We start from the raw sequence: 71,585 nt of genomic DNA on the forward strand, positions 1-71,585 counted from the left end.
AAGTTTCTTTTTAGCGGAAACGGATTTACAACAATCATGACTCGTGTCATCATAAGATTCATGAATTCCTTCATTTCCACAACTCTTCATTTCGACAACCAAGATATCCTCTAGGATATGCAGAGCGTATTTTGTGTGCAAACCCTAGCTGTCATAGTATGGTGATTTTTCCAACACCCATAATGGTGTATTAATACATTATAGGTAGGATTTAAGAGGGCAAGCTAATGAGCCAACGGGCTAATTAACATCCTTATGGGTAGACCCGATGAAATAGCTATTTCCAACGAAAATAAATGCATCAACAGGAGTCTACGAATCAAATGCATGATAGAGATTCAAACTTTACTCATAAACATGTATTTTCAAATGCCACAAACATAAAACTAGAAATTTGCCAGTTACGAATCAAACTTATGCGCACGCTGTCCGTGGAGATCGAAAATGTGACTGATGAGGAATGAATTCGTATCCACACGTTACATCCTGAGTCTATTGGACCCGCTCATCCAAACGTGGAGTACTCCACACATTTGTATCAATTCGCATGGATAACTCACGTGTGAAGTTGCATGGACAACTCATATGACAAAACCACATATGCAGATAGACATATATATGTATAATACATGACTAAAGAAGTTCAACCATGGAATCTGCTATGCTACAAATATATAATGTTAACTAGCATCTGAGAGATGCTTATAACATTGTACTAGCGTATGAAAATGCACAACTTAGTTATGGTGTGAAAATAGCAATTAAAACATAGAATAACACATATGAAACCCATATGTACAATTATGGTACCTGAACATATACTTATCACGCCTCATATATATGGGAGCTCCGTATACATAGTATGTGATAAACTATAAAAATTTGGAAAAAAATTTATTCATTGAGCTCAAAGTCTTAACTTATATCGGTCCAAACGTAATTCCATTCTTTTAGAACCGCTTTTCCACGTAAGGAACCCCTCCAAATGGTTCAAATCCATTCAAAAGAATTATTTAGGCCGTCAAATAATACCACTAAACTCAACTCCTATTTTATCTATCTTGAATAAGTTTTCAAAGTCAATCCAAAACTCAATTTCCTTTTCGAGCCCTCATTTTTTCTATATTATCTTTTTTATTATTTATATTACAGTCCTTTTCTATTATTTTATATGTGATTTCTAGCGAGAACACACGAATAGAAACTTCAAAATCCCTTAAATTAAGTATATCTCTTAATCGACTTTGTATTTAAATCGAAAAACTTGGGTCTAATTTTCAAATTTTGGATTGAGATCAAAAAATTCCTTTTTTTTTTTTAATAATTTCTTTTGTTTATTCTTCCTCCATGTTTTCTAGTTCTATATTTGACTTGGCAAATCTTAATAAAATAAATAAAATGAGAAATGAATTTTTACTTAATAATAAATAAAATAATATAAAATGGTAATTATGTCTTGGTTTTCAAACTATATAACTTACAAGTAAAAGTGGACATATATTTTTAGTATAATGGACAAATAAAAATGGACGGAGGTCATTCCTATAAGATTTATGCTATTCTATAATTATTAAATTCAATTTAAATCACTTTACTACTTAAATTGTGATGGGAGATTGATCTTGCTTAGAAAAAAACATAAAATTTTTGATTTATTTTTGAGAACTTGTAGTTTATCTAATTCTACATTTACTTATGGGAGTATTTACCTATTGAAGAGTTTTTCTATTATTTTTCTTATTTTGATTGGCGTAATTCCCTTGTTGAAGATGTTGTTTTACTTGTGCAAATTCATTTTTTAATATACATAAGAGATGCAAGTCCCTTGGTCAAAATGTTGATTTTACTTCTGTTAATGGGTGTTAATGAGTGTGATTCCTTGTTTAAGATGCTAATTATGTTCGTTTTTTATTTATTTTTGAGGTGTAATTTTCATATTTGTAAATAAATAAAAAAAGCCTATTAAGTTGAGCCGAATAAACTAAAAAGAGATAAACTCGACCTAAATACACGTTCCTAACAAGATGTACATTGAAGAAAATTGTGGCACCCGCCACCTTCAAATCCTAGATCCGCCTCTGGTTCAAATCCATTCAAAAGAATTATTTAGGCCGTCAAATAATGCCACTAAACTCAAATCATATTTTACTATGCAGTCAAGGTCAAAGTCAATCCAAAACTCAACTCCGAGCCCATATAATCAAGCCTAGAAATAAATTACAGTCCTGAATCACTCAAAACCCGAGTCCAAAGCTACAAGTAGATCTTTAGTTCCACTTTGTTTACTAGATCAAATCCTTAATTTTCAAATTTTAGGACTTAGTCCAAAAAATCCCTCAAATTCTCATTCAAATATGTGTAGTTCATTGGGCAAATTCGAGTTTAGAACACGCAGACATTTTTACTTTATCAAATCATTTAATTATAATGGTAGCGTAGTTTAACGTTTTTTTCAAAGGTGGAAGTGAAGATTGATATCATTTAAGATGACAATTTATTTTAGATCATTAATCGAGGAGATGGAGAGATTGATGCGCTTTTTTTTTTTGGGGTGGGGTGGGGTGGGCGAAATGGAGGCTCGCCGTGTGCAACAAGAAAGTGTCGCCAAGGCTTAAAGAGTAGACCCTATTTTTATTAAAAGAAAAAATTGTGATATATATGTTTATTTGGTCTATTTTTAATGCCACGTTCGGGAGATGAATGTGGCGGAGTTCATTAATTAATATGGATGTGTGGGCAAGAACAATAGGAGGATAGGATTAATAATGAATTTTACGGGAAAGGGGTTCAATTTATTCGGAAAAGATGAGGACAACAATATAGCTGGTCAATCACGTGCACTAAAACTTTTTTTGAGATTTTTTTTATAAAAATAGGAGAGGTAGAGGTAGATCTCAAGTTTTGTGACACAATTTGATTAGACGGAGACAAATTTTATTAATTGTATCCGACATACCTTGAATCTTTAAGTTTTTGATTAGGATAGATGGTTAGTAGGTAATAGAGTACATTAAAAATGATTTAGGGTGGTCGCGTAATTTTTTTTAAATAATGTGTATTGATATATAACATGCATTTATTTTATTCATTTGACTCATTGCCTTTTTTTTCTACGTTTACGTTTCTGCATCGATTACATTTCTTTTTGAGTTGAGGATCTATAGGAAAAAGTCTCTCTATCACATAAAGGTAGAGGTATGGTCTGCGTACATCTTACCCTCCCCAGACCCCATTTGTGAGATTATAATGGGTATGTTGTTGTTGTTGTTGTTGTAGCATGCTTTAATGTAAATATCGAGTGCATATAATTATTTATTCAAATTAATATCATAATATGTCGGTAATTATATAGCGTCACACTCACATTCCTAATGCTTTGACCCGTATAATACCTTTCAAATGGTCTCTAGTAAGAACTTATTATAAAAGTCTATTTTTTCAAAATATTCTGTAGTAACGATATAAAATATCCTCCGGTGAAACATGTTGAATATTTCAATTCAAAATATTAAAGAGGTATGTGTAATTATTCCATCAATTATTTGAAAATCAAAGTGCCTCCTAACGAAAATCATCCACCAAAATATTCAATAACAAAAAAAGATGTTACTATATACCTCTTTATTCAAAATTTGATTTCTCTTCTATGGGTTGAATAATTTTCATCCCTCGTTCATATTCTCTTAGAAGTTGGATCCTAGATTTTCTTTTCTAAATTTTTTTCTTTGAAAAAAACTAAAATAAAAATGAGAAATCTTATAATTAATATAATATAAATAATTTACATGTTTAAAGTGTAGGAAAGTAATAGTAACAAATAGTTGGTATATCTTATTAAGTAATTTTTGTTCATTTCTTATTTATAAGTTTTAGAAGATACATGTTTCAAAAACGTTTATTCTCTATTTCAATCAAATATGTGAATAAAAATATTTTAACAAAAATGTTTATTTTCTTTATTAAATTTCATAAAAGTAAATATGTAAAAACTTCTTATTTATAATTTTAATTTTAATAATTATATATTAATATACATAGTTACGGTCTTAACTCTTACGGATAAACCTCATAGGTGCAAGTGTAGGATTTCTATATTATAAGGGGTTTAAGTGATTAATTTTCAAATACAAGGGATGCATCTGAAAATGAGTCATATTACAGGGATGTTATTGTAACTAACTCAAAATTTATAAATGACAGATCCCTAAATTTCATCATCATTGATTCCCTTTTGGGAAATTTTCCAAACTTAGAGCAAAAATCCAATGGCAAACAGAAATATAACTTTACATTGAAGGGTAAAATTGTCATTTCACATCTCACTTGAGAGAACCACCAGAACAGAAAAGGAAGGTGGAGGGTCCATTTTCAGTTTCCACTTTTTATTTTTTATTTTTAATTTCAAAGTTTTAAATTTTTTATTTCTAAGTTTTCCTCTCCTTAAACACTTTTCCCTCAGCAAACAAAACCACCAAAGACCACCATATACCCCCACCCCCACTTTACCCTTTTACTCAAACCCCACACCCACCAACACAACAACTACTACTACTGCCTTGTCATCTCTCAAATCCCATGTTAAACAAACTGGTTTCTTGATCCAAACATCATGTTACTACTTCTTGCTATTATTACCAACTCATTTTGTCCAAAGGTACCCTTCACATTTTCTTGAAATAACAAGTGTTTTTGAGCTTTGTTTTGTGAAATGACCTTTTTGTTAGGAATGTGAATGTGGGGTGTTTTTGCTTTCTTGATTTAGTACAAGGGTTGTTGATTTTATGGGGTGATTTGGGTTTTCTTGGATTCTGATTTGGGACATTTTTTTGTATGTAAAAATGGAATCTTTATATTTTTTTGAGCTTTGTGATCTGTTTCTTCTGTTTTGTGCAGTGATCTTTTTGTTAGGAATGTGAGTGTGGGCTGTTTTTGCTCTCTTGATTTAGTAGAATTTTCAGTATTTATGCTGATTTGGGGTTTCTTGGATCCTGATTTGGCACATTTTTTGAGGTTGAAAATGGAATCTTTTTGTTGAGTTTTTGAGTTTGTGATCTGTTTCTTCTGTTTTGTGCATTAGCCTTTTTGTTAAGAATGTGAGTGTGGGCTGTTTTTGTTTTCTTGATTTTAGTACAAGGGGGGTTGATTTAATGGAGTGATTTTCAGTATTTTGGGTTTTCTTGGATCCTGATTTAGGACTTTTTTGTGTGTAAAAATGGAATCTTTATTTGAGTTTTGAGCTTTCTTGATCTGTTTCTCTGTTTTGTGCATTAACCTTTTTGTTAGGAATGTGATTGTGGGGTGTTTTTGTTTTCTTGATTTAGTACAATTTTATGGGTGATTTTCAGTATTTCTACCCATTTTGCTGATTTGGGACTTTTGTTTGTGTTTAAAAATGGAATCTTTATTTGAGTTTTGTACATTTTGGTCTTTGATCTCTTTTGGGTTGCTGAGTATATCTGCTTTTCTGGATTTAGTACAAGGGGTGTTGATTTTATGGGGTGATTTTCAGTATTAAAGTATTTCTATACATGGTAGATTCTTTTTGCCCATTTTGCTGATTTGGGTTTTCTTGGATCCTGATTTGAGACTTTTTCTTGAGTGTGAAAATTGAATCTTTATTTGGGTTTTGAAACATTTTGGTCTTTGGGACTCTTATTTTGTGTGTAAAAATTGAATCTTTATTTGATTTTTGTACATTTTGGTCTCTGCGGTCGGGTTGCTGGGTATGTCTGTTTTTTTTTTTTTATTTATTTATTTATTTTTGGGATCTATGGAACTCTTTGTCGGTAGTTGCTGTGTGAACACCCACCACATAGTTAGTTTAAGGATGTTAATAGCTTACTACTGTTATTCAAGAAGACCTTTTAATAGAACTGATTGAAAGAGATATACTTCAGATTTGCTTGTCTCCATTGATTGCAATTTGGAAAAGATATCCAGACCTGTATGTTGTGAATACTGTTTAAGGCCACTGCTCTATTGTATCTCCTTCTATCCCAGACTAAGTGGTTCAATTAAAAAAAAAAAAAAAGAGAATACGGGTATTCTATAATGGTTTACAACATCTTCAGATCTCTTTTCATTTTCCCACTCCTCATTCTTGTTAGTCATTTTCTCTTGCTCATTAGTTGCAAATTGGAAAATAGTTGATACTTCTATTGGTGTTTACTTCCTTTGTTAGTTAAACTACTCTTAATTTTGCCTAAATAATAATTTTTTTATTATTGAAGTTAAGCTTGAAGTATTTAAATTTGAAGTTAACAATGAGATATAAAAGGCTGATCATAGCCTTTGATGCTTCTTGTTTTTATCTTCCCAATGCGATGAGATGCTTATATGGTGCTTCTGTTGAATAGGTATAACGTTACTGGTGAAATTGGTCCACTGAGGTGGTTTTAGAGCCTGTTATCAAGTTTTTATTCGTGAATAAACGCTGTTGTGTACGTGCATTGCAATTGGCATCTGCTGATATAGCTAGGTTGGCCTAATGGGTTCTCGGTTCCCATCTCATAAGTTGGGCAATGGCCTTTATGTATCTGGCCGGCCTGAACAGCCAAAAGAAAAGACTCCAACTATGAGTTCAGTTGCCATGCCTTATACTGGTGGTGATATCAAAAAGTCCGGAGAACTCGGGAAAATGTTTGATATCCCAACTGGAGGGGCACGGAAATCCGGACCTATTAACAATGCCCCAACAAGAACGGGATCATTTGGTGGTGCTGCTTCTCATTCCGGTCAACTAAACTCAAGCAACCGCATGGTTTCTGGTGGTACTGGATCTGTTTCTTTGAAAAAGACAAACTCTGGGCCTCTAAATAAACACGGGGAGCCTATAAGGAAGTCGAGTGGGCCCCAACCTGGAGGGGCTCCTGTTAGTTCCCGCCAAAATTCTGGCCCGATTCCTCCAGTTCTACCTACCACGGGCCTCATTACATCCGGGCCCATTTCTTCAGGCCCACTAAATTCAGCTGGTGCTCCGCGGAAGGTGTCGGGTCCGTTGGATTCCACTGGCTCAATCAAGCTACAAAGTTCTATTGTTAATAACCAGGCGGTTACTAAGCTAAGCCATGGTGAAGAATATTCCTTCCGAAAGAGCTTCCCGAAGTCAATACTTTGGTCTATAATTCTTCTATTTGTGATGGGATTTATTGCTGGGGGATTTATTCTTGGTGCTGTTCACAATCCCATTCTGCTTGTCGTTGTTGTTATCCTCTTTGCCATTGTTGCTGCAGTATTCACATGGAATACTTGTTATGGAAGAAGTGCTATTGTTGGTTTCATTTCTCAGTACCCTGATGCTGAGCTTAGAACTGCAAAAGATGGTCAATTTGTTAAAGTATCTGGTGTAAGTTTTTTCTTGATAATGCAAAATTCATTCTGCGCATTTTCAGTTATCACTATTCATATTCTAGACAATATTACTCACTTGAATATTATGGTTGCTGTATTTTAATGATACCGCTAATCATAGTCAGAAGTTATACACATAAGCGCGCATACATATAGGTATTTACCATTATCAGTGTAAGAAAATTCTTCCTATGTGTATCTCAGAGCCAACAAAGACAAATATTTGGGATACGAAATTGAAGAGCTAAAAGTTTGAGGTCATAGGATTTTAAAATTCTGGACGTGCAATTTAGTCAATTGGCCCAATACTTTCATAATATATTTTGGTCAATTGGCCCAATACTTTCATGATATATTTTGGTCAATGGAGACTTAAAAAAAGGAAACGACCATAAAGTTTGTCATATCTGTTATGCAACTTTCACCTTTGCTGTGTATAGATAAATCATATACTAGACAGGATCTGTAACACAGTAGTGCAAACATTTCTACTTGCTGTTTAGGACAATTATAGTTGGAGTCAATTCTGTGCTCTATCTCTATAAGTTTCTTTGTAGGTGAGTTCAGCTCCTTGAAAATTTTAAAATGCTCTTGCGAGTAGTTTATTAATTTTATTGTTGTTTACATTTGCCATAACTCTAACCTTGTCTGTGTTGGATCCTGAAAATTAAACTCTCCGAATATTATGTCTTAACTATTACTTTATGGATTTGCAGGTAGTTACATGTGGAAATGTTCCTCTGGAATCTGCATTCCAGAAGGTTCCTAGATGTGTTTATACATCCACTAGCTTATACGAATACCGGGGTTGGGATTCAAAAGCTGCCAATCCAGAACATCGTCGTTTCACTTGGGGCCTTCGTTCCCTGGAGGTGGGAAGATAATTAACACACTTTTTTATTCATTTGGAAATATGCCCTCTTTTTTTTTTTTTTTTTTTTTTTTGAGTGATCAGTTGGAACCTCGAGGAACCATCTCGCTGTCACCTTCTAAGTGAGTGAAGTAAAAGAAGCTTCTATGAGTCAAGATAAACTCTCCATTGTCAAAAAATGAGTCAAGATAAACTCATCTGCTGGCTCTATCTAGAGAGTGTATCAAAGATATCATAGAACTACATTCCTTTTCGAAAAAAAAAGGGCTTAGAACTACATGACCTAAAAAGTAATTTCTCACTTAACATGAAGAAGAATCCAGCTTAGGCGACTTCCTATTTCTTGATTTCAATGAAGTAGGTCTCCATAAATAGCAGGAGGACTCCAAAGCCTTGCATAAAAGGCACTTGCCTGGATTTCCTGCAAATATATTTCAGAGTGGCAACTTACCAAGATACTCTCAACTCAAAAAGATTACTCCCTCCGTTTCAATTTGTTTTCCTTAGTTTGACTTAGCACGGCGTTTAAGAAAATTAATAAGACTTTTTTATCGTGTGGTCTTAAACTAATGAGGTGTATGATGTACTAAAATGCCCTCTGAATCTTGTGGTCTATGCCATGTAGGATGTTGGATGTGAAGAGTTACTAAATAGAGAAATTGGCATTCTTTTTTAAACAGACTAAAAAGTAAAGTAAAACAAACAAATTGAAACAAAGGGAGTTGTAATTTATAAATCTTACTACCCAGCATTTTATCTGCTATGAAATTATCGTGTTGATCTTCATTAATAAAAAACTATTGTGTTAATCAGGTGAGGAAAGCGCGGTTTAATTTAATGTAAGCCTTACATGTTGGGGATGAAGCAAACATATGATTACAGTAAAACAAAAGGCTTGATATGCTTCTTAACATACAAGTAATCACAAAACTAAAGGCTTTATATGCTTTTCTTCTTTTCTATGTGCAGAGGCATGTTACGGATTTCTACATCTCTGACTTCCAATCTGGATTAAGGGCATTGGTGAAAACTGGATATGGTGCAAGGGTAACCCCTTATGTTGATGAATCTGTTGTTGTGGACATCAATCCATCAAATAGGGACATGTCCCCCGATTTTATCAGGTGGCTAACTGCCAGAAATCTATCCAGTGATGACAGAATAATGCGATTGAAAGAAGGGTATGATTTTGACAATTTTAAACAATTGTGCATAATAATATAGGACAATTATATTTTTGGACCGCTCAAAAGAATAATAGCCAGCAAATGTATGGTTTTGGTAAATTAAAAAAAAAAAAGTATAAATATACATATAATATACAGATTATATACACAAAATATACTATAAAAAAAAAAGTATAAATATACATATAATATACAGATTATATACACAAAATATACTATAACAGTGTATAGTTTTTGTATATTTTGGCTAGTGCCCATAATTAATTTTGGCCGACGGGCCAAAAATGAAAAAAGCCTTAATAACATCTAGATGCAGATCCCCACCTTATATTGTCTTTGTGAAAATGTAGTGTCACTCTTGACTCTTTTCTCATCTACATTTGCAATCAGGTATATAAAAGAAGGTAGCACGGTCAGTGTAATGGGAGTTGTCCAACGAAATGATAATGTCCTTATGATTGTTCCTCCGCCTGAGCCGTTTTCAACAGGATGTCAGTGGGCTAAATGCATTCTTCCAGCCAGTCTGGATGGCGTTGTACTGAGATGCGAGGACAGTTCAAAGATTGATGTCATTCCAGTGTAGCCGATGAAGGCCCTACTGTTTTTGGTATGAAAGTTGTTGCAAAATCCTCTTTTCCGTAGTAATGAGGATGGCGTCTCCACTCGGTTAACAAGGTGTATAGTTTGTCAATCCTATTTTTTGCTTTTTTTTTTTTTCTTTTGCCCGTAATGGTGTTGGTGTGATTAGTATTATAATAGAGGAAACGTGTTGATTAATGAGGATTTTTTGAGGGAGTTCTTATGGCCAGAGAACTTTTATATATTTTTATTCATGTGGGGGCTTGTCAAAATCTGTTTGTCCTGAAAAAAAAACAAGGTATGTTTATTTGGTTTGATGAATTCTTTTGTGGCCTCTTAGCCACTTTCAAGGCTGTTGTTCTAGCAATGAACTCATTCCCACTTGCAGAAATATGTTGCTGCTAATTGCATATTGAAAAGTTGATGCTTTGAAGTTCAGGCAAGGAAAAAAATTTGACATTCTTGATACGATTGGAGTTTGATGCTAGATCAAGCTTAGTGCACGGGACCGTGCATAGCGGAAGCTTAGTGCACCCAGATTTGTGCATAGCGGGAGCTTAATGCATCGGGACCTTAGTGCACAGGTTTACCCGTTTTTCGAGCTTGATGCTAGATCAAGCTTAGTGTACCAGGCTCGTGCATAGCAAGAGCTTATGCACCCGACTGCACTGGAGTTTGATGCTAGATCAAGTATTTCTAGCTTCTCTCTATATGGTTTTCTACGACAATCTTGAGTATGAAGCTGACCGCAATTTTTTTGGAGTCTGATGGTAGATCAAGTATTTCTAGCTTTTACACACTATGTATATGGTTTTCAATCGACCAAAATCACTTTGTCTTCTTGACTACCACTCCTGTCTCAAACTACTTGATTTTTGTATGTTATGAGGGTTTAATTTACTTGTTTAAATCAAACTCTTTAAATTCTCAATAACATGTTAGATGCTTGAAAATTGTCTTGCTCCATTTGGTGTGACACGATTCGGCTTTCTAATTATGAATGAACTCTCGGATGCGGTTATTTATGTAATTATAGGTAGAATTGTTTAGTTTTCTATATGTCAATAAACTGCAAATGTGATTTCAACTTACAATTTAGCAATCTTGACCTTAGAAGGAATTAATTAAGCAAAGCCGCAAAAATAGTAGTAGGTGATTATTGGAATTTTTTTAGACTATTATCGGAAAAAGTTGCTAATTTTACGTTGTTACTTAATGATCAATAGCAAAATATTTAACTGTGAATTTTATGGCTTGCAATTGACATTAATTGAAAAATAATAATAATAATAATAACAACAATAGTTAGAACAACATTAATAATAATTATTATTATTATAACGCAATTTAAACTACAAAAGATTTGAGTCGATTAAACTAACACAATAACCAGTGTGGAAATCGTAGACCTTGTTGCTTTCAAGTTTGCACAATCCAACATGAGTTGTAATTCAACCCGACAATCATACATATGGGAACGGAGAATCTTGGACTTGCCGTTTGGACATAGTTTGAAACCCCAAATCATGCCTTTTTGGATGATATGAGATTTCATCACATGATTTGAAACCATGAGACGAAATTGCATGTCCAAACGCTGATTTCAAACCATGTTTTCAAATTGTATGTACAAACGCCTACTAAATAGAAAACCAATCACATTTATCATAACAAAGAAATCTTGGCAATGTCTCGAATGACCTTGCGAAGATTAAAAGTTATTCAAAGAACAAATGAGAAGATTTTTCCTCTCAATATTTCAAAATTATCACCAATTTGAGTAACTAATTAATGGAACAATTATAAGCATGTCCTGTAATGAACTAATGCCAAAGAAACCCATAATATCCTTAAAATAAAAGTTACAACATCAATATCAAAATACATGCATTACAAATTGTACTGCACACGCAAATATTATATTTTTTCCGTATTGTGAATTATTTTACAATCTCTTCTTATGTCGTACACACTCAAATCTTGTATTAATATAAAAAATAACTTGTTCACAAATCAAACTACCCGGAGTGATAAATGTTTTGTAATTGACGTTTAAATATTTGTCACATTTCACTCTAGTATAATTTTGCTTACTATTGTTATTCAAAATATATTATAATTTATCTTTACTTACGATTGTTTACCCAAACGTTTCAAGAATTTAGGTGAAACATCATTCCAAAAAATTGTTTGATTGGCCTCAGAATTCAGTTAGGGGTTGTTTGGTTCTTTGGTTAGAGTTATGCAGTTATTAGTAATGCAAGATTAGTATGAGAGATTCTATGCATTATTTTATACATGGATTAGATATGCAGGATTTAGTTATTTCATATTCTATTTGCATAAAATAATACTCAAATTTCCTCTTAACCGATACAAGTACTCTTCTTAATTATGCGGGTTTCTAAATTGCAAACTAAACACTATATTAGGCGTGTTGACTCTTATACATATTAAAAGTATGCAACCGAACATGATTACTTATGCAAAATTTAATATATGAATAATTTAGCTCCTAACAAGCAACCAAACGACTCCTTTAGAAGTTAGAACACCCAAATAATATAGTTACTACTAAAATTATTTATTACAAGAAAAAGAAAAAGTAAAAGTAACACTCTATATCTATTTGGAGAAAATATTTATCCGAAATGACCCATATTTCTAATATTACACGAAATGACCCTTTTATATTACTACTATATATAAGGGACAATCAAAGGGCTTTTGTAGTCCTCACAAAAATTTCCAACATATTCTCAAACTTTTTTATTAATAACTTTTAGGTCTTGACATTGTTTTCTAAAGTCAAATTTACTTTTTGTCCTAAATATGGTCTGCTCAATTTTTGTAATTCTCACACAAAAAAAAAAAATATTGTCCATTTTACCTCTATTTGAAGTTTGAATGATCTTGCAAGTTCTCAATATTTTGACAAATTTGATTAATTATATGGGCCTCAAATATTATAAGGAGTGATGATGTCCCGGAAAATGTGATAGTAATCTCACAAAAGACCTATTTATTCAACAAAGTTTAAAAACAATCCAAAAGTTTGTTGTCTTTCTTTTATTGGAAAATGGTTATTAAGCTTGTGTCAAATTAAAAGAAAAACTAAATTTATTATGGACAAGTAAAAAAGTTATTACACTAAAAAATATTTTTTATATATAGCTGGAAATGTTTGAAAAAAATAATTTAAAAATTAGAGTTTAACTCTCCAAATAAAATTAATATTAAATAATAATGAAAGTGATTTTTCATATTTTTATTGGGTAAATAAAAAAAATGGTTTAAAAAAACTTTTTTAATATTGCATTAATGTTTTACAAGAGATGGGATAATCAATGTTTTATATAACTTAGGACAAAATGGTTAAGATAATATGAAATACTAATGTTCCTTATATGTTTAAGAAATTACAATATAGATTTCCTTAAAAGGTAACTTAAATTAAGAAAAAGTAAAAAATACATCATTTCTTAATATGAATATTTTAAGGGAAAACAAAGATTAAAGTAAGAAAAACAAATGATTTCATTAACGTTTCAATTCTTTTAGAATGATTTAATCTGAAGGAACATCTATAAATGTATTTTGCCGTATCAAGACTTTTAATTATTTAATTTTAAACGCTATCTTTATTTATAAATTAACCTCATTGACGTCATCATACAATAATTTGTAGCATCAAGTAATTTCGATGCTACTTAGATACTGTAATCGTTTTTGCAAAAAATAAGTTTGCCAATTTAAGTTTAATTGAGGAAAAAAATAATGAAGTTAATCCAACATAAGGTAAAAAAACTTTACTCTAAAAAACTTTCATTAAAATAAAGAAAAGAAGAGCTTTGGTGCATGCATTTGTTTGAAAATGAAAAGGAAGTCTAAAATATACTCTAAGAAAATACTATTGTTTTTGAACTTACAATTTTTTTTTATATAATTTAATATTTTAAAATTTTTGAGATATTATCGAGCTATCTTATAATGTTACAAAAACAAAGCAAAAAGCAAGAATAGCAAAAAGAAAAAAAAAAGTTGCAAGTATAAATTTTAATGTAGTTCGGGCTCGGGCTTAGCACGGGCCAAATGCCACTAGTATTAGTATACACTTTTATACAATGTTTGATACATTGTCTACACTAGTAAGTGTATAATGTTGTACATCAAGTGTATAAAGATTGTTGCAAAAAAACTTGTCTATGCAGATATAAATTAAAAACATAGCTACGTGGATTTAATATTTTATGTCATCATATATTATTGAAATTATCTCAAAAAAAATAAAATAAAAAAATAAGCACGTGTTATGCACGTGAGAATCTCCACCTCTATAAAATCCTCCATATCTTCCTATTCTCTCTTTCTTTTCCAAAAACTTTACCCTAAACCCTAATACTTCCCTACAATGGCTTCCACAGAAGAACAAACCCAAAATGGCTCTGTGCAAGAACAAGAAACCCTTATTACAACAACCTTGGAAACAAACCAAGAACCTCAAAATCCTCAAATAATACAAGAAGAAACACTAAAGGATGAACCAGCTATTACTACTACTACTGCAGAGGTTGTTTCAGTAGAGAAACCAAAGTGGCCTGGTTGGCCTGGGAGTTGTGTTTTTAGGTTGGTTGTACCTGTGCTTAAAGTTGGTAGTATTATTGGGAGAAAAGGTGAGCTTGTTAAGAAGATGTGTGAAGAAACCGGGGCGAAGATTCGCGTTCTTGATGGGCCTGTTTCTTCGCCTGATCGCATTGTAAGTTACCCTTTTCGTCGCGTATCCTTACACTTTGTTTCATAATGTGTTGTATTGTATTGTTTTGATGTATGCAATGTTTGGATAGATTGTATCGTTAATGCTACACATAAGTAGGGTACGGGATAAAGCTATTATAAAAAGGGAGGGTAAAGGGTAAAATAGGATTATAAGATAATAAGCAAAGACAAAATGAGAAAAAAATAGTTGACTGCGCACGAAGTGTAAGAAAAAAGAGAAGACTTTTGAACTTGGGGTGTAAAATGAGGCACATATATTTTGTGTGGCTATAAATCATTGCATAAAGGTAATTTGTTTCCAAACATGGAAAGGGGTCATTCTTTTTGGTACGGACTGAAAAGGAAATAGGTTCACATAAATTGAAACGGAGGGAGTATAAGCTTTTTGAGTTCCCTTGACATAGGAGTGGCAAACGGGCGGCTGGCATCGGATATGGGTGGTCGAAATTGGGTTAAACAAAAACGGATAAAATATTCGACAATACATGATTTCAGGAATAGTGAGGTGAGAACACAAGCTAAAAGCCAAAATAAGCTTAGACTCTCAGAAAGCAAGAACTTTTGAAAAATAACAAGCATACAAATGGGTATTGATTATATGAATAACCATATTATCCATCTGGATATGCATTTTTTTAGTGGATAATATGGATAGTATCCATATTTGATCCATTTTAAGAAGTCAGTTATCCAACCATGTCTAATGGGATTGGATGGTTACTTTCTATTTTTAATCATTTTGCCAGCTCTGCCTTGACATAAGGGAAATTCTAATGGAATATGTTGTAGGTAACAGATTGGAATCTTGCATATGTTTGTATCTCCTTGCTAGAAATTGATATATTACACTAGTTGAATGACCACAAACTAGGAAGAGAGGAAGTATGACACCATATTGGAATAGGGGAAGGGAAGGATTTGACAAAGATCAAATTTTGCAACTCTAACATGAAAAGTAGGATTTTTACCATACAATTCTCAAGTTCAGGCTTCTTGGATATTAAATTTTGACTGGTTTCCCTTGCTGGGCTATACATTTGATTTTTATGTCTTAATAAGCATTAAGGGTTTAGAAAGTTTGAGTCGCATGACTAGAGTACAACTTAGTACACAAGTTAATCCCTCTATGTAGATCTGCCTTATTTTTCATGGCATGACTCCTCTATGGGACCCTCCATCCCGTGCCCCCGACACCTGCCACACAAAAGGAAGAAGAGAAAATGCTAGATGTAAGGAACTGACTCAACTGTTTTTTTCATGTTGAATATAATCTGGTTTTAGTGATGAAGTTTCTTAGAATGATAATGAAGAGAGGTCTAAGTATTACACCAACGAGTTACTGGAAGTACTTGGTGGAGATTTTTACAGCGTTAAGCTAATGGAAGTTCACGAAAATAAAACCAGCCAATAGAGAGTTTAAAAATGAGAAGAAGCTTTGCCAAGGTGTGAAATTTCAGATTTGCTATTTGCTCCACTTTCAAACCTTCGGTAAAGCATCCATTTGAAGCAGGGGCGGAGCTAGCTCATCTGGTGTGGGTTCGGCCAAAAAGCTTTATCAAAACCCTATTGAACATATATAAATTATTAATTATATATAAATTATTAATTAAGAACTCAAGAACTCTAAAAAACTAAAATCCCAAACCCATAAACGTCAAATCCTGGCTCCGCCTCTGATTTGAAGTGCAATGAATGTCTTTGAAGATGAATGTCAAAGCTAATTCTAAGGTAAGATTTAGACGGAAAACTGAAATAACGAAAAAGCAAAAAGATTGAGGGAGTGAGAGGTGTAGCAAAAGGCAGAGCAATGATCGTGAACATTTGGTTTCTTAATCTTACTGTGAGAAGAGAAACCAACATGTATTTACTCTCCTTACAAGTGTCATTAACATCACATAAGCCTGGTCAAACATGTGCTCTAACCAACTTGAGGTATTTAGCTGGGAAACTGTGAAGTTAGGGTGTCGTCTTTACAAACCTTTACAAAACCTTTAGAAGAATAGATTACCTGAAATTTGGTAGATATTAAGGAAACAATTGTCTAGTCAAAGCAATCTATAAATGTCAAATAACATGGTACACTAATGGGTAGATGTTTATGATCAGATGGGTGAAGCCTGGGAGCATAGAAGGAGTGTTAAAGTGCTGGAACAGGGATGGGAATTAGAGGAGAGATGGAAGATTATGTATCTGGTGGACTGTTTGGAAAGAGAGGAACCAGAGATGTTTTGAGAACAAGCAGAAGATATTAAAGATGAACTGCCTGTCTTTTTTATTTTTGGTGTAAACAGGAAAGTCAGACAGAAGAAGCGTTAGATCTCTAAGAATAAATGTCAAATAACTTTTGGAGGGGATGATGTGGTACACCTGTGGATATATAGATTAAATGTTACAAGTCTCAAAAAAAAAAAAAAAAAAAAAATGCTTTGACAAGATAGAATTCTTGTCACTAGTTTGAATCTTGCTGCAAACAAAAGTTTGGTATTTAAGTGGAGAAGATTAGAGGGATGGACCCATTATTCACTGAGCTTCGAACCATGCGCCTCTGGTCCCGGTGGATTTCTCTCGCTTATCAAAGAAAAAAGATGGACTTGCTCTTATTGTAACATTAATGTTTTCTTGGATTCTTTTGTAATTCTTATTATAAGAACATTGCCATTGCCAACTGCTTTATTTGCTAGTCAGATGGTGTTATTTATGTGTAGTATTTGCTTTCTGCATCTTCAAAATGCTGTCCTGGTATGTACTTTCTTTTATATCTTGATTCAATAGAACCGATCAAAAAAAAAAAAAATCTTGAGTCGATAGACTTCCTTGATTTGTGCCAACTTGTATATGCAATCAAAACATCATACATATACAGACACATTCTTTTAGACTATGCAAATTTTAATGGTTGGGCCAGTGGACGACCACTCCAAGAGTTCTTTTGAATTGTTTTCCTCTGCTAGACTACTTCTTTTGCTTAAAAAATTAAGCTGGTTTGACCAAAAAAACAGCTTATAAGCCCTGGGCTAAAAAAATAAGTTGCCCACCCCAACTAATTTTTTTTGGCTGCCAAACACCTAAAAACCAAAAAAAGCTGGGACTTATATAAGCCAATCCAAACGGGCTCTATGATCTGTGGTTTGATGTTGAAGTAAGAACTTTCCTGTATCTGCATGATCTGTCATAAATCCTTTTGGGTAAGTTGTAATAATGTTATCCCAGAAAGAAACGAAGGGAAGAATCAATAGAACTTCTCTTCATGGCAAAAGGGGTGGACACTTCTTTTTCTCTAGTGAGGTACTTTGATAAGCTTTATCCTAATTCTAGATATCATATGAATCACTTGAAGTAGCGACCTGATACCAAAAAAAAAAAAAAAAAAAAAAAAAAAAAAAAAAGAATTACTGGAAGCAGCGTGAACAGCCAATTACAGTAGATCCATTAACCTTCTAATTATCCCTTCCGACTTCAAGAAGTATTGAGTTTTCAAAAAAAGGAATAACAAGTCTTCACATAGGAGAACCAAAAGTTCTGTTCGAAATGATTTGTTTAGTGCAAACACGTGTCATGACATGGAATACATCTTGGTTTTAAGGAGATGACTGAACTGTTGCGCATGAGAAACTAATTCTTACATATCTTACATATGTACCACCATAAATTAGTTCCAAGCTCAAAAGAAAGTCAGTTTCTTGCAGCATATTTTGGGATGCCGCTTGAGCTACAAGAAAGATTATTGATCTTTTGTACTTATTAAAAAAAGATTTATTGACCTTTTGTAAATTATTGACCTTTTGTGTTTTCTCTTTTTTACTTTAAGGGGCTAGTGGTGTGGAACAATTAAGGGGTTGAAGATATGTGTGACAGACGTAGGTTTTAGATTTAAAAATTACTGTCCATCCCTGTAATAGGACTAATTGAAAGGGGAAAGGTGATTGTTAATTATTTTCTTGTGAAGTTTGCATTTTATTCTTCGTTTCTCGCTCTTAAAATGCTTCATTGGCTATCATTCTTTCCAGCTATCATTATTCAATATTTGCTGTTGTGAAGGCTTCCGACCTCCTTATTCTGTTCTGCCCTCTCTTTGATTAAGTAGTCTTTATGACAGTCTCCATAAACAATGTCATAGGTTCTAATATCGGGGAAAGAAGAACCCGAGGCAGCATTATCCCCGGCGATGGATGCTGTAATAAGAATATTCAAACGTGTCAGTGGACTGTCCGAAGGTGAAGGTGAAGGTGATGGCGACTTACCTGGAGCTGCTGGGGCTGCATTCTGCTCCATCAGACTACTTGTAGCATCAACACAAGCTGTGAACTTAATAGGAAAGCAAGGGTCTTTAATCAAGCCTATCCAGCAAAACACTGGTGCCTCCATTCGAGTTCTTTCCAATGGTATTTCTTTGCAGTCTTTATTCTATTACTGCTTTAATTACTAGAATTAGTAAGTTACTAGGGTTTGCTTTAATCTATGTACACAGATGAGATGTCAATCTATGCGACTCCAGATGAGAAAATTGTGGAAATTCAAGGTGAAGCTCTTAAGGTTCTTAAAGCTTTAGAATCAGTGATTGGGCACCTTAGAAAGTTCTTGGTGGATCATAGCGTTCTTCCTTTGTTTGAAAAGAGCGTAAGTTTATGTCTGTTTCTTTTGTCAGTTTGTTAGGATATCAATGTTTTGATGTGCTTATCCTTGTTAACCTTGTTCTTTCCGCAGTACAATGCACCTGCCGTTCAGGAGCGCGAAGCCGAGCCTTGGTCTGAGAGGACAGTGCTTAGCACCTCACGAGCGGGACTTGGTGATTATCCTTCTCGACAAGGACTTGGTGATTATCCTCCTCGACAAGGACTTGGTGACTATCCTCCTCGACAAGGACTTGGTGATTATCCACCTCGACAAGGACTTGGTGATTATCCACCTCCAACAAAGAGGGATTCTCAATTTTCTGAACGCGAAAGCCAGCTGGACTCACAATATCATCCTGCTGGACTTTCACTGTATGGGAAGGACCCTGGACTTTCATTGTATGGACAAGATCCTGCAATTTCTGGAACTCGCACTTCAGGTGTTGGTCGAGCTGGGAATTCTGTTATTACTCAGGTTTGTGGCTTTAGCATTTGACTTTACATTATGGAGCTGTTGTATATGTTTTTAACCAAAAACATTTCTCCTCATCTATTTTCACATGGTATGATAGCTTATACAATCTTTATGGAGACTTAATTAGTTTTTGCCTATGGTCGGGGGAATCAGACTGTCTGATCCAACATTTATCTTTCCTTTAATAAGTTATTCTCGTCTTACTTTTTTCGGTGACTGTTCCTGTGGGTCTGTGGCACCGGCTCTTTAGTGACTTTTCAAACAAAACAGTTTTCAAAACCTTTTGTTTTCTTTTTTCGTTGTGGTATTAGTGTGTGGATATTAGATTCTTCCTTTGGACATCAAATTTCTGTTCCAAAAGAATCCTACTCTGGTCTTTTCTTTGTGGGCATCTTGTCCAAGTATAAGTACCTCTGTTGATCATTGAATTCACTCGCTGTTTCAAGAGGTCCTCTTTTCTTCCTTTTTGTCGGGGTAGTAAAGTCAGGCAGTGAGTCCCTCTTCTCCCTGAGCATTGTGTTTCCGGTCATTGTTACAGCAACTTTCGATTTCCCTTGTGGTGCCAATTCAAGCTAAATTGATGAAGTCCTAGACGTTTGCATTCCTGTACCTCTTTTATGAGAATAGATTCCTCTCCGTGTTTATAACAATAAGCGCTTATCTTTGTACAGCGCGCAATTGATATTGACTTTCTAGGGAAAAGAATCTTAGCAACATCTTTCATTGCGGTGATCTTTTAGTATTTCTTCGTCAAAGTAAAAAAGAAAAGAACTCAAAGTTAACTCATTATTTAGTTTGTGTGGAGTGTTGAAAGTAAAGCGAAACATTAAAGTTTTTGTCGGAAAGTAATCTTTTTCTTTTCATCTTATCTTCAAACATGTTCTGAAAAGCGATTTTTTTGAGCTGAGGGTCTATTGGTAACAACCTCTCTACCCTACCTTTCATCACGATTATTTAAATAAAAAGAAGATAAACTGATAATGTCTTGGATGTTTGCATTCACGTAGCTTGTTTTTGTGAATAGATTCCTTTCCATGTTTGTTATAGCACTTTTTTTCTACTTTTGTTGTTTGACTTTCTTGGGAAATTATTCTTAGCACCCTTTTTCTTTCCGGTGATTTTTTTGTAATTCTTGTTCAAAATAAGCAAACTCAAGTTAAGTCATTCAAACAACCAAATATTCATTTCAAAAACTATAACCAAAGACAACTCGGGTTCCCATGTCATCAAAAAAAAAAAAAAAAAAAAAAAAAACACACACACACACACACACAACTCGGACTTCAAAGTTCCAAATAAAGTGAAAATATTTGATTTTCATGGCCAAACGCCTACTTAAACTAATAAGATAAATAGTGACATTTATACAATCCAAAATATTAATAGTGACGTTGTTAAGTGAGAATCTGCATTTGGTGAAATACACACTGATGGTGACTTTTATGGTTTTATTCGGAAGGGTGAAGGGCTAGCAAATTAGTAATTTTCTTTGCTACACTTACCAATCATCACAAGTTGAGTATATGTAGTAGTATGTTGTCTTAACTGGGGTCGTAAGTTGTGATTAGTTGCATATGTTTTCTGGTCTAAAAAGCCTAGATCTGTAAAATCATAATTACTCTTTACCGGCTTCTTATGCTAAATATAAGTTTTCTTCAATGTGTGAAATGTTACTCTGTTATGTCAAAAACAATATACTATTCTTTGGTGACCTTATCTTGTTTTTCCTTCCAGATTTCCCAAACCGTTCAAATGCAAATACCACTAGCTTTTGCAGAAGATATCATTGGCATTGGGGGAGCTAATATTGCTTATATACGACGTACTAGTGGTGCCATTCTTACAGTTCAAGAAAGTAGGGGCTTAGCTGATGAAATCACGGTGGAAATAAAAGGGTCGTCATCACAAGTTCAGACAGCCCAGCAACTTATGCAGGTAAATCTCATTTTCCTCTTTTTATGAAGAAAATATCAAAAAGACATCAAATTGATATGTAAACACTCCACATCTTTTATGCATGGGCTTTTTTCATTTTTGGCCCGTTGATCAAAATTAATTACGGGCGCTAGCCAAAATATACAAAACCCATGTGTATCATATGTATATTTGTACTTAATGTACAAGTCATTTACATTTGCTGGCCATTATTTTTTGGAACGGTCCAAATATGTAATAATTTCTAAATAATATGCGATTGAGGAGTTCATAGTGTTCTGATGAATTGCAAAGCAACTGATGAATGAATCCTCATTATAGGAATTTATGGGTAGCCACAAAGAATCACTTCCGAGCAGTTATGGCCAGTTAGATACAGGCTCGAGGCAGTCTTCTTACTCTAACCTAGGCAGTGGGTCCTACCCCTCATCTTCATACGGCGGACAGCAATATGGCGGTGGCTATGGATCATCATTCGGTGCAGGAGGAGGGTACAATAGCTACAGGTCATGAACAGAATAGGCTGAGTCTTAGCACTCGTACTTCCCGTCCTGTTTGGTGCCAGAGCAAACACTGAAGCAACTGCATGTGGTGCATGATGCTTTGTTAATCTGATGTCGATTACAGCAATGTATTGATAGCTTTTCAGTAGCTCACCATAGCTTGTAGTCTTACATGTGTGTCGATATGATACCATTGAATTTTGCAAGTGTAATATGGTCAAGTGCTGTATGGTTCTCTCAAAGTATTATCTTTAGTTTATTTAATTTTTTTAAAACTTTGTTTTGTAAATGATATTGCAACTTGCCACTTCACAAAAAATGATCAGTTGCAATTGCCTCGCGTGAGTGGTGTTAGTTTTTCACAAATTTTCCCATGAATGAACCTTGTCAAATTTTGTTCTGTATAGTGTTTGGAAAAGGCAGCTATGCTCTTTGTTTCTATTTTTTTCTTTCTTTTTAAGTGTCCGGTATTCGGAATTTATTAACTTGAGAGTACTTGACTAATCAGAAATCGCGCTAATAGGTCTACTAAGGGATAAAACGCTTCCTACTGAGAGCTTTTTCTTCAATAAGCTCAAATTTTGGGTGAGGACATGAGAAAAATCTTGATAATTATAAATAAACCCTTGAAATAGTTTTCTTTTGTTTGCTTCCTGCAATAGCACTTTAATATGCCTTTTGCCTTTAATCAGTTAGATATTCTTGGAGCTTTTCATTTGAACGCCTAAACTTATTTTCAAATGTTATGGTCATTCTGCAACATATGACCCCCCAAAAGGCGGTAAACCACTATTGTTTTGGAAGTAAATTTATTTTGTGAAACAATAAATGTGGAAAATTATTGATCAATATAAATCTCGAGAGTTAATGATGATCATTGCTTTAAGACCTTTTGGCGAGGAGAAGTTTGCTAGCATAACCACTTAATAACAAAAGTGGAAGAAAAAGAGGACATGTACATAAAGCATATAATCACCTTATTTATTTTTTATTTTTTATATATTCCTCCAAATAATGTTTAATTCTTGTAATTTGACATGTGCATATCATTTATTTTGATACAATAGTTGAAGCGTTTGACACCGAAAAGAAGGTTTAGAATATAAAGCACTTTATATTCGAAGTTAAACTTTAATTGCAGTTCACCGCTAAATTAATTGCTTTCGAACCATATTTTTAAATTTTGACTATTATGCTCTAAACTTTACATTACCAATAGTAACTTTTTGGCTTAATCCCTAATTTGAAATGACCATGAAACTCTTTTAAGGGTATAACTCTGACGTTGCTCAAACAAGTCTACAATTTATTTTCTTATTGAGTATAAATTGGGCCGACTTTTATTTATGTCTAAAGGTATTAATTATGAGCGGACTTTTTTGCGAAGTCTTACCGCTTAATTTTATTTTATTTATTGGGGTTTTCGGAATTCGTATTTTAGGCGAAGGATAAAAATTAACGACCGGCAATTTGAGGGACAAAAATTAAAGACCACCCCCAAAGAAGGACTATTGTGCAAATTTCCCGACGGCAAACAGCACTAGTAGTGCTAACAAGTTTGCCCGAATTGTCCTTCAAACGCAATGGTCTTTAATTTTTGTCCCTTATATATGTGGTCTTTAATTTTGCACAAAAGTGTTCTTAATTATTCTTATTTAATATTTTAGTGATTTTATCTCAATATTTTTATTCAAAATTAAACAAAATTAAATAAGAACTAGGGAAAAAAATTGAAAATTTTAATTTTTGGTGTTAAACCTCGTGCTTAAACACGGCAACGTTGTACTAAAACAAAAATTCATGAAACTCATTCGTGAGGATGCCAAAAGTTAAGATTTTGATATCTAATATCCACTTTTTATTTTAACTATTCAATATTGGTTTACATTTAAAATTTCATATTTAAAAAGCCCCTAAAAAATATTGACATTTAATTTCCATATTTAATAATAAAAAAAAGTCAATTCATGATATTCATTCCTTCGAGAAATCAAAAATGGCAAGTACTAGTATTCAATGATTATTGAGAAATATTTTTTTCTTAATTTTTCTTTTTAAACCTCTCATTCTCTTCCTAATTTAAAACATCATGCTAACTTCCTTGGGTTTTTCAAAAAAAAAAAAAAGTGACTTTTTGATATAATTCATTCATCATATTCATTCCTTCCATTCAATGGCAAGTAATATTCAACACCCATTTTGATTCTTGTTTTTTTTTCTTTTTTCCTTTCACCCATTTAATATCTCTACACTTTCTTCACTAATTAAAACATCAAAGTTCTTGGACTTCCTCAAATTATATCAAGAGTTTCAACTTCATTCCTGTAAAAATAATGTTACTTTTTCACAAATTACATATACACATATAGAAAATAGGTTGAGATACTAAAAGGGTATACAGAAAAATAATATAAATTCTAATACCCATTTTGATTCTTGTTTTTTTCTTTTTTGTTTCCTTCACCCATTTACCATATCTACCCTTTTTTCTCACTCTCTTGACTAATTAAAATATCATTGTTCTTGGGTTTTCTTAAAATATATCAAGAGTTTCACTGGGAAAAAATGCTAGTTTCTCACTAATTACATTACATATACATATATAGAAATATATGTTGAGATACAAAAAGGGTATAAAGAAAAATAATAACTTCAATACCCATCTTTGCATAATTTTCTGTGTTTGGGGTGGTCTATAATTATAGGTTTGTTTTGATATTTAGTTGGTGATAGTTATGAAAGCCGAGGGTCTATCAAATTTTCTGTGTTTTGGGGTGATAGGGTAGGAAACGCAAACACACCTTAAAGTTCAGGTAGGAAACGCGGACACCTGTAGCCGAAAAATGTGACACTTCAGGTGTGTTTTTGAGCATTATATCTTTTCTTTTTCACTCCTAAATTAGCCAAAGAACCATCCTTATGAAATGTTTGTCAATATTTAAAGCACAATGCCAATATTCAGTCAGTTTTTCATCCATTGCTTACAAGTCTTTTGATATCAAGACTTTAATTGTATCACTTCAATCAAGTGCTAATGAAAAAAACATCATAGGAGGGAAACAAATCCATTGCCACATGCTTAGATGTGGCCATTTGAATTTATCTCCAATGCCTACAACTAGCCTTATTAACATGTACTCGAAATGCAACTCGATATCCAATGCGTTATCGGTATTCTATACTTCACCACTTGTTCATAATGTGTTTGCTTATAATGCTATAATAGCAGGGTTAATTGCCAATGACTTGCCTAAAAGAGTTTTTGAATTCTATTTCCAAATGAGGGTAGTTGGTGTCATGCCTGATAAATTCACTTTCCCTTGTGTGCTTAAGGCTTGTAGAAATGAAGTAGACGTGAAAAAGATTCACGCGTTAGTTTTTAAACTTGGGTTAGAGGTTGATTTGTTTATCGGTAGTGCTTTGTTGCATAGTTATTTGATGTATAGGTTGGTGGATTTTGCGTTAGATGTCTTTGAGGATTTACCGGAGAGGGAAGATGTTGTGCTTTGGAATGCCATGATAAATGGCTATGCTCTAACAGGTGAGTTTGGTATTTCTTTGATGGTTTTTAGGTGGATGATTGAGGATGGGGTTGTTCCGAACAAGTTTAGCATAACGGGCGTACTTTCAGCTCTGGCAAATTATGGGGAATTTTATAATGGAAAGGTGATACATGGGTTTGTGATAAAAATGGGATTTGATTTGGGAGTTGCGATTTCAAATGCATTAATAGACATGTATGGTAAATGTTGTTCTGTTGCTGATGCTTTTGAGGTTTTCGAGATGATGGATGTTAAGGATATATTTTCATGGAACTCAATGATTTGTGTGCATGAACAATGTGGTGATCACGAGGGAACATTGAGGCTTTTTAAAAGGATGTTGTCCACTGGAGTACGTCCTGATTTGGTGACTGTCACCACTACACTTCCTGCTTGTGCTCATTTAGCAGCATTGAGGCATGGTAGAGAGATGCATGCATACATGATAGTTAATGGTCTGAGGAAAGATGCTGCTGACAAAGAATACAATGATACTTACATTGACAATGCGATTTTGGACATGTATGCAAAATGTGGAAACATGCGTGAAGCTCATCTGATCTTTGATATAATGAATTTCAAAGATGTGGCATCGTGGAATATTATGATTAAGGGGTATGGCATGCATGGATTTGGCGTCAAGGCGTTAGAATTGTTTTCTGATATGTGTAAGGCAAAATTGAGGCCTGATGATGTCACATTTGTTGGGGTTTTGTCAGCTTGCAGCCATTCAGGTCTTGTAAAACAGGGGAGAGAATTTCTTGCACAAATGCAGCCGAAGTATGGTGTTGTGCCTTCTATTGAACATTACACCTCTGTGATTGACATGCTAGGTCGTGCTGGGCAGCTTGAAGCTGCTTATCAGTTGTTATTAACAATGCCCATTAAGGCCAATTCTGTAGTATGGAGGGCATTCTTGGCTGCCTGTCGTCTCCATGGTAATTCCGATCTAGCTGAGGTTGCTGCAAATCAGGTACTTGATCTTGAACCAGAGCATTGTGGAAGTTATGTCATATTATCAAATGTTTATGGACAGACTGGTCGCTATGAAGAGGTATTAGAGGTACGAGATGCAATGAAGCTACAAAATGTAAGGAAGACACCTGGTTGCAGTTGGATTGAACTTCATAATGGTGTCCATGTCTTTATCACTGCTGATAAGTCACATCCCGAAGGAAACCTTATTTATGCTGGATTGAATTCTTTAACTGCTCGATTGCGTGAGCATGGTTATACACCTGAATCTGATGCCTTGGAAAGCAGTCCATGATATTCCAGACTTATTCTCCGTCGTCCTGGATGAATATTCCTGAAGGACTGGTTGAAATGTATATGCTGATGCTGTGAAAACTTGCAGATAGACTTTCCATTGAAAAATGAAAAGTGTGCTTTTCAATTTTGGAGCAAAAGTTACAGTATTTTCATTTTTTTCGATATACGAGTCCCATGTGCACTCTAGATTTTCATCTGGATCTTGCAACTGGAAGCTTGTTGGTGCCCGCCATTTTGCAGCATCTGCTATAACCAGGGGGATATTTAATGCAACTAAGGACTATGCTTCTCCTTTTGATGGAGATGGTCATGGAACGTAAGTGTTCTCTATCATATTAGCATTTCCATTGCAGGTTTTTTGTAGGCTTATTTGTTATTTAAAAAATGTGCACACTGAATGTCGTTGCTCTTGATCATAATCAATATGTTTCTTCATTCCTTTTGAAGTATAAGTTTTGGCTATGTACCTCATTTATATATGAATTCTGGTCATCCACTTCTTTGTAAGAATAAGACTTGAAAATGGTGAAGGAGATGCTGAAGTATCCCAGGTAAATGCCATTAATTTCTATTGCCGGCAAAAGCCGGGTATTTAAGTTGAGAAGGATAGTAGGGAGGGCCCACAATTCACGGAGTGTCGAACCGTACGTCACTGGCCCTTGGGGATTCTGGCTTAAAAAAAAAATTGAAAATGGTGAAGGAAATGCTGAAGTACAGGTTCTGTGAAAATTGACAGCATTCTGGTCGGCTATAGCTTGTTTTCTTTTCCAGATTTTCAAATACTAAATATTAGCTATGGAAATCATTTTCTCTTCATCCTACCAACTCTGTTTTGTTATTAACCTTACCTTGACACTGAATGTGAAGCTACAATAGGTCGATTCTATAAAGCAGTTGATATGTCTCTCCTTTAGGATTAAATTTTGGATCTTTTGCTTAAACCTGTAAAATAATCTCTTAGCCAAAGTTAAAATAGGGGGAACCCGAAATTCTACTGTTCAACTTCAGTAACTACCTTCATCTTCAAATACATACATGACAATGACCTGTGGCGCAAACTGTTTTTTTTTATGAGGTAAAGGTTTATTGACTACGTACCAAGAGTTACAAAAGACTGCTGGGAATATTCACAGTCAATTACAACATCTCCCTACCAACTCCAGAAAATCCATATATTGATCTATATCATCAATGAAACTACTTTTACACCAACAAAACAAATTATGTAAACACTTGTTTTTAACTCTAGAAATATGGTCTTTTTGCCCATCAAAACAAGCGTTGTCTCTTTCTAGCCAACTGTTGAGGGTATTGTTGGGAAGGGAAGCCTTGTTGTAACTGGTAAAGTTGCTGCCATATGACCAGGAGGTCACGGGTTCAAGCCGTGGAAGCAGCCTCCTGCAGAAATGCAGGGTAAGGCTACGTACAATAGACCCTTGTGATCTAGCCCTTCCCCGAACACTGCATATAGCAGGAGTTTAGTGCACCGGGCTGTTGAAGGTATCGCTGAATGTGAACTTCTCAAATGGTTTGTTCAGGAGGTTAGTGTATGTTTCCCTGTAAATATATAGGGTATTTCCTGCCATACTTTCTCCTTTAGTAAATAAATTTTCAGCTATGTGCCTATGTTAGACGCCCTACTGGGACTTGTTTTAAAATTTTAACTTGATGTGAGGTGCATTAGCTTTTTTTCCTGGCATGGTGGAACTTCTAGACAATTATACTTTGAAGTAGAATTTACATGTATCTCTATGCCCATATGTGTACAGCAAACTGCAATTGATGTTTTGCTCCTCATGATTTTGGCCATTACCCAGTTGGTCCTCATAATCTTCTCTTGTTAGAAGCTAATGTACTTGTAATGCCATATAGTCTATGAAGCATTTTATAGAATTCCTTCTGATACTTTATTTTTTGGGCAGGGGGACCAGGTAGAAGAATTCCAACCTCTTTGTGAAGTTTAGAGTGACAAGGCAACGATTGAAGTCACAAGTCGTTACAAAGGAAAAATTTCTCAAATTCTTCATGTTCCTGCTAACATCATCAAGGCGCAACACCATATTTGTAGTGTATTGGGCGTGTATTGACCACATTGGAATTCTTCTGGTATTTAATCTTTGTCTTGAGGATTTATTTGCTTGACTGCACTTTAATGATGACATCAGCAAGTAGTTAGAAATACAATATGACATCTTGAAGTGGGAAATTCACGATCAAATTCCGTTTATTCTACTCTCAAAGAGGAAAAAAGCAATTTTCATCCCGTTCAAAGATACCTTCAAATTTATGAGAAAAGGACACGAAGAATAGACTCACTTTTCAAAAGATCAGGCCATATGGAAAACTAGCTTTTGCCTGGTGTGTTTGGAACTATATTTGTAGGAAAAATTGAGCAATCATGTTGTTCACATGAAGAAACCAGAGCTTGGCTAGTTTATTTATATACGGAGTACATGTTATGAGGTTCGTGCCCAGACCAATTTGCGCGTATCTAGACTATTTCACCAGTACCTGCTATCTCCAGGCTCCAACCACCACAGGTACCTCCTATCTCCAGGCTCCAACCACCACAGGTACCTGGTAACTCTACCTGCAAAGCTTAGCCAGCTTGAGCACACCTCGACTATTCCACCAGCTTAGTTTATTTATACTTGTTTGTATTATCCTTGAATCGATTTGTTTTTACATGTTAAAAATTGCAACTCCCTCATTTTAAGCAAGTTGTTAAATGTACAACTTGTTTTCTTGTTTTCTCTTGAGCCGAGGGTCTTTCGGAAACAACCTCCCTACCATCCAAGGTGGGGGTAAGGTCTGCGTACATTTAACCCTCCTCAGACCCCACAATGTGGGATTCAACTGGGTATGTTGTTAAATGTACAATTCCTTTGAGGTGGAAGAACAGTCTGGTGCGAAGTAAAGAGAGAGAATAAAGTTATGATAGGAGGCAGGGTCTAAAATGTGGGCATTTGGTCCTGGTAGAGGTTTTGTTCAGCTCAAATTGTAGCGGTTTCTAATTGATAAAGATCATTTTGTATCGAAATGATAATGACGGGGGCAGTCCTTCTCTTTTTTCTATGGTGTTGGAATGCAAAAGCTAGAAGATGAATCTGCATCACTAGTTTGACCAAGTGATGAAAGAGCTTCATTTCCCTATTTATATATGCTCCAATCTTTGAAAAATGGAAAAGAGGAGAGGATACACAAATCTGTGCACAAAAGAAGTACATTGATTATTAAATTGCTTCCATAGATCTTTGGTTTAGTACATAGGGTGCAGTATCTTGCTCGTTTTCTTCCACACTAGCAATCTGTATATATTTTCTGCGTCTGATTCTTGCCATACTGTGAAAGTAAGGCGAGGAATTATTTTGACTGATGTCGCCCAGCACTTGGTCTTTTCCCTTTTCTCCTCCCTTTTTCTTTCCCTTGCTGACACTATTTCTCATGGTAGTATCATGCTCGTTCTATTCAATACAAGTAACCTGTATCCATTTTCCGTGTCTCATTTGTCTTGCTATAGCGTGAAAGGAAGCTGGGAAAACTTTTGACGATGTAATTTCGAACGTGACTTTTCCCTCTCCACCTCCCCTTCCCCTGATACTATTTTCATAGTCCAGGATCAATTGCTCTTAATCTTTAATGTGTATATATCTATATACTCCAAAATGCATGTCTGTACTTTCGAGTGGAGGTGTCAACTTGATATATGCTTTCTGCTGCAGATAACAAAAGAACTGTCACCGTTACTGAAATTCGCTAAGATAAATAAGCTTAGTCCTGATGATATATCAGGGGAACTATTACTCTTAAGCAATATTGGAGGAATTGGTGGAAAGTTTGGTTCCCCGCTTATATATTCACCTGAATTTGCCATCATAGGAATGGGCCAGATCCAGAAAATTCCGCACTTTGCTGAAGATGGGAATGTATATCCTACATCAGTCATGATGGCATGTAGTAATTTAAAGATCTTCGTGAGGGACCCTTCTCACATTGTTATAATCAGCTGCCTGTGCAATGCATCAAAACCAGGGCGCGTCCATGAAAGATGTTTCAGTATCTCATATAGAACAGTGTTGTTCTTTTCAGATAAATATAGGTGCAGATTATAGAGTTCTTGCTGGAGAACTGTTGCAAAGGTTCTACAATGAATGGAAAAAATTTATGGAAATGCCGGACTTCTTTTGTTGTGTACAAGATAAATTCTCGTATCCGAAAGTCCCAAGTTCGAATCCCAGCAGAGACAAAAAACACTATGTGATTCCTTCCCATCTGTCCTAGTCTTGGTGAATGTAGCTATCTAAGCACTGTTCTTTGGTGGGGAGGTAAGCATCCGTGGAATTAGTCGACGTGGTATTAGTCGAGTTGCGTGCAAGCTGGCTCGGACACCATGATTATCCAAAAAAAAAATTCTCGTATCCGAAAGTTGATCAGAAATAATGTTCGTCTATTCCAAGCCAAAGGCTCATTTTGGCCTTCCTTCTCATTATATTGTTGGTATAAAGATCATTTGGAGCCTATAGGTGTCCTGAAAGCAAGAATCACTAATCTAATAAGATCAGGGAAGTGTTAGCATGCAATGTGCTGTTGTACTTGGAGAAGAAAAAAAGAGAAATATTGTTACAGAGACTATTCTTCTTGATGATAAGCATTGCTTTTAACTTTTAAAATTAAACTCGTTGAGTTACTGTTACCTTCCTGTTCTTTATATAGCTATTGCAACTTTCTCCTTTTTAAACTTTGGGTGTGTCCATTACGGAGGAAAATGTTTTCTTGGAAATTAAGTGGATTTCTTACTTATTTTCTTGTGTTCGGTATGTTAAAAAATATTATCCTAAAATTATTGGTATATAATCTAGACAAATATTATGGGACGTGGGGGGAGGGGTAGGGGTGTAGGTGAAGGTGAGGTGTGTTGGAGGATAGAGAGGACACGATCAATATGAAATGTCACTTGTGAAAATTTTTTTCCCTACTTTCAATAAAGAAGTCATTTTTCTAGAGTACATGTTTTTCAAAAATTTTGAACATGCTATTGTTGAAAAGGATGATGCTCTTGAAAGAAAATATTGTGCGCTGAAAAACAGTTGTTTTGTTTTCTAGAAAAACAGTCTTATTGTCTCTGTAGTTCGAAAATAGATGCTTTTTCCCGTTAAATTTTTTTAGGGAATAATCTCGTAACACTACAACATTAAGTTATTTCAAAATCAAATTCAAAAAACACATAGTTTTTCTTGAAAATAAGCCTAAAGCAAAGTTTCGCCAGAAATATTCGAGTGTCCTCACAGCATAAAAACTTGCAAATTGTACAGAAATATAATGCTACCTTTTTTTGAGAACGGCATAAAATTAAAAAAAAAAAAAAAAAAAAAAAGGTCAGAAAAATTTTCAAGTAAAAAAAAAAAAAAAAAACAAGAAAATGATGCGTGGTACCCTTAAAAGTGTCCAATCTTGAATTCTTATCCTTGCTTAACAAATCTTTTAAAACTGACCTTATTTTGAAAAAAAAATCACAATGAAAACCTCTTGTAGTCCATCATGTATAAGTTCTAGCTTTTGCTTTTTAAGTAGGTTTGATGTCTTTAAATATCCTGAAATTCTGTCTTATAGGCAAAAGTTAGAACCTATGCTGATGGGCAACAAAAGTTTTGCCTCTTTTATCCATCCGACATAAGATCTAGTTTTTGTTTATAAGATAGAATTTGTAGTCAAAATGAAATGTGCTAAACTTTTGCCTTATAGGCAACATTAATTTATGTCTACAACTTATACCTGACAGACAACAAAAGCTTTACCTAGCGATTTATCAGACGTTTTTTTCTAAAAAAATTTATTAAGCAGGCCTATAAATCAAAACCACCATTATGGAGTCTATTTGTGAACTTAACCCCAAAAACAAAAAAGGAATTCCAATGGGCTAAAATATAAAAATAAGATCGTTTTCCACCTTCAACAATATCTATCAACTGATTCTTAACTGTAAACCACCCATTTCCTTCCCCCTTCGCCAAAACCCCAACCCCCAAGTGTAAATTATTTTGCTGTTTTGGAACAATCAAGAAGACAAAAAGGTCCAAGAAAAAGTGATAAATAAAAAATGCCAACTCTAAATCTGTTCACAAATGTGCCAGTAGATGCAGTAGTTGCTTCCGATATTCTTAAAGATGCTACTAAAGCTGTTGCCAAAATCATTGGCAAACCCGAGTCAGTTAAGTTTTTTCTTTCCATTTGGGTTTTTATGTTTTTATATTTCACATAAAAACTAGTTTTATAGTTTCTTGTTCTTCTATTGCTGTTACTATCTATTGTAGTATTATTTTGTCGTAGTTACTGTTTCTTTAGTATCTTGTTGTGGCTTCTTCATATTCATTATTTCTTTTTTCGAACTGCTTTGAAATATATTTCCTTGAGGCCAGGGTCTATCGGAAATAATTTCTCTACCTCACGAGGTAGGGGTAATATCTGTGTACACACTATCCTCTTCAGAGTATACTTATGGGATTACACTGGCTATGTTATGCTTGTTGTTGTTTCACATTGACTGATACCTGCTTGATGAAATTCCCCTAAGAAAAGTTTTATAAACTTCTTTTACTGAAGAGACTGGCATTGTGTTTAGTGGTAACTATAAGTCATCTTCAATTTTAATTGTAGGTTGGAAATTCGAGTCCCCGTTTGGACATGAGTTCTTTTGTATCTCTCTTTTTGTTCTAAATAGTTCCAAACTATTGTTTGTTTATACATTAGAATGATTTTCTGGTTAGTTTTTGAAGATAAGTCTGGTTTTGACCAGTTTCTTAAGTGAGTTTTTTTTCTCATTCACAAAACTTCTAGCATTTTTAAAGTAAAATACATGTTCAAATACAACTTCAACTTTAAAATAAGTGTTATTTTTCAACTTCAAATATTCCTTTTAAATATCGCTCAATTCATGACCAAACGCCTATCAAGTGTGACAGATTTTGGTTAAATAGTAGGTCGATAATTTGAGTCCTGTGGAGGTTAACATAGGCTTTGAGTCATGTGGAGCTTTTTCTTTTGTCGGTATAACCATATGCTATTTGGAATCCGCAGCTTGACTAATTCAGATTAGTGCCGCATAGGACCCATTAAAGGGGTAGCTCTTCTTACGTTCTTTTCTCCATTGTCAAGCCGCATAGGGCCCAGTAAAGAGGGAAGCGCTCCCTATGTGACCTCAATTAAAGGTGAAGGAATTCCATCCATCTCACCATATCCCTTGGTGGTCATGTCGAGGTTAAGTGGGAACATGTTTAGAGATGGGGTAAAAGAAAAGTATTTTTACCTGTGTTTATCATTCCTTAAAAAATAAAAAATAAAAAGAGAGAGGAAAAAAAAGAACTTTCACCTGGGCTTATCTATTCTCTGTGTTTCATCGGTTCCTTGGCTTCTCCTTCAAAACATTGGTTGAGAATGTAGTTGAAGTCTTTCTTTGTTTTACCTATATTTCTTTTCTTTCTTTCCCTTCTTTTTACGAGTGATAGGAATATATTTACAACTAGAAAGTTCTATGCATATTCATACTTTTCTTAACAGAAATTTTAAGTTTCTTGTTAGATATAAACTGAAACTTTTGTAGGAAATATTTACTTTAAGAAGAAGATAGTTATAATGGAGGAGATGGGATGAGTAGAAAGACAAATTTGCGCTTTTTTACTCAAAAACATGAATAAGCAGGTTAGCTATGAGTGACCAAGGTGGTTTTTCAGTTGGGTTGAGACTATATTAGCACAATAACTATTTACATCACCAACAGGAAGAAATCAGTATCTTCTAGCACACTGTAGTAGGGGGGATATCGACACTTAAATTAGACACGAACCCATAATTTGATAGGATTTGAACCTGAGACCAAGCACATCCACCTTAACCATTGCTTATAGCTTGCAGATAATTGTTAGTTAGTTTGGGGTCACAACTGAAAGATTCTTCTTTGGTTTGCTATTACGTTTTTTTCGGTAGATTGGAAATGCAGATCCAATAAATATTTTGATGCCAATTCTTGTGGCATGGAAAACTTTGGGGGTTCACTGATTTCATTTAAGTCTTGGCCCTTCTACTCTATTTCTTTTTTGCTAGTATAAGGGAAATATAAGTGCACTCTAAGCATTTCGTCGTTCCAAAGCAGTAGTAGAAGTAAATTTAATACCCTTTTTTCCCGCAAGTAGATTACTAGCTTCCAGCAATTGTGGGTGACTTAAATGACAGGGGCTATTTTTTGATATTCTGATTGTATGGACCGGAGTTTCAATATATGAAGATGGAGTTGGTTTAGGGAGGAATTATATTGTGCAATGTTTAGTTTGTTTAGAATGAAGTGGTGTAGTAAGCCTCTCTCTATCAAAAGAGTTTTTGATATCAAATGTTTCCTGAAGATGGAAATGCCTAACATGGATTTTTAAATACAGGTGCAACTAGCAGTAATCTGATTATCTCTAATAGTTTCACTCTATTGTAGAGTGACTGTACTGTTGCGAAAATATGTTAACAGCTTAACCTAAATCTACTTGTTTTTTTTTTTTTTCAGTATGTGATGATCTTGTTGAATGGAGGAGTTCCTATTGCATTTGCTGGTACCGAAGCTCCTGCTGCCTACGGAGAATTAATCTCCATTGGTGGTCTTGGACCTAGTGTGAATGGCAAACTCAGTTCAACCATTGCAGAGATTCTTCAAACAAAGCTGTCAATAGACAGCGGCAGATTCTACATAAAGTTTTATGATTCTCCGGTAAGTCTTTACAAAAACAAAGAAGGAAATGATTTTCTTAATTAGGTTTTGTGCAAGGCGCTTCCTTTTGTCTTGAGAAACTAAAGGACTCATCTACTGCTTTTCTTTTAGATGCCTGAATTCAATTGGAGCCAGTTCAATCAGCCCTAGCGAAGTTGAGACCCTGTTTTTTAAAGTTGGTGTGATATATTGAGCATATTGTAGGTTGTTTAATAGTACGGATCACTCTGCATTTAAATTGAATTATCTGTGAAGTTTGTTCATTAGATCAAATTTCTGGAGAAGAACTACTTAAAAGTGTACATCTTGAAAACAACTTTTACATTAATTTTAACTGAGGTTGCATAGTTTTGTCCTTGCATTGATTATCCCCAAACGGCATATCCCTAAGATATTCTTTCGATTGGAATTTGGTTGTTCACCATGTATTGCATCCTGCTATGTACTGGCCAGCTTGGGATGCATCGATACAACTATTTAAATCCTATAGGAATTTACTCTATTTCAATGGAATTAATCAACAAGAACAAACAATAACTATCCTCAATCTTGAGAAGTTAATAGAATGTTAAAAAACATAATAAAGACTTAAAAATTTGTATTTTCTTAAAATATGAATATAAATATAGTTTTTCACATTTTAAAAAATAATTAATTTTTTTCAAAATTTTATAAAAATCAGTTTTTTTTTTTTCAAATTTTGACAAGAAAAACACTTTTTGGATTTTTTTGAAAAAATTGTCCTAAGAAAATGAAATCAAGATCTTTAAGACATTTTAAAAAAAATAATCAAGCTTTCCATATTATTAACAAATCCATTTTTTCCATATTTTAAAGAAAAATCGTTTTTTTAATTCGCATTTTCAGTTTTTTTTTTTTTTTTTAAACGGGTTTTAAAATGAATTTTTAAAAAGAAAAATCAGTTTTTAATTCGACTTTTCAGTTTTTTTTTTATTTTTAAAACGGGTTTAAAAATAAATTTTTTTTTAAAAGAAAAATCAGTTTTTTAATTCGCGTTTTCAGTTTTTTTTTTTTTTTTAAAAAACGGGTTTTAAAAATAAATTTTTTAAAAGAAAAATCATTTTTAAATTCTCGTTTTCAGTTTTTTTTTTTTGTTTTTTAAAACAGCTTTTAAAAATAAATTTTTTAAAAGAAAAATCAGTTTTTTAATTCACTTTTTTTTAATTTTTAAAAACGGGTTTTAAAAATAAATTTTGTAAAAGAAAAATCAATTTTTTATTTTTTTATTCTTAAAAATGTAAAGGTTTTTACGATTTTCGATGTTTAAGGGGTATATCTCGCGTTTGAACCAGAATTCCTTATCCCTAATTTTATTTGCATGCATTGATTATCCCCAAACGGCATATCCCTAAGATATTCTTTCGATTGGGTTGTTCAATGTGTGCATCCTGCTAACTTTTTGACAAGTATCCTATAATCCTATAGGAATTGACTCTATTTCAATGGAATTAATCAACAAGAACAAACAATAACTATACCTCAATCCCAAGCAAGTTAATAGAATGTTAATCCAAACATAATAAGTAGACAGGTAACCTACTACTTATCCATGCTCAACCTTGATGCGTTTAGCTTTCTTGTGCTTTAATCTTGCATTGTCAATTCATGGCTCGACCGACATCAATGTCATCTGCTATATCTCAATTCCTTTTATTTGTGACCGTTTTTGGGTTCAATGGCTCAACTTTTTGACAGTCCTTCAAAATAACTGCTCTGGAGAAGGAACTTATTGGTGACTCTTTGGGTTCAATGGCTCAGACTTCATCTGCTCTCAACTGTGACTGTTTCACGGAAAAAAGAAAACCCTTCCGACATGTTCAATGAACATATTTTGTACTTGATTGTGCAAGGTCTTTTCGTAGCGCTAAGAAATAGAAAAGGTAATGCATATTTCAGAATTAACAAATGCCCAACATAGGGCTATTTTCCAAATTTAATTTCTGCTGTCTTCTACTTTAAAATGAAATCATTCTTAATAGATTTCTATTATACTTTTTATACTAGTCAAAGAAGTACAAACCTATGAGTTTGTATGTATTGTCGCCTTGACCTGAGGATTAATTTATAAGTTAAAGAAGTACAAACCTACAGTAACCATGTTGTAAATGACATAAGTTCCATGGAATGTAATGTCAAATGGCCAGCAGGATACTTTGAAGAACATACCAATGTGATATTGTTTCAGAATTACTTGACTCTTCTGAGTGGTCAGTCAATGCAGGATTGGGAGGAAATAGATACATGATAATAGTGCTAAGCAAATGAAGGTAATTACAGTTCCCTTTGGTGCTAGTAAGAAAGAAAGTGAAACATAAAATGCAATATTAGAAGCTTCTAAAATCAAACTAGGACGAAAGTAACATCAAACATAAATCATGTCAAACTTTTGTTGTATATTAAGGCTTTAATTTATTTATTTTTCCTCGCCGATGTTCGGTACTTGATTTCTGGCCCAACTAATCTGTATTCGTGTATCTTACTTTGGGGTGAAGCGTTCCTTATCATCGACTCTATTCTTTGAGTTCGAACCCAAGATCTCATATTAGAGGTGAAAAGGTACTTATTTCCTCACCATTATATTTTAGTGGTGATTTTAACATTCACTATAACTGCTACGAATTTATAAATTTATATTCTAAGATTGAATTGCATTTCCCATCTATCTTTAATTCAAAGAACCGACACTGCTTGTACTTCCTCACAAACTTTTATATTTTTTAGTTTCAAAATTGATGGTTAATTTAATTTGTATTGCGTTCATATAGGTTTTTAATTATATTAACTTTTATGGTTGCTGAACTCAATCACTATTTCAAAAACAATGGAAATTAGGGAAAATGTGCAAATATCTTTCCTCAACTTTGCGATTTAGAGCAGATATACCCCTTGTTAGAAAATAGATGCATACGTTCCCCTGTTATTACACAAATGGTAAAAAAAATTAGTAGACTTATTTTTTTTTAAAGCCACGAAGATATTCTTTTTAACCGAACCACACAACCCACTAGAAAAAAATTATCACGTGGCTTTAAAAAAATAAGTCTACTAAAACGGATAGAATTTTTTTTTAAAGTCACGTGACATTTTTTTAATTAAAAATTAAGCTAAATAATTTTCAAAAAAAAAAAAAATTGTCAGTGAAAAAAGTATGTTTGCACCATTGGTGTAAGGGCATGGGTATATATGCACCACTTTTTAATGAGGGATATATCTGCTCTAAATCATAAAGTTGAGGAGTATATTTGCACTTTTTCCCTTGAAAGTAAGCCATTTTTAATAAGTAAATAATATTTAGATAATAACCCCTTACATATCAATGGTACACTACCACTTTTCCACACAAAAACACTTAATCTTCTCCTTCTCTTTCTGGAACTCCGGGATATTGTCCTGAAATTTCATCTATATAAGTTCAAACTTTAAGACGTTATCCTAAAATTTTGCAAATCAATGAACTTTTTTAGCTCTAAATCGCAAAAAAGTTGAAAGATATTATGCACTTTTTCTCGAAAGTAAGCCATTTAATAAGTAAATAATATGTAGATAATAACCCCTTACAGATCAATGGTACACAACCACTTTTCCACACAAAAAACACTTAATCTTCTCATTCTCTTCCTGGAATTCCAGGATATTGTCCTGAAATTTCATCTGTATAAGTTCAACTTTAAGATGTCCTAAAATTCTGCAAATCAATGAACTTTTTTAGCTCTAATAGCTCAATAATGTATACCACACAATGTATATAATATCGATTCACGTTATATGTATATCACACAATGTATACAAATACTTATATTTCACATATAATATATCTAACACTTCTCATAGTGATACACTATCATTTCGGTAACCACCACCCTGTCACAATCATCATCTTCACTTCCACAACACTTTCAAGAATCTCCTTCATTTCTCAAAGTTATACAGAAAATATCCATTTCATTGTTAAGATTCATCTCCCTCTTACTTTAATTTTAAAACTTTTCAAAACTGAATTGATTTATAATAGTGAATCATTAAGCTACTTTATTTGGTATTAAAGAAGTTACAGGATAAACTGAAGTTAGATTAGAAAGGATGAGAGGAAGGAAAAATGTGTGGTGGGGAGGGGGGGGGGGGGGGGGGGTTGTGAATTTGTGATAGAGAGTGCAGATTCTACAATTTTGGATGATTCGGCTATATGGTGCCTATTCTTTTGACCGTAATAACCTGTTTGGCCGACCTTTTGGAAGACCAAAAGTTTTTTTCTTTAAAAAATGCTTATTTTAAAAAATCTTTCTACTAAGCTTTTTTAGGAGAAAAAGGTTGTTTTGTAAGGTAAGAAAAGTTGCTTCTGTCCAAAAACACATCTTTGAACAACACTTTTGAGAAAAATAAACTTAGAAGTATTTTTTAAAAGCTTGGTCAAACATTAATTGCTGCTCAAAATTGTTTTTTAAATAATTGGCCAAACACAAACTGATTCTTGCCAAAAATACTTTTTTGAAAATCACTTTTCAAAATAAGCTGATTTTAGAAGCTTGACCTCACAGCTTATAAGTTTTTTTATTTGAAAATATGTCTTCTCAAATATTACTCAAATCAAAATCGAAAACATCAAATATAAAAGATGATGAGACAGACCCACATTCCATCAAATCCACACACTAGTCAAGTCATAAAATTTAATTATTTTGATCAACATGGATAAGATCACCTGCGAGTTTTTTCCCTTTTATTTGTTCTTGTTAACACTATTGTTGTAATAAATAATTCAGAAATTTCAGTCATTTCCTTGAGAAATATAGTCAAAGATATCTTTCTAGTTTTAGCTTTAGGGTTGGCTCAAGTTTATCTAACATTAAATAATTAGGTGTGCAAAGTTTGTCATGGATGATGTCATTATTTTTTGTGGCTCAAAGCGTTCATAGAATTTCATATCCATACTCATAAGGACTTACAAAATTTCATGCCCAATGCTCATAGGAACCTCCACACAATATGTTAGATCTGTCTCTCTAAGAAGGGTAGAGTGTATGCAGACTTTACCCTTACCTCGTGGAGGTAGGGAGGTCGTTTTGGCTTAAGTGAACCAAATCAAAGTAGTCATTAAAAAGGAAATACAGCAATGAAGAAAACATAGCAACCAATAAGAAAATCAATAGAGTTTAGAAAAGGAATAGTAACAACAATGAAACAGTGCGATAGCCGAAACACAATAAACAACATATGGTAACATATATCAAAAGTAAGAAACGACATGAATAAGGCTGACATACAACATACACAGTGCTCCTGGCTACCACCAAGCCTAATCCCGCCGAAAAGCAAGACAACGCCCAACTACCTACTAATCTTCTATCCTGATCAGGACCGTTATCATTTGCCATCATCTCTTCATTCCTTAAAATTTAGAGACTGCAAAATCAATTCATTTTTTAGTAACCTGTTTAACTCGACTAAGTTTAAACAATTTGATTATGATCAACTTATGCTTGACCAAATAAGTTGCACTTGAAATGACCCATTAATTTATTGGGTCAAAACGGATCAAAATAGTGTGACCCAACTAATTTCTTTTTCAAAACAAAAAAAAAAAAACCGCCCACTGGTTATATAATGAAAAGAGAGTATCAAATTGACTCTTCTCTTCTCTCTCTTCTCTCTCCTCTACCCTCACCGGTAATATCTCTCCCCCCTCCCCCCCCCCCACCCCACCCGCCACCACGTCCCGCCACGGTAACTCCGCGATCGTGTAACGCCGCCCACTTTTCCGGTCGTATTTACTTTTTCTCCTTCCCTTTTCTTCATCTCCTATTCTTCTTCTCTTCTCCTTTTTTTCCCCTTTTCTCTCTTTTTTTTTTCTACCGCCGTTGGCGCCGCAAGAACTCGGCCGCGCCATGAGAATTTTCCCAAGACCATTTTTCAAAAACCCTCTTTTTCCCTTTCGTTTTCTTTTTTCCTTCTCTTTTCCTTCTCCTTTTTTTTTTCTTTCCCTCCTCTTTCTCTTCTTCTCGTTTGTGTAATAAATAATTCAAAGATGAACAAAAGAATCTGGGAAGTTGAACGCTTTTTACGGTGACTGTGTCAATCGGAGTTGGTACCCTCCGGTTGCTATATCCATTATTTGTCCATACATTTGTAGTAACATTTTGCTAACTTTAGACTTTTGAATTTATTAGTTCATACTCTTTCGTGGCTTGGCTTAGTGATGGTAGACTAGGGTCATGTTCTCGTTTGGGGACGAGGCGAGGGTTAGTGAGGTAAGTGGGTTAAAGGAAGTAGGTTCTTGGAACATTGGGACGTTAATGAAGATTAGTTAAGATTCTTCATGAGGATTAATTTTGTATCCAAGAGACCAAATGGGTAGGTCCTAAAGCTAAGGAGGTAGACGGGTATAAGCCGGTTCTCGGGTAGGTCGAACTATAGAAATGGGGTGGGCATTTTAGTGGATAAATGATTAAGGATCGGTGGTAGAGGTTAGGAGGTCACCGATAGGATGATGTCGATTAAGGTGGTCGTTGAAGGACTCACTTTGAACATTATTAGTGTATATACGCGCGGCGGGCTTAGGCGAGGAGGAGAAGAGGCGTTTTTGGGAGGATTGGACAGTGGGAGGCATACCGCCTACTGAGAAGCTATTCGTGGGAGGTGATTTCAATGGACACATCGGGCCTATTTCGGAAGGTTATGATGATGTGCATGGAGGCTTTGGCTTCGGGGACAGAAATGGAGGAGGAGTCTCACTTTTGGATTTTGCAAGAGCTTTTGGGTTGGTGATAGCCAATTCGAGTTTCCCAAAGAAGGAGGAACACTTGGTAACCTTCCGTAGTTCGGTGGCTAAAACTCAGATAGACTTTTTACTCCTTCGGAAGGATGATAAAGGTACGGAAGATTGTAAGGTCATTCCGAGCGAGTATCTTACAACCCGACATAAGCTCGCGATGGATTTGAGGATCAAGAAGGACGAGGAAGAAAGAGGGTCGTGGATCGACTCCAGGATCGGATGGGGTAGTTTGACCATGACTATTATTGGAGATGGGAGAGAATTGAAGGATATACGATAGTAGTGGGGATGCGACCGATGTGGGATAAGACGGCTAGTTGCATTAGGGTGGTAGCAAGAGAAGTGTTGGGGGGTCTCGACAGTAAACGTGTCCGGCATAAAGGAGCGCGGTGGTGGAATGGAGAAGTTCGGCGGAAAGTGGAAGAGAAGGTGGCGTATGCGAAGTTGATAGAAAGCAAGGATGAGGTGGAGAAGTGGACAAACACGGAGCTTTATAAGATGGCGAGGAAGGAGGCGGTGGCGGTTGACGGCAAAAGCGGCTTTGAACGCGTATCCGAACTAGAAGAGAAAGGAGGGACCGTAAATTGTTCGAGCTAGCTAAGCGAGGAGAGAAAAGCACGTGATGTGGATCAAGCAAAATGCATCAAGGACGAGCATGGCAAAGTATTGGTAGAGCAGAGACTCTCATTAGACGGAGATGGCGGTCATACTTCTACAAACTCTTGAATGAAGAAGGAGACGACAGACATTGTGTTGGGAGATTTAGAACATACGGGAAGGCGGCGTGATTTTGGGTATTGCGGGGAGTATTAAGGTTGAGGAGGTTAGGGGCCGTTCGTAGGATGCGCGTGGGAAGAGCGATCGGACCGACGGGATTCCCGGGGAATTTTGGAAGAGCGCGGGGCCGGCGGGTTTGGAGTGGGCGACTAGGTTGTTTAATGTCATCTTTAAGACGCATTCGATGCCCGAAGAATGGAGGGCGAGTGAAATGATCCCTCTCGTACAAGAATAAGGGAGATATCCGTAGTTGTAACAACTATAGAGTATCAAACTCGCGTTTAAGCCATACTATGAAATCGGGGAAAGGGTGGTGGAGATGAGGGGTGAGGAGAGGTGTGTCTATTTCGTAGAACCGGTTCGGATTTATCTTGGGACGCTCAACTACGAAGCCATCCATCTTGTGAGAAGATTGGTGGAGCAAGATAGGGAGAGGAAGAGAGACTTACACATGGTATTCATCGACCTAGAAAAGGCAAAAATAAAGTTCCAAGAGAGATCCTATGGAAATGCTTGGAGGCTAAAAGTGTACCTGTGGCGTACATTAGGGTGATCAAGGACATGTATGAGGGAGCCAAAACCAAAGTAAGGACAGTAGGAGGAGACTCAGAGCACTTTCCAGTTGTGATGGGGTTGCATCAAGGATCAGCTCTTAGTCCGTTTCTATTTGCCTTAGTGATGGATGGATTGACACGGAAAATTCAAGGTGAGGTGCCATGGTGTATCTTTCGCGGACGACATAGTCTTGATCGACGAGACTCGTAGCGGAGTTAACGCTAGTCGAGGGTTGGAGACATACTTTGGAGGCTAAAGGGTTTAAGATCGAGTAAGAAGTACTTGGAGTGTAAGACCTCAGAGGTCAAGCGTGGAAGCCGAGGCTTGGTACCCGGTGTCATCGGAAGAAAAATAGTTTTAAGTACCTTGGGTCTATTGTGCCGGGGGAGATTGACGATGATGTCACACATCGTATTGGGGGCGTGGTGGATGAAATGGAGGCTTGCTTCCGGAGTCTTTATGTGACAAGAAGGTGCCACCAAATATGGCAAGTTAAAAGCGGTGGTTAGGACCAGACTATGTTGTACGGGGCGGAGACGCTTAAGATCTCTCACGTTCAAAAGATGAAAGTAGCCGAGACGAGAATGTTGAGATGGATGTGTGGCCACACCAGAGCGACAGGATTAGGAATGAGGATATTCGGGATAAGGTGGGGTGGCCTCGGTGGAAGACAAGATGCGAGAAGCGAGATTGAGATGGTTTGGGCATGTGAAGAGGAGAGACAATGCCCAAGTGCGGAGGTGTGAGAGGTTGGCCATGGATGGTTTCGGACGAGGTAGGGTAGGCAAGAAGTATTGGGGGAGGTAATTAGACACGACATGGCACAATTACAAGCTTACCGAGGACATGACCTTAGATAGGAGGGTTTGGAGGACCCAATTAGTGGTAGTAGGCTAGTAGATAGTCCCGTTATCCGTTCTTATTAGTAATCGCTATCGCAATATAATTTCTTATGCTCCAATTTATGCTATTATCTACTATTTCGTGCTTTCATTATCTTCGTGTACCCGTGTCGATTGCATTATTTTATTTTATATTATTGCTTTTCCATGTCGCTTTGAATTTCTTAGCCTTATCCGACTTTTTTTTTATGCTTTTATGCTTTTCTTGAGCCGAGGGTCTTTTAAAAGCCGTCATACCTTGGTAGGAGTAAATTGGACCTACCCCTCCCCGGACCCCCACGATGTGGGATTTTACTGGGTTGTTGTTGTTGTTGTTGTTGTAGAGTATCAAATAAATAAAAGGAAAAGACAACCTACTTCTAGAAAGAGAAAGAAAGCGACATAAATGAAAACCTAATTTAGAAAGGGAAATCGAGCTAAGAATCCAAAATTGGAGCTCGATCTTCATGCCGACGAGAATCAAAGTGCTGCTATTCTTAGAGTTACAGCTGAAGATCAAGATTCGAAGTTGATTTATCCAGATTTTGTTCTTGGAGCTGAAGACCATGACCCGATGGATCAAAATGCAATCTGAACATATATAATTAAAAAAAATAGATGAAAATTGGATCGCATCGCACGGATTGAGTTATAATCCATTACCTGAAAGTCATGTTGAGCCCACTCATTATGGCAACTGCAGGATCATAAAACAACCTATTTAGTGAAAAATGGGGGTACGAATAACTTGGTGTTGGTGCATAGTTAATCGACAAAATCAGGACCAACGGAGTGGGTGGTGCAAGAGGTAGAAAATCTGGATGATGATCATCATGGGGTGGAGATGAAACAATGTGATAAGAAATTAGGACTACTTCCATTATTTCTAGATCCCATATCTGTGCAAGAACAATGCCCATTTGGAATCCTATTAGCAAAATTACTCTTTTCATGATTGCATTTGGGGGTGAATTTTTCAGAGAATTTACACCATTCTTCGGATTGATCTTTAATTTCAGTAAATTCTGATCGATTATCGTTTTCAGAGCATATCTATCACTAGAAACTCCTTGTTTCTCGGCGATCTGTTGATTATTAGATATAATTGCTGAAACAGTTGTACCATTTTTATCGCATCCATGTTGTTAAAGAAGACCAGAATGAGAAAAAAGTACCGGTCGACCTCGCTTTGGCCGATCAACTTGCACCAATACTGAGTTATTCATGCTCGCATTTTTCACCGAATGGCTTGTTTTATGATCCTGTAGTTGTCATGATTAGTGGCTTTAACATGAATTTCAGGTAATAAATCATAACTCAATCCATTCGATATGATCCATTTTTTCATTTATTTTTCTTTTTAAAATTGTTTATGTTTGGATTGCATTTCATTCCGCTGGATCACATTATTTTGACCTGTTCTGACCCAATAAATCGATGAGTCATTTCAAGTGCAACTTATTCGGTCAAGTACTTGTTTAAACTTAGTTGAGTTAAATAGATTACTAAAAAATGAGTTGGTTTTGCCACCTCTAAATTTATAGGAATGAAGAGCAGGTTCTCTTTCCACCCTTACTCAACGTGATACCCTTTTCACTTATTTTATGGTTACTAAATGCAAAATCAAGCTTTCTTTTTGTTTTTTTGTCATTAGCTATATGTTGGAAAATGCTTCAGATCCCCCTAATCTTCCTTAAGGCAGGTTGATAACTCGCATAATAGAAGCAAATAATATAAGTTTCAATGAATATCCTTCTTTGCATGCCAAGCATTATTATAACTTTAGAGCCTTTTTCGTAATGAGATACACTCATATTGAGGACTCTTGGGTTCTAAAAAATTTGTCTGATGGTTCTTTGACCTTTGCCATGTCCAAGTTTAAGCCCTCTACCTTTTCCAATCCTGCTCTAATCAATCACTCTACCGAAATTTTTGCTAAGTTGACTGCTTAGATGGGAAGCTGGACTCCTTTAAAGATGTCCTTGTTGCCACTCAATTCTAGATGGAGAAGGTTCGAGCTGTCACAAAAGAGGCTGATGTTGATGTTACTCGCACCCATATTAAACTGCACCAGGTCATCAAGGAGGCTGCTAAGGTAGCCCCAAGATTCAAAATAGCACTAAGGAATTCTCCATTATTATCTCTACCAAATTTGAAGAATTTGCTACCTTCATGACTGTGAAGTTTGATGTTATGAAGGATGCCATCATCAAGACTCCTTCTTAGACAAAGAGACTTGATTAAATTAGGAAGAATCCAAAATTCAAATTGATGATAGTCGACTACAACTTTGGAAAATTGACTACATTTGTGACTCTTAAATTGTCATCATAAAAAAAAAAAAAAAAAAAAAATTGTTGAGGTTAAGATTTTAATGACAATCAATTTAATTATGCAAGAAAACCTTTATGGAAAGCTAAAAAGGAGAAAAAAAGAAAAATCAAAACATTAAGAGCGGAAACCACATATGGAAAATCAACTTACTCATTTTTGAAGTAAATCAAGCGGAAAACAAAGAAAATCTGCCATCAAAGAACTTCACATAAATCAAGAAGTCTTTCAACAACAAAGATATAAAGAAATAAAGAAAAAACATACAAATAATAAAGTCAGGAAGGCAATAGCAATTAAAGATCGTTGCAAATCAAGACTAGAAGATCTCTACCGTGCCATCAATAGAAGCTCAACCTTATTCTTAGAAATAGGACCAATCAAATTCTTTTTTTCAAAGATCAATACTTTTGGGTTGTCATCTCTATCAAAGAGCCTAACATGTAGTTTTTAAAGACTATTAGAAGGCTCGCTTTGAAGGACATCAACATACTTTATTAATTCAGTACTGTTCTTATCAACATTCGACTACTCTCGAATGAAATATTGAAAATGTTACAATTCATCCCCCCTCTCTTGCACTTTCTGGTATGGAACGAATGAAAAAATAAAAACGATTTTTAACTAATTTCACTTATTCGAACATCTATCCTATAAGTTTATCCATTACATCAATATATGTAAGGGACAATCTAGTGCAATATTTATATTTCGAGGGCTAATGACAAGTCATTCAATTTAATTATTTTGACCAACATAACTAAGAGACTTGCGAGTTTTTTCTTTTTATTTATTCTTGTTAATACCATAATTGTAATAAGTTAATACCATAATTGTAATAAATATTTATTGAATATCATTGAAGAAATAGTCAAAGATAGCTTTCTAGTTTTAACTTTAGGATTGACTCAGGTTTATCTAACATTAAAGAATTGGCTTGATTAGGTGTGCAAAGTTTGTCATGGATGATGTCATTGTCTTTTGTGGATCAAAGCATTCATAGAATTTCATACCAAATACTTATGAGAACTTACAAAATATACCCTCCTAATTTAAACGAAAGAAGAATGATCAAGCCAATAGAAGTAGAACTTTTGGACAAGTAGTGTTTGTTATGCTAGATTTTATAGAGTACGAATACATAGTTGATAGGAAGAAATATAAATGTAGATGCACAAATTGGACTTGACTATGTTCCACCATATCGATAAATCACTTAACCAACTCTTTTTTCAGATATAAAACTCATACTATTAAATAGCCTGGATTAGTTCGTTGTTGACCATATTACATACTTTGTTCTAAAAAGAACGATAGCTTAAAAGTGAGAATTAAGATATTTCAGTTTTAAAAATATAATTAATTTGAAGTGTATTTGGATTTTGGAGTGTGAGAAGAATAAAATCTAACACATGTTATTTTTTAATTGGGTACTTCATATTTAATTATACCTAATTAATTATCATTAAAGCTTAAAGTTTTTTCTAAACTGATTTTTTTTTTTTAAAAAAATGTATAAAACTGATTATTCTTTTCTATATATGAAAAAAATTTAGTTTGGGTTTTCCACATTTTTAAAAATAATAATTAGTTTTTCCTAATTTTTATAAAAATGCAATTTTCTCACATTTTGACAAGAAAAAACACTATTTCCACATTTTATTTGGAAAATAACAGTGTCCTAAAAAAATAAAATCATGAAAATCTAAATTTTTTTAAGACATTTAAAAAAAAAAATCCAGTTTTCCATATATATATATATAAAATCCATTTTTCATTTAAAAAAAAAACGGGTTTTAAAAAAATCAAATTTTCAGTTTTTTTTTTTTAAATATATTTTTTTTTTATGTAAAGATCAAATACTTATTTATTTTATTATGTGAAGTCATTAATACTATTTTTTCGCCATACATACTCCTACCGTCCGATAAAGTTGTAAATATACCCTGCATAAAAAAACCGTACCAGGCCCATAACCCGTGGGATCCCCACTCCAAATTAAGAACCTCTGCCATCAGCAAAAATAGAGAAAATCTAATGCTCAACTTCCATCCAAACAGGGTGTTAATAAACAACACAAATGTTGCAGGAAAACAATCAAACAGTAGTTAATCTAAGATCTTAGCTCAACAAAACAGATCCAATCAACTTCAGTAGAATAATTTAGCACTTGGACAATTTTTTTAAGAACCCAACAATCGGAGTTCGAATTTTTTAATTTTACCCGGCTCTTTATATCAATTGCTAGCACAATTCCAACACAAAAGAGCAGCTCCAAACAATCAAACCAATTCGTAATTTCAAGCACCGAGTTCACCACAAATTTTCAGTTCTTGTTTTGTTACTGATTCGATTACATGAGCAACAATGAGGTCACTCATTGCTCTTGTTCCTCTTCTATACAATGAAACCATTCCTTGAATGCATGTTTTTTTTATGGGTTTTGAGATTTGAAGAAGAAGAAATTGGGTGTTTTTGTTTTTGATGTTGAAGGAGAAGAGAGATGAAAAAATAAGAGGGGAAATGGGTCGGGCGGGTCTTGGGTTTTATTCGGATATGCGGTTTTTAGTTTGTTGATTTGAGTTGTTTAATTAAACAAATTAACGGGATATAAACTTGATAAAAATGGGTATGTATGTCGAAAAGTATTTGGGGATTAAGTTCAACAGTAACATAGAGTAGAGGGGTATATTTGACCCTTTTCTGTTTTTTAAAAGAAAATTCATTTTTTCAAATTTTTTAAAAAAATTCCACGTAATGAAGAAATTAAAAATAATAAATAAATATAAACAATAATTGAATGTTTTTTCTTTAGGGTGGTAAATATTCCATTTTAAAAATTTTAATAGTCTTATCCCTGCCATACCTTAAAAATGAGAATTAAGATATTTAAGTTTTAATACAAATTTGAATATGAATTTTAGAATTGAATTGTAATAAAATTTACTTGTTTAGAAATGACATGAAAATATTATAAATTACGAGTTTTATAAGTTAAATTTTTTTATTAAAGAAAGTATTTTCTTGACTATCAAAATATTAGTTGTATTATTTTCTTTTTTGGGTGTAGGGCTTCAAGTGTTACCTCATAATGAACAATTAACAGCTCAATAAATAAATATGAACAAAAATGATTTTTTTAAAGGATATTTATATTGTATAGACGCCAACCAAAATAATAACCAGCATATATATGATATGTATAATATACATAATAAGCATATAATTTATATATACTAGGGGAGAGAACTGAAGGGTATAGAATCAACTCTATTTGCTAAACCTGAGTATTGTAAAATTAAATAGATTTTTTTTAAATTATCTTAAACTGAACTTTAGCACTTTTTGATGGCAGATACACTTTGAAAAGGAGCCCTATTCAGTGTATAAAAGATCAAAATCAATGATACACACAAGTAACAAACGAAATTGCATAACTGAAAAAATACAAATATTTCATCATGATAGTCGTCTCGGCGCTAAACTATAACACTATTGTATTCCATCTTAGTATATTTGATTTTCGATTTTCGTCCTGCAATGTTTGGAGTAGCTGTAGAATCAATATAGAGGTGATAAATTAAGCAACAATCTAACGAACAATTTTCAATTTAACAACTTACCTAGATATGAAGTAGATTGTTGAGCCAACTCATCCAATCATGGCATGTTTTGTACCTCTTCGCACTAAAAAGAGTTGCAATTCAGAAACACACAAGAAGTCGGCTTGGCAATTAATGTAAAAATCACATTATTGCCAACTCGAGAAGATTAAAGGGAAGATGACTACCAAATTGTAGAATACACATCTTGGGCAAGCTTGTTCAGTGTTAAAGCAATTTGAGACATATAAATTTTAAGCTTCATCTTCTAGAAGGGTTGATGTAAAGCTCAGATCAAAATCAATCAATACTTGTTAAAATACTGTTTTACTAATTACAATTTATTTAGCAAGATACAGGTTAAAAATCAACCAATGAACTATGCGTCAATCCCAAACTACTTTGTGCATAATATATCAAAACCTCTTATCCATTCCACTCTATTTAAGAATTGTAATAGAGTTTTTCAATTACTGATACTACACAATAGACCCACAAAGACTCAAATTAGAGACCTTTTACAAACACCTACCAATGGATTGGTATTCTTGCGGATTAACATGTTTGATGTGGTCAAATTTCCATGAATAAGGCCGCCATGAGCTTGCTAATTGCAACATCAATATGAAATTCTAGCCCAGCAGACTTGCATTTATGAAAGCATCAAAGTATTTACAAAAATTTAACATAAAATAAATTGTAGTGTCTAGTACTGTATCTCAATATTAGCAAAATCTGAAGAGCAAAGGCACAATAGAAAGATTAACAAATAATTTAAACAATAGGTAAGTGTATAAAGGTCCTTTCTTCTTAACTTAGAAATTCCACATTGTAGAAATTAAGCAACAAGTACTCTAAACTAAATAATAAAGAACTACACATATTGAATATTGAATATAAAGATCAAAAACCGCTAAATACTTCCACTATTGTAATTCTACAAGTAGAGATGCCTTAAAGCCTTCACATAAACCCGGAAACATTGGGACGGAGTATTGTTTTTCAAATTCATATTCATGACATACCTCGCAAACATTGTTTTGTCTACTTATTTCACATGGAATCCATCAGACCTTCCTCCGAAAAATTAATCATAAAGTTGTTCAGCAGCATATTCATGCAAAGTGAAATTGTTAAATTTTTACAAAATAGATAGAGGACATTCAACCATCTTCCGGTTTGAATGCTTGACTTTCTTCAAGATGGGTCCTTCAACTTTATCTGAGCATTTGGGCCCTTTCACTTTAATTTCTGAACTAGATATACTGAGCATTATACAAGAGCGTGCTGTAGGAGTAACCCATTACCTTCTGGGTGGAATTGCCACAACATGGGCATTCTTCTTAGCAAGAATTATTGCAGTAGGATAATGGCTAGGAGGATCTTGAAGCACATCCTCTTCATCATAAATGATCCGCTTGCCCCGAAATGACCTGGACCAATAGGGAAATCCCAATTCATTGGGCCTTTCGATACAATCAAATAGAAAGCCCCAAGGGCACCATATTTTAGGAGCCCAAACTATGTGATTGAATAAATCCTCCCAAGGCGTGAAGTTTCACATCTTCTTTCACATCTGACTTGTCATGTACACAAAAATCTGCATCATATTCATCTTTTCCTTCTGCATATTCTTCTAGTGCTATACTATTATTAATTTACCCATTAAGAAATTTAACTCTTCCATTATTTTGCGACGAAAAGAACACAAATCAGAACAAGTAGTAGAAACTAAGAAGATGAAGTGCAAACGGTAAAATAATACAAAATGCGTTATACATAATATAATCTCCTTTAAAGGAAAGCAGATACTATGCCACACATGAAACAGAGGATGACTCTAACACTTTTCTGTCATAGGATTAGAAGATGGGGATATGCTACGTAGTTATTGCTGTTAAGGATGAAATACACGTATTGGAAAATTATGAAAATCCAATATGCCCTTAGTTTTGAATTTATTGACATATAAGCAGGCATGTTGAAACCTTCTTTTTGAATATATACAGATACAAAATTAACTAAGGAAATATAATTATTTTTGACTGACCGTCAAATGTATAACTTGCCCTTAATTGGAGCGCAAAAGATGACAAGTCGAATCCTATGTCAAAATCTCAAAGTTTTCAGCCTTGGCTTCTTGCGTTTGAAGGGCCCAAATGGACCTTTTAGATAATGTGTATGTTTTAATAGCTGACATTTTAAAACAGAAGTAAAACTCATATGTAGAGAATTTGTTTTGATGTTGTGTGTCCGAAAATAAGTGGACATATTTTATGTATTAATAATGGTCAAACTGTAATATTACAAAATTACGCCTATAATGTCACAAGCGTAGATATAAGATTTTTGAGAATACGCCTTAACGATGAAAAAAGCTGCAACCATGTCTTGCTAAATTGAGTACACGAAATAGGATCCTTGTTGAATACAAATCTCTCTATTAGAAAAGTGTTAATTGTCAAGTAATTATTTGCTAATTTAATGCCAATAGTTATTAAGAAGGGTCATTCGCACAAATGCCCCTGTTTCGGGGTGGTTTTTAATTTTTGCCCCTCAAATTTGTGGTCTTTAATTTTTTCCCTTCAGCATTTTTGGCGCGAGATAAATTAGATGTCGCTCGGCATAATTTATGTTTAGCTTCGGCATATGTATCATAACATCCATACAAATTATACCCGACGAGGCAAAAACTTTCAACGCAAAACATAATCTGAAAAATACTACAGAACTTATGCCGCACAATTTAATTCCTACAGAATTTATGCCAAACGAGACAAAAGTTCAGTTTTCAAAGATAAAAATGTTAATAAAAAATCATGTCGAGCGAAACAGGTCTGGATATTTTCATCAAGTAAGCCTCAGCGATAAAAATTAAAGCCCACTGAACACGAATTAAAGACCTCTGCGTTTGAAGGACAATCCGTGCAAAAACTTCAAGAAAAGGGCCCATTTTGGACAGAAGAATTTGGGCCCTTATAGAGTCCCAAACAAGCCCAAACGCATTATATCGGGTTTCAGACACTTAACCCGACCCGAATTCATATTTGTTTTTTTTAGCACAATTTCAAATCATGACAGAGTTTCTTATTTTTCACCAAAGTAACAATTACTCTGTTTGGCCTGTGTACTTCCCTTTCAAATCCCACTTGTAAGTTCCCTTTCTCTCCTTTTTCAATTATTTTTAATTTAAATATCCAATTTGCAACTATATTACTTATCAATTTCTGAGAAACTTGTCTTAAGAAAAAAAAAAAAAAAAAAAAAAGAAAGAAAAATTCAATCATAATTTGGGATGATAAAGATTGAAATTTTTTATCAAAACTTTATGTGGGTTATTTAATAATTGGGATTGAAGTAATAAATTTCAGTCAATTATATGCACAATTGGTACAATTTAGAAAAGTAACACACACACACACACATATATATTTGTAACATTCTCAAATATAAGGAAGTAGCAAGAATTTAATTAAATTTGTGACATTTTATTGGGATTGAGATAACAGTGGTCCTTTTTTAATAATTTAAATAAAAGAGAAAAACACAAAGAGTATTTGGAATGATAAAGATGAAATTTTTATCATAATATTTTGTGGGTGCTTTTATAATTGGGATTGAATTAATAATTTTGCAGTCAATTATCTGCATAGCTGATATAATTTGTCATGGTTAAGGTAAAGTTACCATAAGATTTTAGGTTCAAATGCAGCAAAATATGTGTCTGTGTCCAATTCAAGATTTGGATTAGTACTCCCTCCGTTTCAACTTGTTTGTCTGGTTTTTACTTGGCACGGAGTTTAAGAAAGTAAAATAAGACTTTTGCATTTTGTGGTCTTAAACTAAAGATATGTATACTGTAGCAAAATGCCCTTTAATTTTGTGGTCTTAAACATGCCACGTGGAAAGTTGAAATCAAAGAGTTGCCAAAAAAGGAAAGAGGCATTATTTTCGAAACGAACTAAAAAGGAAAGTAAGCCAAACAAATTGAAACAGAGGAAGTATGAGTTCAATTAGATGTGAAACATTTTATTGGAATTGAAATAATACTCCATATAAATGTGGCTTTACTTTTTTGTTTTCGATGTAACTCATCAATTAACACTAGTTTGAGGTGAACTAGCACTAGTTTGATGTCAACCTTTTAGGAGTAATTCATCAAATTGGTTAAATCTAAAATAATAACATACTATTTATTTAATACGATCCCACTATACATATCGATATACATAGAGAACATTCCCTAATTCTGATTGATATCCATTTTGGGTTTTGAGTTTATGTTAGTATGTTATAGAGCTTTCGAATTGACATCTCAGACAATTAGTATGTTGTCGGGATATGTATGACATCTAAAGAACCTCCAAAACCTGTAGTTTGCTTTAAGAAACCATTTTTTATGAGCTGTGCATCAGTGTTGTCAAAGGCACGGTTAAGCCCTAAAGCGAGGCTTAAAACATGTTGAGCGCTTCGCCATGCTTGATGTACGCTTCAGTATCATCATCAAGGCTCTATGATATACTTTTCCTTGCCAATGAGCCTCTCTTGAAGAGGTGACACTAGATAATTGATATTTCACTTTATCACAATGTTTATAGAATTTCTTTTTCCATATATTTGTTATTCATGCTTATGTTTGTTAGTCTTGGACTAAACATATATATATATATATATATATATATATTTTTCACGATTGCGCCTTTTTTCCTTAAAGCCCACGCTTTATTTGCGCTTAAAGCCCCAGCTGACCGTAAAGCTTTTTTGCGCTTTTCGCTTTTGATAATGCTGCTGTGCATTAAAAGCCGAATTATTCAGCATTTGAATGACATGGACCGAAACATAGATGAAATGGATATAGAGAATTCATATAAGGCGATTCCACTAATATGAGATTGAGAAGTGGTTGATTGATTGAAGGTTGTATATTACTCCCTCAACTTCAATTTATGTGGCACTCTTGGTTGACACATTTTAGTAATATTATTGTTTTAAAGAAATACTACAAGTCTCAGGAATCCAAATTCATCTATCTATTTAAACTGAAAAGACTTGATATTATCTGTCAAACTGGCTTTCAGTTATTATATTAATATTTTTTCTGCTGCTACGTTTATAGTGCATGTTTTGAATATATCATTAAATTTGATGCTTAATTAATTCACCTCAGAGTTTGGGTAGAGGAAAAACTAAAGAGGCAATTGGATTTTCATCTCAATCAGTGACATGTTAAAATTGGTGACATGTTAAAATTGAGCATGTTTGGGATATACATGAGTTACATTCCCTCTGTCCCAATTTATGTGGCACACTTTCCTTTTTAGTCTCTCCCAAAAAGAATGTCACCCTTCTATATTTAGAAACAATTTAACTTTATGAGATGATTTACAGTCACACAAATATCTAAGGCTTGTTTTGGACCACAAATTTCAAAAGTCTTCTTTTCTTTCTTAAACTTTGTGTCAAATGATGCCACATAAATTGGGACGGAGGGAGTATCTGAATAGATTATGTTATGATGAAGTGGGCCGCTAATTTTCTAGATTATGAGATACCCCAATTATAGATGTATTAGATATTTATATGTCCTATTGAAAATGGGGTGATTGTGGGATCTGTAATTGAGTAATGAGGTATTCTGTGCAGCTCAACTGCCCCATTATATCTTATGTATTTATAATTAGAAGCTTGATTAATGGAGAGAAGAAGAGGTGGTACGAAGAAGAGAAAATCTTCTTGTTTAAGCAGGGAAAGTAAGATTAGTTGTATAAAGTCAATGATTTGCTAACTGAATTTAAGATTAGTTGTATAAAGTCAATGATTTGCTAACTGAATTTAAGATTAGTTGTATAAAGTCAATGATTTGCTAACTGAATTTGTCAGTTATGTCAGAAAAGACCTTGGTGGGAAAAGTTACCCTGTACCTGTGCTGGTGGAAGGTAACAGGTACCCAGTGGAATATTCAAGGTACACGCAAGCTAGTCCCAACATCATCATCATCATCATCATCATCATCAGAAAGTGATGTCTGAAAAGACTTTTGTCTTTGTGCCTCCAAAAGAACCAGTCTATACGACACATTTTCTAGGAGCAAGATCAAGTTCTGTAGATGAAGATCCATGAAGGGCCTCCAAGTCCTATCTAAAGTTGAAGCCTTATAATTCTTTCTTTCCTAATAAGCGAAGCCCTATAAGTTTGTAACAACACGGAGACGATTAATGGCTTGGGGAAACTAGTTGTCACCACATATGCCCGGTAAATGTTGCCACAGATAATGTGTCAGGAGCATTGTGAGAACTAATGGTAGCTGATTTTCCATACTGCTAGCTCAGCAGAGCCAATCAGCCGTCAAGAAATAATGCCTTGTTAGGCCTATACGTTCAACATGTCTGTCATATTGAGTCTTTCATGAACTAAGGCACTGTGCTGAAAGTCTTACGAAGGGGCATTTAGTTTTTCAAATAAATAAATAAATAAAGCTGAAAGGCAAAACTATAGATGCTCAAAGACCAAAAGGGGTTAGCTAAAGTTTTTCTGGGAGTTAATCTAAGGACATGGACCTTAACATACGGAAAGGGCTGCAAGGTCTACTGCCTCGCCATTAAGATTCTCGAAGAAATGAAAAATCCCAGAGATTCTCCCCATATGAAGAAGAAAATTGGTGCTTGATTAACTCGGAAAGCTCATAATAATGTGGATAATGTTATCAAGAGATAAAATAATCTTCATTACCATGAATCCGACTTATGAGAATTCTCTTTTTATTGTGTTCTCATCTTATCATAAAAAGAAATGTTCCTTTGATCAAAGATTGATAAACGTTACATTATATTGACTAGCATGTTTTGCTGTTTTGCAGATATACTATGTCAATAATCGTGGTTTGAAGATGAGTTCTAGTTCTTGGCCTCTGTTGTTTGACTCCTTAAGGAGCATAGTTGAAACTCTTGAGAAAGCTAATACTGCTGATGTTTCTGTGGTTAGAGCCATAAAACAATGTTCTGAGACTTCAAGGTTTGTTCTCTGTCTTTCCTTTTTTGTGTCCATTCTCTGAATTTTCCATCTTTCTTTCATCCCGTAATCTGTACTTTTCAAATGACAGATACTCAGTCTCGTCACTTATCAAATTTGGAATAGAGGAAGCACTTGCTTAGTTTTACTTATTTGGTTTCTGCATGAATGCTTTGTTGTGCCTTCGTTACTTGCCTTTTCTTCTGTGCCATTGTTACTTCCAATTTTTTTTTAGGGTTGTGTAGTCATTCACTTAGTCATTAAAACAAATTCTGTTATTTCGAATGCACCACATTTGAGCTTTTGATTGTTGATGTTTCTGATTCTTGGATCTGCCATCTACTATTTTCAGATGTCTTTTGGCTGCCAGTGAAAGAACAGGTCTGTTAGCTGATCACATGCAGCTGCTAAATTTTTTGCTCAGAATTGTTTCCAGTTTTCAACCAGAGGCAAGTAATTTGTCAAATTCAAGAGGCAAGAAAAAAATATCTGGTTCCAGCAGTTTATGGGAAGTTGAAATGGTCGCTTTTACTATGATTGGCGAACTATATTCGAGATTTGGATCTTCTTTACCAGTTGACAATTGGCAATCAACAATTGAGGTGGGTATTCTACTTATACTGCTTTATGTGCCTCCTAAAATTCACTAATAGTTTTTTATTTGGGATTTTGTGTTGTGAATTAGATCCTTAGAAACATTTTGGAAATGGTGGCGTCTAAGGCCCTTATTAAGGAAGATGGAGCCACTGCCAGGTATCCTCTTATTCAGTTGTTTTTTACTTTTTCTTTGTTTCGGGGGGACCAGGGTGCAGGGCTGGGTTGTTTGTTCCTTGCTTAGTATTTGCTTAAGTGTATATAATGTCTTGATTTTCTTATCAATAACATGATGGTAGATCTTTTCGCCAGGTTTTATTCCTCGCTTCTACATTGCCTGCACTTGGTTCTTACAGATTCCAAGGGACCGTTGTCTGGCCATGTAAGGACTGCATTGTGTTCTTTGATGTTGAAGACGTTCTTTTTTTATTTTACTTTCCCCCTTTCTTTGATAGACAAAGACAACGTTTTAATAGATAGCGACTTTCAAAGTTGTAATCCATGTACTTCTATTTCTTAGGTGGCAGGTCTTGTTGTGGCTTTGAGGAATTTTATTCATTATGGCCTTACGAATAAATCACACGAAATGTTTGCCATCGCTGATAAGAAGCAGATTACTTCTGCGAGCATGAAGCCCGATTTGACAGAATCAACAAAACCACAGACCGGTCGATATATGCCTCCACACTTACGGAATAAAAATCTAAAAAGTTTGCAGTTGGAGGATGAGAAATCACTAACACTGTCATCTGATTCAGAAAACAGTGATAGTGATGGATCAGGGCGGGGTGCTTGCAATACACTCTATGCCAAGACTAGATTAGCTGCGATCATCTGTATCCAGGTATTATTAAACTAACTTACTTGTTCGAATGGTTTGAATTCCAATTAAATTTGTGAAAGAGACTCTTTTATTCTCATATTCTACTTCTGGAACCTTATAATTTTACTAGATTTTGCTAACGAACAGAATGAAAGAACATATATATTAATGGTATTGGAAAGTAATAAGTGAGAATACATGGAAGGTATGCATCATCTGCATGTTTATAGCTATTATGTAATAATAAGAAAATGTACAAACAGTTTCAATTACTACACAGCAATGTTTTCGGTGCAAACAGATTTGTGAGATGCCAGTGGAATGTGGATGACTCAGTTCGATTCATACAAATAATTTTGTATATATTTCTGACACCAGCTTGGTCGTATATAGTAATGAAATTTTGACTTACCCAAAAAATTGAAAATCTACATGGAATTTGACAGTGCAAAATTTTTTAACTATTAAATTGTACAGATAGCTGGAAAATTAGAGAGTCCAATGGATTAATTAGTTTTGAGTGATATATACTTCTGACACCAACTTGGTGTATTGTAATGAAATATTTTACGTACCAAAAAAATTGAAAAGAAAATCTACAAGTAATTTGACAGTGGAAACTGTATCCAGTTTCTGGCTATTAACTTGTTCAATATTCTTAATGAGATAGTGATTGACCTTCAAGATCCCGGATGTGCTGCTCATTGACTAAGATCAGTATCCTGTGGAACTTTGCTCTGGAGTGTTGTTGTATCAGGGTGTCCTAAGCATTTATGATTACCAGTTCTATCCAAAGCTTAACTTGATCGGATCAGAAAGTAGGAGAAATAGAACTTAACTTGATCGGATCAGAAAGAGGAGAAACTACTGTACAATGCACCTGTAATTATTAACAGAAGTCCAATTTGGATAGTGTTAGTATTAGGGATAGCTTGGCAGATCTGTTCCGTTGATTTTGTTTTCTATTATACATACAAAGATACATCCTTTGGGTTTGTTTGGATACATCTAATTGAATAACTACAAAATGAATCAATAAATGTTTCTTGGTAAATTCTCCTTAAATTAATTGGTATGTGTAATTATTCTTAATTTAGCGTTTTGGATTTCTTGATCTTCTGTACTGTCTTGCTACCTCTACGAGGTTGCTTTAATTCGGAGTTCCTTTGTTCTTTTTCAATTTAGCAATTTCCATCAAACCCTTTTAGGTTACAATTCTGATTAGTCCTCTAAATAAAAATTGAAAAATCTAATATTCACTAAAACTGAGTAGGTTACCACTATTAAAAGTTTGGAGCACATTCTTTACACAACTTGTAAGTTCTTGTTTTGATGTACTCTGTTGTACATTTCAGCATTGGTGCTTATATAAAACTTTGCCTTATGTATAAAAAAGAGGTTTTGCAGCACATATTCCAAAGTTATGCCCCTCTTTAATCCTCGTTGTTTCTTTGTTGGTGAACAAGTGCCAATATGTGCGAATGAGGGATGCATTTGGCCGGTTAATCAGACTATTTTTGACAGTTCTGATTTGTACATGTACTTTTGTTTCGCAAGTTAGCCGATGCGATGGCTCAAGTGCTTCATGGGTCACAGTATCACCTATTTGTAAAATTCTTTCTTTCATGTAATTATTTGAGTAAGTTTAGCAATATCATTTTTTCTTCTTTGATAAGTAAAGAGTAAGTCAGCAATATCTTATGTTGTAATTAGTATGCTTGTGCAATAGTTTCCAGACATGTGTTTTTATTCATATAAGTTGGTGATATCTCCAAGATGAATTTGCTTCTTGTATGAAGTCTGCTAGTACCTATTTAATTGATGTACTGTTCACAAAGCCTTGTGTGTGGGACATCACAATGAGCAATTTGGCAATTAAGCATGATTCTTTTTTCTTTGGGTTATGCATAATGCTTTTTATTGAATAATTGAATTTTCTTTGAAGGACCTTTGTCTTGCTGATCCCAAATCATTTACGGCTCAGTGGACAATGCTTTTACCATCTAGTGATGTCTTACAGCCAAGGTTAAGATTTTTGTTTTTTCATCTGCTCAGTGAGTTGATATATCCCGTCAAGTAATTTATATAATTATGTCTACTCATGTCTCTGACTTTACTTTCCTACTTTGTTTGGTGTACCTGCCCTTGCTTTTTTCCCCCTTTTCTGTTGCTATTTGCAGGAGGTATGAGGCAACATTGATGAGTTGTTTGCTGTTTGATCCATTTCCAAAGGTACTTCTACTTTATTATACTTTTTGCTATCATTTATCCCTCTCACCAGCTCCGTCCTATGCTAACTGCCAAGGAGGGAGGGGTTCCTCAAAAGGAGAAGTAATATTTGCAACTAAAGGATAAGTATAATTTATTCTTGTAAAAGAAGTATAATTATTTTACAGCTACATGTTAATTTAGTTTCTCATAACCTGTACAGCAAAGTATCACCTGAATTTTTATTATCTTTCTCAAAAACAAAAAGTATCAACTGAATTTTAGCACTGTGTTTGCTACTAACATTGCGTACTGTGTTTGTTCTAGGCACGGATTGCAGCTGCCTCTGCCATCAGGGCTATGCTGGATGCTCCATCATCTGTTTTTCTTCAGGTTGCAGAATTCAAGGAATCAACTAAATGTGGCTCATTTATGGCGCTCTCCAGCTCCCTTGGACAGATTTTAATGCAGCTGCACTCAGGTACATCATAAATTTTGCTTGGTTTGGGGTTTCAGCTTGATTTGAATTTGCGCTCGACTTGTTTTCTTTTTAACTGTTTAGGTTATGTTAGCGGACTTCTCTAAGGCTTCTTTCTATAACAAGATACCTCCCATGTCGTCTTAAATATTATAGAACCCCCCCTCTTTTTTTTCCTTCTTAAATTCAGCAACCAAAGGCATTTTATATGAATTGAAAAACTTGCGCTTTGGATTTAATAGAAAATATCTCTAGGAAATTTGTTCTAAAACATATGCAAAGAAATAAGAGAACCCAATAACACGTACACATACATACACATATGTATATTGTTGAGATATAACACAATTAATTAATTAAAAGTCTGCTCTCTCTAAAAGGTTAAGCTTTTCGATGAGATATCACATACTTTTACATTGTTGAGAGAGAGTGTGTGTGTGTGTAACCAAAAAGATGCTTAAAAATTTTCTATATATAACTTTTTGATAATGGTGGTGTCGGGCTCGCTTGTGAACACCTTGAGTATTCCATGAGGTACTCACTACCTCCTACAAGCACATGTATCAGGTAACTCTGCCTACCAAGGTTTTGGCAGATGAGAAGAGCTCACCTAGTTTTTCTGTCTCTGCTGGGATTTGAACCCTGGTGTCAAAGGTTTTTACCTACTTCATTGACCACTATATAAAACAAAAGAAGTTTTTTAAACATGCAGCAAAGTTCAACAAATCTTCTTATCCTCTCAGTTTCTAAATTATTGTTATCCAAAGAGGAAGCAGTCAATTTATGTAAGAAAAATAAGTTTGGTTACATGAAATTCAAAATAAGGGAGGGTTTTATAAGGTTGAAGATATTTAACTAAATAAAAGTATGTGCCCTCTCTAAAAGCTTAGCATTTAAGATTAAGAATTCACACACTTCAACATGCTATCTAAACAAGCAGAGGTCTTGAGTTCAAGTTTCACCAACACCTTTCGCTAGGAATTTTTTTCACGTACTTGATCCATTAAAAGAAGGGAAAATTATACCACTTGGCCATCTATTACAAAATATGTATAGTGTATAGGTAGTGTATACTTTATACTAAGTATACATATACTGTACATGCCTATACACAACATATACATGTTACCAATTTAAAGAAAAACCTATACACAACATAGACATATCTATACATATAATATAATGTACATACCTATGCATACCTATACACAACATATACGGCCGAAGTATTTAGGTAGTGTATACTTCGGCCATGTTTGGTAAACTGGATGGCCGAAGGATACATTTACGTAAGTTTCCCAAAAAGAATTAGACTGTACACGTGCTTATCAATACATACATGAGGGGGCTTGTGGAAGATATAATTCAGTAAATGAAAGTGTTTTCTCTCTAACGGTTTAAGCTTTAAATGAGGCGGTCACCACACTTCAAGAATAGATTTGAACCAAAGGGGCAGGGGGTGTGGGGGGGGGGGGGGTGGGGGGTGAATGCTTTATCCTTTTAGGGTGGGCAAAAAGTTAAATTAAGTGGATTATTATCCAAATTTCATGTTACTAAGGAGATTTTATGGGAGGTCTCTGTTTTTATCTCTACTTTTCAAGATGCCTTCTTGACATCCCTTTTTAATTGAATTTAACTGATTTTATTTTCAATGTCTGATGGTAGGGACTTTATACTTAATCAAACGTGAAACGCACAGTGGATTGCTAGCGTCCTTGTTCAAAATTTTGATGCTTTTGATAACATCCACACCGTAAGAGTCTCTTCTAATGTAAACACGGCCTTTAATTTTCTTCTGTCTTAGCATTCAGTTTTATCAGCTCTTATCTTCACTACATCTTTTGGAAGATCTTAATATTTAATACCAATAAAACTGATCTGCTATGCCCTGTTGACTTAATAGAGTTTGGTGAACACAAGTGTTGTAAAAGATGAAAGCACAAAAGTTCATACTTCAGGTGCCAAGTTGATTTGAGATGCAGGGTTTCAATTTCTAGTCTGTATATAGTTAAATGTTTCTCTAGCACTACCATTTTTGAACAATAAGAACTGTAAAGATATAGGAAATGGGAATATTTATAAGACAGATCAACAAGTAGACATCATCCATGAACTACCTCACGTGTCGAGCAATAAACTAATTACCAGGATCCTCACTGTCCCTCAGTCCCACTCATCCTCTTTTCTGGATCTTTCATTTGGCTCTAACTTCAATTATAATAATCCATAGAAGTTGAAGATTATAATAATCCATAGAAGTTGAAGATGATAATGAAGAGATGAACAGAGGATGAGGGGAAGATGAAGAAGAGAGCAGGCTTGCGCTAGCTGCTATGAAAATTGCAATTACTGAGAGAAGCTATTGGTTGGAGATTGGAAAGAAAGGTGGTGGGGGAGAGGTGGCCCTGTCATTCAATCAAATGACCTGAGAAGGAAATTGGGAACAACTTTCCGTTTCTTCACTTCAATGTGCAGGAGGTGAAGGAGTCCAAAGTAAAATCGACCTACTGCACGCTTTACAGTTTGATATTCCCAATCTGGATGAAGTGATTACCTTTTCTTGAGCAGTATCTGGATGAAGTGATTAGTGAAAAGGACCATTAGCAGTCAAGAAATAGTTTCCTCTTTTTGGAGAAAAGTCAAAGCTAAAAGCTTGCTTAGGGTAGAGAAATAAGGAGAGGGACTGGGATGGAATGTTTAGAGAAGAGAAGGGAAGAAGAGATAGCTACAAAAGTGGAAGCGGATGGATTCAAAGAATTTTACGCAAATTGTTTTCAATTATGTTATCTTGTTAAAATGTTCAATTCTAATCTTTGTTTATATTACATTGCCTTTTATAATAAGGTGCTCTAGAGCCCCTCTAGTTATTGATTCTTTGGAATATGATACTTAAAACCCAAACCTTTTTTCTCTGCTCTGACCCTTCTGCCTCAAATAGCAACGAGGCCCATCCTTCTATTTTTCCATCTTAGCGACATCACATCTGGTGCATAATAACGTTTTCAGAACAGCCATGGCATCATGTCTGGTGTATAATAGCATTCACACCATCGCTATGATTACTTCTTTTGCTGTGATACACCAAATTCTTTGAGTGGCAAGTTCTATAATCCTTGTGTATTTTCTCTTCTTTGCAATTTGACCCCTTCCACTCTATCCTGCTTTTGGTTCCTGTCCAGGCATACATTCTATTTGTATACCATTTTCTCTTTCGTTAGCCTTTTCTCGTACTAGTAACATAAATGTTAATATCTCCTTCTCATTTTTGTTTTTCTCTGATTTCTTCTTCTTCACGCTCAGCAGTGGGAAGGAGGGAGAGGTGACATCTGAATACTGAGAGGATGGAGGTTGGAGAGAGGAGTGTGTAAGAAGATTTGATGCTGAGGCAAAACAGGAGGGTTTATTGATAGGTGTGGGCACAGAGTAGGGAAATAAGAAATCGAAGAAGCTAGTAGGAGGGTGGAGCTGGGGATGGCAGCAGAGTTGGGGAGAAGAGGGTGTTTCTTGTGGGGGTTGGGGTGGGGTGGGGTGTTGGAGAGAGCGCACTACGCTTACCAGCTGGGTGATGGAGGAAATAGAAAAAAGACGGACAAAGAAATGCTGGTGGAAGTATCTTGTTTGCCCTCATAATGAAACCAGATTGGAGTATCAAATCGCCACTTCGCAACCGAGAGGGAGTGGTCTGCTAAGTTAAGGCCTATATACATGGGGTCCTCCTAGGACTTTTTATGTCCTTAGTTAAAGGGTGCTTTTGAAATAGGAAATTTCACATAAGGAGATTGGTAATTTTTAATAAGTACAATAGGCATTAATATTTTATTTATCAAAAAGTATTTAGGGTCTATCCTGGAAAAAATGAGCGTATTGTAACCTATAGCAGGAGTTCAGTCATGGTGTTATTCTTTGTTCAATGTGCAATTGTGAATATTTGAAGTCTAGGAAATTGAAGTGGTTAGCTTTTTTGTCCTTTTGGGTTGATATAAAACATATTCTCTATGGTGGAGATCTTCATGAATCTGTATATGTGTCTAACACCCCGGAATTTCTAATATGTGGAAACTTGAATTTGTCCGTGTGATCCTTTTGCAGGTATTCCAGAATGCCTCGTGAATTGTTGCCAACAGTTATCTCTTCTATTCAAGCTAGGATTGAAGAAGGCTTTTTGTCCAGAAATGACCAGAATATCCTATTGGTTAGTCCCATTGAGTTGTGAGCTGTAGCTTTTTGAGGATCTGCTTATCCAAGAATGCTGAAAATCAATTACGGGATGTCAATTTACAGGCACTGATGATGAATAATTTAGATTCAGCTAGGCTTTGCCAAAAATGATATCCAAGGAACAATTAGGAATTGTTTGGTTGAATATTGGAGCTTGAGCGACTTATTTCAATCATTTCTAACCTAGTGCATCTTGTAGTTCTGTTTGAAAAGTTCTATTTATGTGTTTTTTTTTTCCTTTTATCTTTTTCTGGGTTCTTGTTTATTTATTTGTTATTTTTGAAAAAGGGGTATTATTGTATTCCTGATTGTCATGTCTCGTTCTATAATCTTCTAAAGTCCTAGGATGTTTAACTTTGTTTGATGCCCATCAACGCACACAAGTGATTCCAAAATGTACCTTTCTGATTTTGATATTTACATTCACCTTCAGATAGAATTACTCAACTGGATTCTTCTGCTTTACAATATCCTCAATCCTAGGGCTATGTACGGGTTATTGTGACCCTCATGATTTAGTGGCACTTGAGAATTAATATTCGAGCTTTGGCACCTTATATTATCCATTGCACTTATTGGTTTATGCTCTTTTGGATTGTGTAATACTATTAGTTTGCGTTCACGCATGCACATTTTACCAATGACCATATAGTGCATTTTCTCTAAGTTCTACTGTTACCTTCTTAGACTTACTTCAAAGACTAACAGAATTTGAGATCCCAGGTGTTTATGGGCCTCCTCCTTGGACAATTAAGTTCTTCAGTTTGTTTCTTGTCACCTGTTAACCCAATTGAAGAAAATAGTGAAGCTCTTTCAAATCAAATTTCTTTAGGGTGGTAGTAAACCTTTTCTAACCTTTGCGTGCGTTATTTTTCGTTTGCAGCATCCCCAGATTCTTCTTTTTCTCAAATTTGTTACAGTATGCTATATTAAAAGCTCAGTTGGACATATTCTGTTGATATATAACCCTCTGTTGCTCTTTAAATGCATTATCTGGAATCCAGTTTAAGGTTGAGACAGACAGCTTCATGGAGTTATTTGAGCGTCTTGTTGTTTTATAGTCTACTGAAACTGTGGCTATCATAATAATATATTGCAGAATAAAAAACAAATGTGTCTATGTAGCTGCTTTATTCAAATCAAATGCACGGTTTTGTCTGCAGGCAACCGCAATCAACTGCTTGAGTGCAGCCTTGTCAGTCTCACCGTTTTCAGTTGAAGTCAAAGATATGCTTGTGGCAGAAGTATCGGCAGGTAATCTCATTGTTCCCTTGGCTGAATAATCAGTAAAACAATCTGCATGGGTTCAGGTGGTAACTACTGTAGTATGCTTTATTACAATCCGTTATAATCAAGAGCTTTACATTGTAGGCTATCTAATTTGTTAAAATATTGGAAATTCTGTTTTAAGTTAGACAGTGCAAGTGGTTCCTTAGCTAATTTGTTGTTTAAACCAAAATGTATGTTTTCTGACGTAGAATATCGCTCAGGAAATCCTTTTTTTTTTTTTTTTTTTTTAAAATTTCAGTTAACTGGCTGCTTATCAATTCGACTATTGATAGTATGCCTCTGTATATGGCCTTTCAGGTTTCATCAGTACTCAATCGAAGTCGGGCATTTTGTCTATGTTGTTTCGGTATTGTGAACCAGGAGTAAGCCCAACAGTTGGCTTTGAGGCACTTCAGGTAATGGATCAGTCAAGCTATAAGGAATCCAAAAGTCTTTCAAGAAAGATGGAGTAGCAGGAAAAGAACAGAAATAAGTTTTTCATGTTTGAACCTAAACATAAGTGCTTCATTGGAGAATGGTTCACGCATCACCGATATTTAGGTTTTCTTGTCCTGTATGAAATTCTACGAATTCTGCGCCCTTTTCTTTTCTTCTTTTGGTTAATTTTGTTGTCTCCTTTAATTTTACTTAATAAATATAATCCAAAACAGAGAAAAGATATCCTAAAGATAATTATAAAAGATTAAAGTCCCCTAAAGATGTTATATTTTTGTTTTGTTTTGTTTGGCACTGTTTTTCTGATGCTTGAATGCGCCATCCCCGTGGAGTCATTCCATTAATTCAAAAGGTATCCCCCATGTCATGGCATACTTCTTTCATGTAAGCCGGCTTTTCTTTTGACACACTTTTGTGTGCTATCTGGTTTTTTTTTTTTTTTTTTTCACTGTGAAGTTAGCAAATTATTGATGTGTAATCCATGCATTTAGAGGGTAAACCGAGTATTATTGGCCCCTTTCAACTAGCATTCATTACTCTTCTGCTTTTTATTCCTCTCACCCAAACCAAAATAGAAAAGAAAAAGGGAAAAAGAAAGGCAGACTGCTGGTTGCTATAGCAGCTTTGAGTAATCAAAAAAATTTAAAAGCTAAATTTATATATTCTTTGCTTTTGGACCTTCCATTATACTCTTCTTACCCTTCAATCACATTAACAGAACATGTTGCTGTTACAACTACCTTTGGTAGGCTACTGTTACAGCTGCTTACATTCGTCTCGTGCATAGAACATGTGAACTCTGTACAAACTTTTGTCAATTGCACTACAAGACTATCTGTCCTGCTTTGTAATGACTTGCAGGCTGATGTTTTGACATCCAGTTTGGGAGCTCTTGGGGTCCAATCTGTAAATGTTGTCTTTTGATTGTCCCGTTGGTCTTCTATTATGAAATATTTGCTCTATCTTCTGTATGCAATTACTATATAATCAATCAGGACTCTTCCACAATCAATTGATCTAGGAGTAGCTGAGGGAAGCACCACTTTGAAGATGCTGAACAAGTGATGTCAAATGTAGTAGCAAAAATGCAATTCTTGTGCATCTAAATAATATTCCTTGTAAAAAAGGAAAAAAAGAAATAGAAAAAGAAAAAGAAAAAGAAAAAAGAAACAATACCAAAGCCAAACACCTAGTGGTGAAAGATAATCCTCTTTCCTATTTCTGTCTTTGACATGCATAAAGTTTTCATTTGACATTTGGTGGTTGCAACTAGCCTGTTTGGTGGTTCTATTTTGGTTACTTTTTGTTTCTTCTGGCATTGAAATGAAAACAATGTTCTAATTTTGAACACCATTGAAATCTTTAGTTGACTCCATTGAAATCTTTCTATTTCGTACTTTTTCTAGGCTGTCAGAGCTGTGGCACACAACTATCCTAGCGGGATGGTGCTGTGTTGGGAAAAGATTTCCCAATTAGTTCATGGAGTCTTGACTTTCTCTCCTGAGACAAGGTCTTGGAGAGATAATGTTGGAAACTCAAATGAGCCAATTGGAGACAAAGTCATAACCGCTTCAATCAAGGTGAGAGCTTGCTTATGTTTTGGTTTTCTTTAACCTTCTTTTGTGCTTCTTCCATCTTGCTTGTGTTACACTAGCGGTCTGAAAGCCCTGGTGTGTTTATTTTCTTTGAATGCAAAGTTCTCTTTCTCTGTTTTTTCTACTTCATTTTTTTTGGGGGTTGAAGTAATTTTTTCCTGCAATAGGATGAAAACAAAATGAAAAGACGAGGAATTTAGGTAACTTATCCCAATCCTTTGTTCTCCTGAAATTTAATGTGATGCAAATGACCTATAGGCTAGAGTCACAAATGATACGCCTTTTATGGGGTTATCACTTCATTGCGCAATGCAATCGTTAGGTAATATTCACTTTTGATATTATTTTCTAAAAGCAATATTCACATTTGTACATTTTAAGGAAAAATAGGAAGTTTATTTGCTTTGGTAAGCCATTGGTGGCTTTTAATATACTTGATTACTTTAGTCAAGAATTTTTATTTTTTTTGATGATTAGTAAGGTTTTTTATTGTGAGAAAACATAGGATGAATCCCAGATTCAAGGTGTATATGCATAAGCAAGACGGCAAAGAAGGTCCTATCTGAGAATCTTTCTTATAAGTAGTTCCGAGCTGAGAGTTCAACCAATTTCTAAGTAAATAGGGATATCATGGGTGTTCCAAAAAATAGGAAAGTAATATCGAAAAGAAGAATTCTGGGTGTTTTCTTCTCTCCAACAACAACAACAACAACAACATACCCAACGGATTACGTGAGGTCAGGGAGGGTAAAGTGTAGGTGGAAGGAAGGGAGGCTGTTTCCGAAAGACCCTTTACCAAAAGAAAACAAGGAAAACAAGGGAAACAAGAGAAAAAAATCTTTGCAAATCATGTGAAAATGAGAAATAGCAAGAGCAACAAAGTCATGATAAAATAACAAAGATAGATTTTGATAAAAATACTCCTAGTCGAGAAAGGTGCCCCCCACTAGCCTCTTCCATTTTCCGGAGTTTTCTTCTCCCTCTCTCTCTCACAAATTTTCCACCGTACGTGGCCGAACCACCTCAATCCCGCATCTTATTCACCACAGTGGGCCACACCCACCTTATCCCGAATCACCAGCAGTATGCCCGCTTGTTTCTGTTTTCTCCCGCATTCCGTCCCATCTTCTAACCACCGCTTTATAGAACTTTCCAGCGGCACCTTTTTATCACACAACACCCCCGACGCGAGCTTCCATTTCATATCGGTGTTAAGTCCCATGTTGGTTGAGGTACTTGAAACTTTCTGATGACCAGTATCCACCGCACGTGAGGCCGAACTTCCTCGTATGCTCAACTTGAAACCCTTTCGGAGTCTGTCGCCAAACCTCCAGCCTCGCGTTAACACCGCTCCTCGACTCGTCAATAAGCACAATGTCATCTGCAAACAACATGCACCACGGTACCTCTCCTTGAATGTGGCTTGTCAGAGCGTCCATAGCCACAGCAAACAGAAACGGGCTAAGCGCGGACCCCTGGTGCAGGCCTATCGTGACTGGAAAGTGTTCCGAGTCACCTCCAACCGTCCTCACCCGGGTTTTGGCTCCATCATACATGTCCTTAATCACTCTAATTGTGCAGGAACATGTAAGACCTCTCTTGGGACGTTGTCGTAAGCCTTCTCAAGGTCGACAAACACCATGTGCAAGTTAGTCTTCTTATCCCCAAAATTTTAAAATTACTTCCAGTGATACCAGCAGTGCTTGTTTCTGTTTTCTCCCGACTCTTCAAACATTCCAGCAATACAAGAAGTTATCTTTATCGGTGTTAAGTCCCATGTTAGTTGAGGGTCTGTTTGAGGTTCCTCGTATGAACTTGGGAAATTCCCTCCTCATGAGCTAGCTTTTGGGGTTGAGTTGGGCCCAAGGTCCATTTCTTCACAATCGCTATTGTGCAATTAACTATGCTGCAATATAATTGAAGGTGATCACATTTTCACCTTCTTTGCACATGACGCACCAAAACATGTGTAAGTTATAACTCATACATTTTCGGCTGTTTATATGGCACACCAAAGTTCTTTTTATAGGGGTTTTCTACACTTTAACCTTGACCTAGGAAACAGTCGTGGTAGTTCTTTTTAGTGAAGCTCTATAGGGCTCTACTGTGCAGATTCTGTTGCTTGGCCCCTCCCAATTCAGGTGCTCGTAT

General features: G+C 34.8%; 5 protein-coding genes across 8 annotated transcripts in view; all 5 read left to right on the forward strand.

Annotated features, from left to right (window-relative positions):
- Positions 1–4,464: 4,464 nt before the first annotated feature.
- On the forward strand, positions 4,465–10,337 carry LOC132038983 (uncharacterized membrane protein At1g16860-like). The gene is made up of 5 exons (XM_059429493.1): positions 4,465–4,654; positions 6,357–7,345; positions 8,067–8,222; positions 9,191–9,402; positions 9,799–10,337. Exons 2-5 carry the CDS (start codon positions 6,488–6,490, stop codon positions 9,989–9,991), a joined length of 1,419 nt encoding a protein of 472 aa, XP_059285476.1. The 5' UTR covers positions 4,465–4,654; positions 6,357–6,487; the 3' UTR covers positions 9,992–10,337.
- A 4,015-nt stretch (positions 10,338–14,352) lies between these two features.
- LOC132039000 (RNA-binding KH domain-containing protein PEPPER-like) lies at positions 14,353–22,629 on the forward strand. Its single transcript, XM_059429524.1, has 6 exons — positions 14,353–14,743; positions 18,881–19,145; positions 19,232–19,380; positions 19,468–19,851; positions 21,586–21,786; positions 22,108–22,629. Exons 1-6 carry the CDS (start codon positions 14,399–14,401, stop codon positions 22,297–22,299), a joined length of 1,536 nt encoding a protein of 511 aa, XP_059285507.1. The 5' UTR covers positions 14,353–14,398; the 3' UTR covers positions 22,300–22,629.
- Positions 22,630–25,132: 2,503 nt separating this feature from the next.
- Positions 25,133–31,386, forward strand: LOC132039775 (pentatricopeptide repeat-containing protein At3g14730). Of its 3 annotated transcripts, none has more exons than XM_059430296.1 (3): positions 25,133–27,419; positions 29,026–29,643; positions 30,826–31,386. In XM_059430296.1, the coding sequence occupies exon 1, from the start codon at positions 25,209–25,211 to the stop codon at positions 27,099–27,101; it is 1,893 nt and encodes a 630-aa protein (XP_059286279.1). In that variant the 5' UTR covers positions 25,133–25,208; the 3' UTR covers positions 27,102–27,419; positions 29,026–29,643; positions 30,826–31,386. The 3 variants fall into 3 exon arrangements, with proteins under 3 accessions (XP_059286279.1, XP_059286280.1, XP_059286278.1); XM_059430297.1 differs by lacking the exon at positions 30,826–31,386 and adding an exon at positions 29,677–29,840 and having other exon boundaries at positions 25,133–27,423; XM_059430295.1 differs by lacking the exon at positions 30,826–31,386 and adding an exon at positions 29,677–29,840.
- A 1,717-nt stretch (positions 31,387–33,103) lies between these two features.
- Positions 33,104–36,198, forward strand: LOC132040011 (uncharacterized). The gene is made up of 2 exons (XM_059430603.1): positions 33,104–33,311; positions 35,649–36,198. Exons 1-2 carry the CDS (start codon positions 33,201–33,203, stop codon positions 35,892–35,894), a joined length of 357 nt encoding a protein of 118 aa, XP_059286586.1. The 5' UTR covers positions 33,104–33,200; the 3' UTR covers positions 35,895–36,198.
- Positions 36,199–53,795: 17,597 nt separating this feature from the next.
- LOC132040526 (uncharacterized) overlaps positions 53,796–71,585 on the forward strand; it is a 28,851-nt gene continuing 11,061 nt past the window's right edge. For both annotated transcript variants that reach the window (XM_059431182.1, XM_059431183.1), the window contains exons 1-14: positions 53,796–53,936; positions 57,642–57,796; positions 58,146–58,395; positions 58,479–58,546; positions 58,700–58,769; positions 58,908–59,231; positions 61,156–61,235; positions 61,391–61,442; positions 61,746–61,899; positions 63,562–63,649; positions 65,986–66,088; positions 67,278–67,368; positions 67,702–67,799; positions 69,246–69,419. In XM_059431182.1, coding sequence (XP_059287165.1) covers positions 57,672–57,796; positions 58,146–58,395; positions 58,479–58,546; positions 58,700–58,769; positions 58,908–59,231; positions 61,156–61,235; positions 61,391–61,442; positions 61,746–61,899; positions 63,562–63,649; positions 65,986–66,088; positions 67,278–67,368; positions 67,702–67,799; positions 69,246–69,419 — 1,677 coding nt within the window. In that variant the 5' untranslated portion in view covers positions 53,796–53,936; positions 57,642–57,671. The remainder of the gene's footprint in view (positions 53,937–57,641; positions 57,797–58,145; positions 58,396–58,478; positions 58,547–58,699; positions 58,770–58,907; positions 59,232–61,155; positions 61,236–61,390; positions 61,443–61,745; positions 61,900–63,561; positions 63,650–65,985; positions 66,089–67,277; positions 67,369–67,701; positions 67,800–69,245; positions 69,420–71,585) is intronic.

The sequence above is a fragment of the Lycium ferocissimum genome, chromosome 12 (genome assembly GCF_029784015.1).
Source record: "Lycium ferocissimum isolate CSIRO_LF1 chromosome 12, AGI_CSIRO_Lferr_CH_V1, whole genome shotgun sequence".
NCBI lineage: Eukaryota > Viridiplantae > Streptophyta > Magnoliopsida > Solanales > Solanaceae > Lycium > Lycium ferocissimum.

What these genes read in the sequence shown, in the direction of transcription:
- LOC132040011 (XM_059430603.1), top strand. Translation starts at nt 33,201, where the DNA reads ATGCCAACTCTAAATCTGTTCACAAATGTGCCAGTAGATGCAGTAGTT. An exon ending in TCATTGGCAAACCCGAGTCA is followed by an intron (nt 33,312 to 35,648) that starts GTTAAGTTTTTT and finishes TTTTTTTTTCAG; the next exon opens with TATGTGATGATCTTGTTGAA.
- LOC132038983 (XM_059429493.1), top strand. Translation starts at nt 6,488, where the DNA reads ATGGGTTCTCGGTTCCCATCTCATAAGTTGGGCAATGGCCTTTATGTA. An exon ending in AATTTGTTAAAGTATCTGGT is followed by an intron (nt 7,346 to 8,066) that starts GTAAGTTTTTTC and finishes ATGGATTTGCAG; the next exon opens with GTAGTTACATGTGGAAATGT. An exon ending in GGGGCCTTCGTTCCCTGGAG is followed by an intron (nt 8,223 to 9,190) that starts GTGGGAAGATAA and finishes TTCTATGTGCAG; the next exon opens with AGGCATGTTACGGATTTCTA.
- LOC132039775 (XM_059430296.1), top strand. Translation starts at nt 25,209, where the DNA reads ATGAAATGTTTGTCAATATTTAAAGCACAATGCCAATATTCAGTCAGT.
- LOC132039000 (XM_059429524.1), top strand. Translation starts at nt 14,399, where the DNA reads ATGGCTTCCACAGAAGAACAAACCCAAAATGGCTCTGTGCAAGAACAA. An exon ending in TTTCTTCGCCTGATCGCATT is followed by an intron (nt 14,744 to 18,880) that starts GTAAGTTACCCT and finishes ACAATGTCATAG; the next exon opens with GTTCTAATATCGGGGAAAGA. An exon ending in CATTCGAGTTCTTTCCAATG is followed by an intron (nt 19,146 to 19,231) that starts GTATTTCTTTGC and finishes CTATGTACACAG; the next exon opens with ATGAGATGTCAATCTATGCG.